Source organism: Homalodisca vitripennis, chromosome 4 (assembly GCF_021130785.1).
Source record: "Homalodisca vitripennis isolate AUS2020 chromosome 4, UT_GWSS_2.1, whole genome shotgun sequence".
Lineage (NCBI taxonomy): Eukaryota > Metazoa > Arthropoda > Insecta > Hemiptera > Cicadellidae > Homalodisca > Homalodisca vitripennis.
Window position 1 is genome coordinate 167,231,217 of NC_060210.1, and position 54,509 is coordinate 167,285,725.

Genomic DNA, 54,509 nt, shown 5'->3' on the forward strand with positions numbered 1-54,509 from the left:
ATCATAAAGTAATTTTTATTACTCATTATTTCAGTATTTTCTTGATCAGAAAAGAGGCAAAATCAGCATTGGAACAAAAAATACTAACTCTGAAGTACATAAATTAAAATGACCATAAATATACGCTTTTTAACATATTTTCTTGGTCATGGGAAGAAGGCAAACTCAATTTTAACACTGGAAATATTGATCACTTAAACCAGAAGTACTCATGATGCGGGGACAAAACCTACAAAATTGCGTGCAAAGCCATGGGCAACTGTTAGTTCAATATACTCAAGAATACACAACAACCATGTTGTGTGTGTCAACTCCATACAGAGCAACTTAACAAAAAGCACAATAAGTTGGTTTGCATGGAGTTAACGCACAACGTGGTTGTTGTAATTCCTGACTTATGTGTCCTCAAAATGTAGTGTTATTGAATTTTGTAACAATGAAATTATGGCAATTTCCGGAAAAATCCTGTCTGTATATGATTTAGTACTCACCTCCTGACTAGAGGCCTGGAGAGATTTGAGCTGCACACTCTTGTTGTGAACTGAAGGTGTCTGATTAACATTTCGAACAGAACTTGTCTGAAATGTGTGCAGAGGAGAGGAAACGGGCGGCCCTAGAGCATGCACTATTGCATGAGTGGAGCCCACCAGAGCAGGTTTTAGATCTGGAGGCTTCTCAGATGAAACTCCTGCACGAGTATCTTCTGTTGGTGGTCCTGCAACATACAGTAGAAATGGAATTCCAATTTCTGCTTGCTTCATTAATAATTTACTTTAAACACATTGAACAGTATGATTGCGTCCAGCTCAAGCGCTACTGTTTAGTTCTGCAGATGGTGCTTGAGCATTTTGAGCATGGGGTTTTCCTGTCTATCAATTCCCACAAGTGACAACAATGAAGAATTCACGTGAAAGTACGGAAGATAGTGAGATTATAGCTGCTTTAGAATTAGATTTGGACACTGATGTGGTTTTAGATTCTGATGAAGATCCCGAGTTCACTATTGATAACATTAAAGGTACTTATCTATTATTTTTTTATTCAAGATATTGAATGAAACCTTGTATTGAATTGTTTAGTTTCCTACAACATTGAACTGTTTTAATCAATATCACACCAAGAAAAGGTTTGTGTAAAAAACTTGGGTGAACTGTGTTTTAAATTTGTGTAGATGTTTCAATAACTAAATAATTATATTATAACAATCTGTTGAAATCAAGTTTTATTTGGCTATAAAGGTGGTATTATAGGGATAAAATAACAAAAATCCAAATATCAGTGAAATTGGCCAGACTAGGCTATTATATAGAAGGTCAGACTCTAATGTGTTAAATATACATATTTTTATCATTTTATTAAGATAATTAAAAAAATTGTATTATATTTTCTAATAGCAGTTCAACTGCACTATAACTTCTTTACTAAGTACCATTAAAATCTACATACTTCTGACATATCTAATTTATTTTTAATATTTTGTTGATTCTTTACATTACAAATGTATCAAATTGAAATTATGTTTACAACAAAGAAAGACATTCATATGTTCTTAGTGTATACTGCAATACATTGCAGCTATTAAAACAATTTTAAGATATTCATGTTATAAAACCAATTAATGTTATAGTTATTTTAAAACCATAAATGTAAATTTAAATTTTATTACAGAGCGATAGATTTATATATTTAAAAAATTGATTGGAAAACTAACCTTGTTTAAAATCTCTCATGTTCGAGTCAACATATTCAACAGTCCGGCGTCTGTAATCGGCTTTGCCTCCACCCTTCCCAGTAACGTTCCACACTGGATGGAGTGGAACTTCTACTTTTGTTGGTGATATTGGAACAACTCTGCTATCTTCTCTCATGGGCCTGGATGCTGAACAATAATGATTCAAAATAATGTATGGCTTGGCCAGCCAAAGTTAACATATTTTTTATTAAACACTACTATTGTACTAAAGTGCTCCTTGGAATTGTGTATTTGTCATTTATTAATACTGTGCCAAGTCATGTTAACTGGCTTCCCGTACCTACTTTATCAGTGCTAAGCCATGGTCAGAAGACTCAAAAATTCAAGATCTCTGCCAATTAACATAGTAAAGTTATTGTAAAAAACAAATAATACAATTTTTTTATAAATTTAAGTAATCACAATGTTTTAATGGACAATATAAAACCTGAGTTTCAAAGTGATATCAGATTAAGGTAGCATTAAATACAAAATAATACAAACTATCATTGGTATTTGTTATTAACCATGCCCTGGTTGAATTGCTGTGACATGCTTCTGGCGCTATCGGGCAGAATTCACCGGCTGCGCTGCCGCAGAAGAATGCTTTCACATTTTATTATTTTAACAACTCTATTTAAACAAAACTGTTATTTATTATATGTTATCGTAAAGACTATTAACCCTTTTAGTGCTAAGGGGTCTGGCACATTGCCATACCCAAGAGTGCTATGCATTTTAGTGCATATATGCAGAGTTTTAGTAAATTCTTTACTATTTCCTTATTTGAGGTCATATCTTATTAAATTTTTTTTGTATTGAAGATAATTAAACAATAAACCGAAATAAATACAAAAAAATACATTTGTACATATTTGGATTGTTATAAAAAAATTTTCTTTATAATATAAATGTCTTTTATAATTCTTTTTCACTTTGGCATACAATTTTATTATGTAAACAATTTTATATTATTTTTCTGAGGCTACCATCGGAAAGAGCAACTAAAACTAAACAAATTACATATATTTGATTTTATTTTTACACAACAAATAAGAAGTGTGGATTAAAAATATAATAACTTGTCCGCGCCAAAGTTTGCCCTACATATAGGCCTAATGTTTGAAATGCTCAAGAAATAAAGTAATACACTTACTATTATTAGCATAAATGCTTTACTAACTTTATTATAATTTATAAAAGAAGAAATTCAAACACAGTTAACACATTTTTACCTTAATAATTGTTTTATTCAGTAATAAAACTATAAAAAAGGTGAAGTAACTAATCATAACCTGCAATGTTCTTATTAAACATTGTAACTTAGTAAAATATAACACACACGGAAAACACAAATGAAAAATGAAGTAATGCAATGATTTGGAATACTAATGAAGTAGTATTTCACAATTATAACACAATTTAATGGATAAAATCAGAAAAAACAGAGTAAACAAAGCACAGCGTCAGTTCGCTCGCAACGTAAACGTCCGAACTGACCTTTTTATTTCACGTCAATGACGTATAAACAGCTGGTCGTCGGCAAATAAATATACAAATATCGTTACTCTATGGCTTTTGGATGAACTGTCATCGTTTGCAGCCAGTAACTTGCATAAACTGAACCAATATATATAAAAATACGCTGCGTCTACGACGTAGACGCTAGCACTTTTCGACATAAACGCAGCGTCTACGACGTAGACGCTATAGCACTAAAAGGGTTAAATTCCCTATAATATGCTTTTCTTTGAAAAATGATTAAGCTTATTCACTATCACCTAAATTATCAAGTTGAATGCTGACACATAAGGTAGCTATGGTAGAAGGATTGATTCACTATGAATGTTGTGTTAAGCTCCAGTTCATCTTCCTCTTAGTGCATCATCTGGGATCTGACAATATCACAGACTTGACTCCTGAAATCTGGAGTCATGTTCGTCTTAAGAGATAAAAAGAAGTTAGTGATGAAAAAGCTCAAAATGAACTCATTACATAGTTTGACATCAGAGACACCTAGACCACAAAATATAGTGTAATCTAGGTGAAGAATCTTCTCATTGTCTCACAGGTGCATAATTGAGTACACTACGATGTGATAGACACGATCTCTAAGCATGGTACCAAGTTTTCTACACATAACGTAGCTATAGTGGGAAGGGTTGATTCAATGTGACCTTGGTATTCAACCCTTTTAAGGCCGGCGGCCGTAATAGGCCACCGCGGCCAGAATTGAGCTCGCGGCCGACGGCCGTAATAGGCACCCATCCATTTTTCCCGTTTACTGGCTCGTTTCCTTTTCCAAATGCCACAAAACATGATATACCTGTGTAGAGGGATATATGGGCTTCATAAATAACCTCAAACACTGCCGCTTTTGTCAATGTTTATATTTTATATCTATGCATTTAGATGATGTAACAGACAGCTGGTTTGACACTAGCACTCTGTGTTGTCGTACTTGTTTGGACGTCTAGTTTATGGTTATGTTTGTTGTTTATGGCTAAAAACTAAATATATTTTAATCAGTATTATATTATATTGTGAGTTTTAAAGTTAAGATGAGTAAAAGGCGCCGGGAGAGATCACTGATAAGTGAAAATGCTCTGATAAACAGCATAGCCAGTAGTGGTATTTCTTTAATTTAGACCAAAATTAACATAGGTGAATTTTATTTTATGTTCTACAACTTAATGTCACATCAATGTAGGCACTTCAAAATTTGTAATTTTACTCATAATTAGCTGTAGTTTGAAAATATATATGTTTAAAAGGATTCTATAATAGTTGAATATTTTTAAAATCTCCTAAAACATAAAAAATACAAAATCCAAAATACTTTTTTAAGTTTTAATTTTCTTTTGCAATGTTTGGGGGTAAACATATTTTTTTCTTAAAAGATAATTTAATTTTAAATAAATATATTAAAAAATATTGGTTTGTGATAAAAAATAACGTTCCTATGAATATTATTCTAAAACTATGCTCATCAGCTGTGAAACACCCTGGCCTTGAACAGACATGTCACTATTAAACAGTTGGCCTTTGACCATGGGTGCCTATTACCGCTGCCGGCCTTAAAAGGGCTAAGTGTCTCTGATACCAAAACAATGTAATGAATTCATTTTGAGCTTCTTCATCACTAACTTGTTTTTAATTTCTTCAGGTGAACATAACTCCAGATTTTAGGAATCAAGTATGTGATAGCGACAGTTCCCAGATGCTGGACTAATTAGAAGGTGAACTGGAGCTTAACTCGACATTTACATTGAATGTTAATTTGAACCTGCCGTCTTAGTAGTAAAAAAAGAATAAAGTAATATCAAAACTGTGAAAATAATACAATATCAGTAAAACAATAGTTGCATAGAAAGATACAAATAGTTTAATAATTCTTTAAGATATCAGAACTAGTGTAAGGGAGAATCGTAATTAAAATTTAAATAATTATTGCCAATGAGGAAATTAATATCAATGAAGAAATTAACACGTCAAATCATGTTTATACTTGGCTACCACTAACCTCATATGGGGTTTTAATAAGTTATATCAACAATGCATACTTACCAAAAAAGTGCTAAAGAAAAAAGTATATTACCGTATTACTGGATGTTTACAACTACAGAAAAAGGGATAGTTTTCTTCAGCCAAAGTTCTGATTCAACTCCACTTTCTATTTCAGAATATGCCTCATCTGACCTACAATACCTGATCTTTGGCAGAAAAGATCCTTTAAAACACATTTTGTTTTAAAAAAACAAACTTACCTGAAACAGGAGGCGTTTCTTCAGCCATCTCTGATTCACCTCTACTTTCTACTTCAGAATATGCCTCATCTGACCTACAATACCTGATCTTTGGCAGAAAAGATCCTTTAAAACACATTTTGTTTTAAAAAAACAAACTTACCTGAAACAGGAGGTGTTTCCTCAGCCATCTCTGATTCACCTCTATTTTCTACTTCAGAATATGTCTCATCTGACCTACAATACCTGATCTTTGGCAGAAAAGATCCTTTAAAACACATTTTGTTTTAAAAAAACAAACTTACCTGAAACAGGAGGCGTTTCCTCAGCCATCTCTGATTTACCTCTATTTTCTACTTCAGAATAGGTCTCATCTGACCTACAATACCTGATCTTTGGCAGAAAAGATCCTTTAAAACACATTTTGTTTAAAAAAAAACAAACTTACCTGAAACAGGAGGCGTTTCTTCAGCCATCTCTGATTCACCTCTACTTTCTACTTCAGAACGTGCTGTATCGTCTGACCTAAAATTACAAGTATTTATTTACCATATAAGTAAACTACGAACTTTTTATACATCTCATATTATTTGTTGAATAAACCCAATGTTACAAAACAGAATAATCTATTTTGTAAACAAGTCTTCAAGGTATTGTGTTGATGTTCAATTGTTTTATATTAAGTATTTATTAAATATTCAGAAGTGTGGAAAACGGTATCAAGAAAATTTAATCTAAGTAACAGCCATAGAGGACAAATAGATTAAAATTGACATATTTGGAACATTGATTGTTTTTATATTAAGATTTTCCCCTTGAATAAGATTGTATTACAAGATTAGTGAATTGTATTTATAGCAGTACTGTTCACTAATGTGTGAGTAGTAGTAGTTCAATTTAACTAAAAAGGATGTCCATATAAAATGTGTCACCATTGGTATTTCATAGACAAATAAATTGTCATGAACGTTTAAATGGGGGACTTCACCTACTTTGTAGTGAGAATTAAAAATATGAATTTATAATTTGGCCAAAATTTCCTAATATGGCAATGTAAAATTTATTATAGAATAATCCTATGTTTTTTTGTAAATTTGGATATAAACAAAATAATAAACGTTTTTATACTTTGTAATTTTCTATTGCACTTACTCATTTACAAGCTATATCCTAGTAAAGTTTACAAAGTTTTGAATAAATCAAGTGCTATAGAGCATATATATTTTTAATCAACACATCGGCCTATATTGTTCCATATGCAGTGTCTACTGTCTATGTTTTACTATTTAAAACTAATAAAAAGTTTTTTTAACCACACAAGAGTTCCAAAAACATGTTGGCAAGATAGCTATACAATTATCTTTTGGTCTCTGATGTTCATAATATCCTTTATTCATACCCTTTTCACATTTTAATACATTGTTTCCATTACAAATATTTCATTTAATCACTTTCTAAACGTAACAGAAAATAATAACATAAATGAAACAAATTTTATTACATTCACGCTACAGCATGAATTTGATAATTTAGTTCGATAACCAAATAATATTACAGTCCCGTACTTCTAAGTTCCTAAGTTTACCCATAGATCAACACCTAAATTAGTTAGATAATGTTAAAATGGCATTGTTATGAGTATCATCTCGTCTGCATGTTCTTAGAAAAATGTCTCATTGCAGTTTAGAAAGGCTAAAATCTATTTAATTAGAATACATGCTGCTTTTGGTATAATAGAACAACCTCAAATAAAAATATGGACTGAATTACAAGAATTCAAAAACAAGCAATTTGAATAATTTTACACCTAGATTTCACTGACTCAGATCAAGAACATTTTCCCTCACTAAATATAATGATATAATACAGCCTCGATGTGTTTTAAACTGTTCTGTGTCTAACAGAGAACTTTGAAGAAATTTTAAAGCTAGGATAAAACTATAAAAATAACACAAAAAATAAAAACTATGTTTTCAAAAAAATCTTGAATTTTATGTCAAGAAGCCCTTACATTGGGGCTGTTTTATAACATTTGCTCCTTAACCCTTTGAGTGCCAACTTCCGATTTTACCGGACGACAAAAGTTGGCTGAAAAGTGCCGACGTCGGATTTTACCGGACGTTCGGGAAAAAGTCACTAAAAATTTTAACCTTTAATATTTTTAAATAATATCATATTAAAATGTGTGTGAAGAATCGTTCTTTTCAAATTAATTGTTATAGTACATTTCCGATTAAATTTTAAATTATGAAACTCACATATAAATATTTTTGGTTACCATAGCTACCGGAAACAATGTGACAATAGTTTCTTAAAAGTTGTATAACTTACTCATTATTGAAGATAATAATATAAATTTTTCAAGATTTACAGACAATTGCATACGATTTCCAGTGATAGGGACTAAGAAAAGGATATGAATTTTTTTGGTCATAATAATTTGGTTGAAAAATGAAATTTAAAAAAATTTTTTAAATTTTTTTAGGTAAGTCCATTTTTGGTATTCCTAAATTTAGTGTTATGGTAACTTTGTTATTTTATGTTAATTAAACAGAGTTTTCAGATAAAAATAAAAAAAAGAATCATGTTGATAGCTTATTAAATAATCGAACTGTGAATTTTTTACTAAAACCTTGCAAAATGCCTTCAAAAGGGCTGGCACTTTTAGGTACACTCACTAGAAAAATACCTGGCACTTTCCAGTATTCCCAGTCAATAAATACTTGGCACTCAACAAAGGGTTAACATACAACATAGAAATTCAAAAGTCTATTAAAGACATGTTTAATAAAAGAGCTCACTTAATATTGATACTCTGTTTTAACCACTAGAAGTCTAATGATATTTTAAAGACACTAGTTGTAAGGAGGCATACATTGTAATTTGAATTTACTGTATTGATAAATGTGCAATATGACACTATTCAATATATGTACATGTATATATTATAAATAAAGAAATTTTGAATTGAACTGAAAAACAAGTGTTTTTATTACTTTTATTAGCCTACAAGTAAGTTATATTTGCAGCCCAATGGTATACTGACCTGGCCACACTTGCTGTATCGTCAGTATCGACCTCTGTAAGCCGTTCAGAGTCAGATGCTACCACATCAGTGCTCCAAGCTTCACTGGCCGTTTCTGACATATCCACCACCTGAAACAATTTTTATTTATAAATGAAAAAATTACTTTCTGACTCTATATTATAAAATGATCCTTTTAAAATACAATATCCCCACACACAGAAATGGTTTACATACTATGATGGGAATAGAATATCAATGGCGTTAATTTTGGTGTTTCACTGTGCTGTGAATTTGATTAATTTACCATAATACCATATTTTACATTTTATTTTAGATTTTTTAAATACTTTCAAAGTTTAAAAAATATTAGAAAATGAGATTAGTAATTAAACACGATTACCTGTGGTCCCGGCAGAGGCTGCACCAGGGGCTCAGAAGCGGCTGGTAACTGTTCTATTGTCTCACTGTCACTAGCCAGGACATCTGTGCTCCAGGTATCACTGACAAGTGAGATTGTCTCATCAGCACCTTTACAAAGAGCACATTAATATTTCAAATAAATTCCTTGGCTTACAAATATTTTTGGAGCCAAACCAAGTTTTGTAATACTGGTGATCATAGTACCTACGGCATGAAAAGTTTCTTTGAACTACTGCCTGTTTTGTGATTTTTTTTCAGCTTGCAAGAGCAAAATATATTATTAACACTATATATATATATATATATACAGGGTGTACATAAAGTCCTGCACGGGTATAATATTTTCTGAACGATAACAGATAAATAAACAAGATTTGGTACATCAATACTACACCTATAAATCTACTTTTTGAAGGAACTATCAGTTTTCTGTAATATCATGGGGACGTCCCGCAAGGAGTCAGAAGGAAATTTTAAATAGGAGCATAGGTCAATATGGACATCATTTTAAAGGACTTATCTAGCAGAGTTTAATGCCGCAAACCGCACTCAAAAAGATTGATCCAGTACAAAATGACGGCTGTTAAAAGATTTTACTTGGTTACATTTTATTAGTAGCCATAACCCCAGTAAAGCAAAACTGCAACCAAACGAATACTGCAGCTAACTACTACATTATGCTTGTCAGTTGTACAGAAGTGAATTATGACATTAGTTATCCTCAAGGGTTACAAATTTGGTCCTAATATATTGATAACGGGGAAAACCTGATAAGAGTAACAATTAGAAATCTCTTATCTTTGGGTCGCAGTTAGGACTTTCCTATTAGCCAGTCTATTCTAGTTTTCTTGTTTTAGTAGTGCTGTCCATCCATTTTATCAGTGTGCTTTAGTACAAAAGAGTTTGTCATATTGCTTGTAGTTCTTCAACTACACTATGTCGCTTGACGAACGTAAACGTATAACACTTCTTATGATGGTTGGTTGGGGAAATAACAGACGATCACACGAGGAAGCATGCCATTTATTTAATGACTACTTTCACGAGAGGCAGCCAATTTCTAGAACAACTGTAGGGAGAACTGTTCAACACTTTATGAAAACAGGAAGTGTTTCCGATCGTCATAGGTCGCTGAGATTTCTAATTGTTACTGTTATCAGGTTTTCCCCGTTATCAATATATTAGGACCAAATTTGTAACCCTTGAGGATAACTAATGTCATAATTCACTTCTGTACAACTGACAAGCATAATGTAGTAGTTAGCTGCAGTATTCGTTTGGTTGCAGTTTTGCTTTACTGGGGTTATGGCTACTAATAAAATGTAACCAAGTAAAATCTTTTAACAGCCGCCATTTTGTACTGGATCAATCTTTTTGAGTGCGGTTTGCGGCATTAAACTCTGCTAGATAAGTCCTTTAAAATGATGTCAATATTGACCTATGCTCCTATTTAAGATTTCCTTCTGACTCCTTGCGGGACGTCCCCATGATATTACAGAAAACTGATAGTTCCTTCAAAAAGTAGATTTTTAGGTGTAGTATTGATGTACCATATCTTGTTTATTTATATGTTATCGTTTAGAAAATATTATACCCGTGCAGGACTTTATGTACACCCCGTATATATATATATATATATATATATATATATATATATATATAATATATATATATAATGTATAATGTATATGTAATACATATACAATTTCAATAAAAGTATATATATATATATATATATATATATATACATACACATATATGCTATCTACTGGGAGCACAAAATTAAACAAACCTAAGTTTATTGAAGTTCAAAAACAGAATTGGTTAACTATGCCTTTTCGTACACAAAGTACCGTACAACAAAAACATATTTTAGTAATCAGCATAATGCAGATCAGATGTATCTGTGTATTGACACTACTGACTTGTGGCATCGATTTTATTTATCTAACATGTACATATACAATGTTAGAACATATACCCAATAAACTGTGTATATTTTCTCTGATGACAAATTATTTAGTTTTTTTATGTAAACCAAAGAATTGAAAATATGTCCTCAGATTTATCACAGTTGAACTTAAGTTTAAGTTAAAATGTTAAGTGTAATGAAGCAACAAAAGTGTAAAGAGGGCAACGATATCTCACAGGGCTGCTATCCCAAATACATTGTACGGATTCATTTTTTGAAGCAGTAAAACGTGGCTAACAAAAGAGGAATTCACACACAAAATCAAACCATAGCCTAAATTTGTCTTAAAAAACCTAAGATGTGGTATATTATTATAATACTCAAGAAGCCAACAACAAATTTGTATTGTATAGCCACACAATCTAGTTTTTCATGAAATGGATAGAGATGTTTCCCCAGAGAAAGGTATCAGCCATCAGCCACACTAGTTTTGGATATTGAAGACGTTAAAATTATTTAAAATATTAAACAATCTATTTTTTCTGGACATATTTTTATGCTTGACACACATAAAAAAATCACCAGATTTGTAAATAAATGTTAAATCACTCTTAGCTAAAAATATAATGTCTAAAAGTTGCAATAATTTTCAACCAAATAGTTGGTCTCCACAAGGTTAGCTGATGTTTTAACTTATATTTACAAGTCTGACAATTTGTTTTACGAATGTCAAACTAGAAAGTATAATAATTGGAAAAAACTATATAATTTAACCTCTTCTTTTGACACCCCACCATAATTAGTGCAGCTGATGACTGACAACTTTCTTATGGAAAAGTTCCTTTATAGATTTCATGAAGATCGTGGTTGTGTACTTACACAATTCAATGGGCTCTCAGCTCCTAAACTATATTAATAGCTACTGTTATAAATTTATTATTATATTATTATTAAAACATTATATTTGCATAAAACATTGATAGCACAATTATATAGAAATAGGTTAATACCTTCCATGAGTTTTTTAATCTGAAACTTTCCAAATTTATCGTCAATATCAAATCTGCTCTGCTTGGTTGTAGTAGGTGGAGGAACAAACTCAAGAGGTTGTCTTGGCTCATCTCCTCCTCCATCACCTTCAGTCATTTGAGAAGACGGGGTGTCTCGACCTTACAAACGAATCCAATTTTTAAAAACCAATTAATAACTTCTGGCCAACATATATAAATCTCATTTATAAACTCCACTACTACTCTATTGATCAATTAAATTTATCATGCATAGCTGGCTGAGCGTTAGTAAAACTTATCACTGGAGGGGCTAGAAAAACATTGAACACCTGTCTTGTCTGTTGACACAATATTTCAAGAATGAACTGACCTATAGACTTTGCATGAAGATTCCATCCTATACTGACAACATCGAGTTAAATGACTGTACTAGGTCACTCCATGGGATTTGGTTTTAGCATTGGCTAACATTTTACATTGGTCTCATGGATAAGACAATACACAAAGATGCTGTGAGTGTGTAGGAATACCTAAATGTATTGGTTTATGATCTTCGGGAAGTATGGTCATGTCGAAAATAAATCAATAACCAGTGATATTCTTGTATCTTTGTTTTGTCTAATAATATGAGGTGCATTATACGTATATATCTGTAAAAATTCTCAAAATGCATGCTATTTGAACCCAGGCCAAATTTTCTTCGGCTCTTTAAAGGTTAACATATGAAACTGACATATGACATTGTAACACGTCATGTAGTCAAACTATTCTCAGATTTCATGTAGAAATTTTAAATTATGCATATAAATTCATTTCTACATAGACAATAATAATAATAATATTTTTTTTTAAATTATTATTATTCAGTCTAGAAATTTATATTTTGAATACTATCTGAAATAAATCTGAAAGATCGTAAAATGGATTTTTTAGCAACCATCATACAGTTTTATTGTAAAAAGTTTTGTTACATGGTATACTATGATATTAACTTACCATAATGGTTACTGATACAGGTGATGTATAGCAAGTGGTATAATTGTCAGGGTCATGGGAAGTATCTAGTACGAGGAATTTATTACCAGAAACTGGTGAACAATCAATGCTGAATATGCAAGTGCATAGTCATGGTGATGGATGCATCCATACATAGCCTTGAGTCAAATTTGGTTGCATGTCTTTCACAAGTTTAAGAACTGTGAGGTAGAACTTATCATTTACTGTTCGTCCTTCAGGAAGAAATTTATGATGATTTGACATAAAAAACCTTTGACATAAAAAATACAAAAATACCAGAAACATGACTTTGATTTTAAATTGGCTTTTTCTCGATTTTTTGATTCGAGGTTCATCCTTTGCTTTCCACTCCTTGCTTTGCGATTTTAGTTCAATGTCAAACTCGTAAAACCATGATTCATTACCAGTGATTACCCTATTAAGAAATCCAGCATCACATTCAAGTGAATTTTTCCAGTCCGTAACAAATTCAACTCTTTCCAACTTTTGATCTGTTTTCAGCAGCTTGGGTACGATATTTGAACACTTTTTATAACTGATATATTACGTTAAAATAGTGTTCACTGTTGATTTTCCTAGATTCAGTTCATCAGCTATCATTCGGACAGTTTTTCAACGATTGGTAAGGACAAGGGACCGCACATGATCAATGTTGTCATCAAGACAGGTGGTAGAAGGTCGTCCTGGCCTTACATCATACATGGCGTATTGTCGACCATCTTTGAAATGCTTAATCCACTTGAAAAAAGATTATTTTCTTCAGAGCATTATCACTTTAAACAGCCGTCAACATTTCAGTAATTTTTTGATAACTTATACCGCACTTCAGCAGAAACTTGATATTGATTCGTTGTTCCGTGATTTTGTCAATTTCCATTTTGACAAACAGTAAAAACAAGGACAACAGAAACTAACATAACTAGCATTATACACACAGTTTGACGATCCATCAAGCACTGACGACTGGGCGGGACTATAGTCCACGTCATGGCTGCTAGATTGCACAAGTTTGTATATTTATTCGACAGATCTCGTATAAACAGTATAGCTTAAATAATTATTACGGCAAGCAGGAGACTGTTGGCAGGGTGTAGACTGGCCTAATAATGGATTATTGCCTAAGGATGAACCTACCAAGGTAGATTCATGTGTTTTGGGAATATCAGGAGACATAAATGACCACATTGATTCAATTAGAGAATTACTTACTGTAATCTGTTTTGTTTACATATATTTAGTGATGTGGGCTGGGTGAATATCCAGTGGGAAGGTAAATATAAATTGTACATTTACTCGATGGTCATTTATTAAATACCCAAAATGAGGATATTTTAAGTTTATGAGCTTTATATAACATGTTTTAATGAAGTGTTGAGCAAACAAGGATTGAAACAAATTAATTTGATGCCTTAAATTGAAACTAGCTATAATATTTATCTTTCAAAACTAAAAAAATGTAAAAAGTACATCCAGATTTTGTGTTTTTACAACTTTATGCACCACTATTGTCTTTCTTAGCTTTCTATGTTAACATTTGTTCCATAGTTTCACATAGACTCGCATTGCATTGCTTTCTTTGTATTTGTACCTTAAGAAGTAAAGGAATTTTGTACAACATTTTCTTCTACCTTTTTATTATAACTTCAAAAACTTTTACTACTCTATTAAATTAAAATTTATCTTGTCGATGTATAATGTTCAAAATACACATGGGTCACATTATATAAGATATAAACTTAAGAGTTTTTTGTCACACTTAAATGCAATTAGCTTCAAGGTTAGTTTTAATTTTGCAGATGACATTTAAATAAAACTGAGTATGATATAATTGAGATCTACATTTTAGGGAAGAAGGAGTTGTAGGTCAAAACGATTAGGGAGGAAGGGAATATCTTCCTTTTACCTCAAAAATGATTTTACAAATTAAGTTTGGGTTATATACTTTTTATAAACCAGATAATGAAATAAAATAAATCAATCCATATCAGACAAAGTCAGTGTACTCAATATCTCACCTGAAATGTTAGGAGATCCTCTCCCAGAAACATTGGCTGACACCATGTCTGAGAGGTTATCATTCTGGTCCTCTGGTTCTAGCTCCAAGGATGACGCCACACTATGATTAGATGCTGCCTCCGATACAGCTTCTAGATTATCACTGGTGTTACCTGTTCAAACAGATATGAAAGATTATTGTTCTGGTCTTCTAGTAATAGCAGCAGGAACATTTAGCTTGTTTGTAAACTTTAATGAATGTCATGTTTTAATACATTTTGATTACCACTAGCTTTATGTATTTATCGTAATTTTTTGTTGTTGTCACAGTTTAGAAACAATTACCTCCCAACATAAAAATAATTGTAATATACATATAATCCTTTACTGGATATCCTGTCACTATTTTATTTACATAAATTTATCATCCAAATTTTAAACTGTTATTGATTATCACTAGCCTAATGTTTCATTTCAGAATATCTTGAAATTATTTATGCACTGATATTAATTAAGTATATATATAAAACCCAGAATTACCAACCCATTCTAAATTTGATAACACTCTTATATGTAAAACTGCTAGACTTGTGAAACTGATTTCCTGAACTATCCCCTGCCCACAGTACATCTTCTCCTCTTTACTCTAGACCTCAGTACAAGCCCCAGAGCCATGTACTTCAGTCAAAATTGTCTCCTTTAGACAATGCACCATATATTTTATGAAGAATTCTATTTTCAACTTCTGTTTGGTAACAACTAGTTTCACACCTAAATTTTACTATTTTTGTCTCACATTGAAACAGAATATGAAGTTGCCTCAGGATAGTAAAAGACAATGGAGATATCACCCTAGTTGTTCCTCAGTCTCTGTAAATATACCACTGAAAGCCGTCACACCAACTGCTTCTGCCCAGCCATCTTCTTCACACACAGCCCATAGTATTGTGTTTATTGTACTATATCTCTCTGTGTCTCCAAGATCTTATTGTGTTAGTCTCTCTGATTCTGATTCTGATTCTGATCTTATTGTGTTAGTCTTGGGCATATTTCTTGCTATTCAAAGCTCAAGTTCCATCCTACTCCAGGCGATCGATCTAAAGAGATGTTTGGATGCTCATCCCGTTCCAGCCAACCAATCACTCTTCTACCCAAGGAAGACATCCAGTGGACTTCAGTGTTCTGGCTAGGAAGCCAATGGTCATCGAAAACCATCAGTAAAACATGATAGACATTGACATCAAAATAATTTGACTTTTTACACAATTATGTGCTCATTCAAGAGTGAACTATTATCCATCGTCTTGTTTGATGTGTACTCTGTTCTAAATAATCATAATATAATTAATTGTAAAACCCCCCTAGGTTACATGTAATGTTAAGAACCTCTTATTTATGATATGGATAGCACAGGAAAATGTAATGCTTGCCAATATCCTTACAAGAATTTTGATTATTTTAAGTTTTATTAGTTCATTGACATACTAAAAGACCAAGATTATAACAAAAACATCAAATAATAAGGCTTACCAATAGAACCATCATCGTGAGACAGGGAAAATCTTGTCCGTTTCTCTTGACTCTCAGTGTGTTCTGCTTCTGGGTTTGTTACCAACAGGTCACAATCACCAGGTATGATGTCAGCTGCAAGAACCTACAACAAGAGACATTATATAAGCCTGGAGCTTGGAAATAAAGTAACCCCTTAATTTTTGGACAGTAATATATTTTCAATAATATCCTTCGAGAAATAGTGAAAAAATAATCTGAAGTTGTTATTGTTAGTTTTTAAATTACAACTCCCGAAATAGGTGGGTGGGAATTAGTTATGTGTTGTGTACCCTAAATCTCAAATCCACTAAAAAAAAGACTGGGATTTGTGAATCAATCACTGGAATTCGACAATCTGCAGAGACCCACCATGCCATTAATTATAGGCTGATCGGCAGTACACAAATTATCGACTGCTAAAGCATGTCATGTTTTAGTTGTACTTTGTATTTGAAAAAACCTAAATAAATAACCTAACTATTGTACTTTTGTAAATAACATTTTGCTTGCAGTTAGTATTTTCTATATTAATGTTCATGCATTTTTGTGAATAAAAACTAATCATTCATATTAGCAGTTTGTAATTCCACTTTAGTTTTCTATTATTGTATTTTCTATTTTATATTTCTAACAAAATCAAATGATAAATATTAATTATTTTGAACATGACATTTTTCATTATACAGAATGTGTATGTTATGTTGGCGTAAAAAAAAACTAAAACAATTAAATAAAATTTTTTCTTAAGAATAATTTATTTCTATTGTTAACTTTCTGATAGTTTGTGTACTGCCTGCGCACCACAAGATGAACGCTGGGCCAGAGTGTGTAGTATAGCCGTGTGTTTTAGCGGTATGCTTTTATTTTGAAGGCATTCAAGTTGCCAGTCTGGAAAAAGTGTTTAAGTAATTAAAGATTTTTAAATACTTCTTGTTATTAATAAATTTATGTACAGCAAACCCTTACAGAAATGTACAATTCTTCAAATAAGTGTTATGGTTAAGTAAGCATTTAAAGTATAACATCTATACTGAATATAATTCTTTGAATTTAAAATCAATCAAAGTTTTAGATTTGTTTACTGTTTACTTTTATTTAATTATATTTTCAACATATTTTTGGTATATTTGGCAATCTATAAAATAAGAATATGATTAAATTCCATATAAAACCAAATTGGTTGTATTTTACCCAACGTTGTATAAAGTTAACAGTATAATAAATATTGTACTGTATGCCTTTTTCAAAGGACAAAATTGGTGTATGGATACAATATCGACCACTAAATAATTGACTGCCAAATACATGTTACAATACAGAAATTATTGGATTATAATTTACATGGGTGGTCTCATTGGATGGGGACTGTGAAATAATTTTCTTACCTTTTGTTCAGAAAGAAGTCCCACGGCAGGTTCTGTATTGATCTCCAAAGGTATGACCAACACAGGCTTGGCTGACCTTTCTTCTTCATCCAGCCCCTCACTAGTGCTCTCAGGAGCCATGTTCAAACTGTTGCGACCTTTCAAACCTAAAAATATGGTAATATATTTATTAATTATCTAATTGCTACTGCAAGGGCCCTAGAGACTAAAAACAAATGCTATGCCGATGTTTAAAACTAAGGAACTGTAATAAAAAGTAAGATATAAAACCTCTATCAATATCTTCAGTTTGATATACAAAATTATGTGTATTTCTGTTTTTGACAATGGAACGATTGTGATGGAAACAGGATTTTTTCCAGAAATTCTCCATTGTTCATTGATAAAAAAAAAATAACACTACGTTTCAAGACCTGCAATCTGATCTCTTCCTCAGGTGAATAACTAACCTAACACATAACTACAATCTAGGTTAAAATAAACAAACCATACTAAAGTGTTGTAAAACAGTGTTTCTTATAAAAAGATTAGCAACAGTATATTCCTGGTTCAACTCATCACTATAACACCAGAAGAAGGAATAAGCATGTTTTTTCCTGTCACAGGATGGAACTGTTCCCAAAAAAGCCATCATACGCACAAATTAAATCCCTCATTAAATCAACTCCCTAGTAATATAAAAAATTAGAATAATTTTAAGTAATTTCAAACCAGTTTAAAAGAGTACCTGGTAAATAGGTATTAGTTTGATGAATTTTTTGTAACATATAATCCGCAGGATAAAAGTTATAATATTGTTTTATCTTGTGTATTTTTAAGTGATACCTCGAAAAAAAAGTGAAATATTTTTCTTAGGAAGAATATTATCTTTTATCAAATTTGATTGATTGATTGACGCATAATTTTGGAATCACAACAATCATGTTGTGTGTCAATTTCATGCACACTAACTCTATACCATGAACTTAAACAAAATTCCTACTAAAATTGAACTAAATAATTCAGGTCACAAGAGGTCTGCACTTACCGACCAATCACAGAGAACTGACCAGAGGCCAAAAGTAAATGGTGATCGTAACGACAGAAACAAGATGGCGGCAAAAAGAGAGAAAACAGGAAGGGACCTTTTTCTTATTATTGGTTCATTCTAGAAGAACTTCTCAAAACCACACTGGCTCTGCAGTGGTTTATAAATCTCTAATCTGTTTAATACTTTAGGTTTCCTTGTTAGTCCATTTTTTAGAATTTGCAACAAAAGCAGCCTATTTTTATTGATGTTTGACTGATCCGGCTTTTCTTCTAAATTAATGAAGCCTCGATGAATTTCCTTTTAAAGAATGGTTCCTAATGTATGTTGACTTCATCTCAATTCATAAGATGGTTTTCGAACTAACAGTGATGTGCAATTTTTGTCATTTCTGTAAGCCCCTTTCTTGTGCTTTCTTTCTGTTCTTTTATCCTTATATGTAATGGTCTTTTTGTCTGGCCTATGTATTTCTTATTACAACTAAATTTGATACTGTAAATACAGTTTGTGAAATCTTGTGTGCCATTTTTTGGTTTTGTTTTTACAACTCTTTATATAAGGGTGTTGTGTGTTTGAAACATGGTTCTAATGTTGTATTTTCTACCTACTCTTCTAATTTTCTCCAATAATTCCGGTACATAAGGAATTTACATAAATACAAATTTATCTATATTCTGATTCACTGATTCACTAATGTTTTTCTGTTCCATTTACAATTGTTTATTACTGATTGAGGGTATCCATTGTAACTGAGATCCAATTCAACTTTCTTAAATTCATTTTTAATATTTATTTGAGCATAGGCTCTTTGCTCTATCAAATTATGAGTAGGCCACTCCTTCTTTGACAGAATTTTTATGAATTCATAGTAGTGTAAATATTTTCACCCCTATATCTTAATACATACACACATCCAAAAAGGAAGCTTGTTTTGGTCTTCCACTTCCATTGTGAGGTGGATGGAAGGAGAAAATACTATCAATGTGATTCAAAAAATATCAACCACCTATATGTTGTGCCATGCCAGCACCTGCCACCGTGGTGTGCCATGTCAGGACCCACTGCTCCACTGGCCGACTCATACTACTGCTATTATTCATCTCCCCTGCTCCTGGCACCATTCTTAAAATATAACTTACAGAAACTGTTAGTACGTAAGTCATTTCCCCTACGCATCCATTCTGATAGGTTATCTTCAAATCTAATATGGTTAACTGATTTAGCAAAAGTGTAATCATTCTGGAAGATAGATGCCAAGTCACAAAGTTGGGAAAGAGGACATTTGCTGCTTTTTTTAAACGGAAGCGGGTATTTCAGAAAAGTTGTCTCAGCTCTTAGCTCTACAACTTATACACTGCTGATTTTCCTAATTTTTTTAGAGTTGAGGAGTACATTTGTATGGAGATGACTCACAGTTGCTCTGATCTTACAACAATGGCAATATTGATGAAGCAATTTCTCTGATAAACTCCGATCTTAAGAACATCAACTGGTGGTCTGATGACAATTACCTCAATGAGGGCAAATGTACTGTATGTACTTCTGTTAATTCCACAAAACTTGATAGAGGCCCTTAGTGGCAGATGTGTGAGTCACTCTCTGGTGTGATAGTTTGGCTGTGTGTGACAGCGTGATGACTCACTGTGTCATTCTGGGTTGGACAGAAACCTCACATTCTCTGATCTTTTCAAAAGTGCTATTCAGTGTGTCTTTGGCATGCTAGGAGGCCTCCTTCAGCTTAAAAGATCTGCCAGCTAAGTATGTAAAAATACAGTGAATGCAGTCTGCAGGATGTAGACCTGCATTATGATCCATAAGGTGTTATCACATGGGGAGCCACAGTACCTGAATAAGAGACTCTTGTGCTGGGGGAAGGTCTTTCAATACAGAACCCACCATATAGCACACTCCTACAGTTTTCAAAAGTTAGAGTTGAGGAGGAGCTTCTCTTACTTTGGTTCTAAATTATTTAACTGTCTCCCCAACCACCTCAAACAAATCCAACATAAATATTTTAAAATTGCAATGAAGGATTTTATGCATGATTATGTTTTAGTTAGTAAAACGTTAAATTCATTTTAATAAGATAGTTGGAAACATTTTTTGTTGATTTAGTTTGGTGTAAATTTTAGTGTATTTGTGTGCAGTTTTAAATCTTTTTAAATTTATTTCTCCATATTTAATGACATAAGTTATTCTGAAAAACAGTCTGTAAACTGAGAAACAATTGGAAATAAATGGCTTTTTTATTTATTTACGTTCAAATACCTCTTCCTGGTATAAGAGCCTTTACTTCAGTACTATTGTTGTTTGAGAATAAGGACTTTGTATATCATGCAATATATCAGCCATTCTACATATCACATCTATGGACATTACTTTGGCAATTTCTTGACCAAAGATAATGTTATATGATTTTTATTAAGCTTTAGACTGAATTTCAAGCATTTAAACTGTTTGAGATAAGAAATTTTTAAGATTGTAAGGATAATTAACTGTTACGTACCTTTACTTGAAGAAGGTTGTCGCTTGACAGTTTTAGTGTGGCCATTGACAGCCTGTGGTGGTAAATCAGACATCATACCACTCAGCTCCTTCTGGTGAGACTTATCAGAAAATTCAGACTGGTCATTTGCTACGGTTTGTAAAAATGACACCTATAAAATGTAAACAGGTACAAACATATTTTTAAGAAACTTTATTAAGAGCATACATAAATATAAAGTACAGGAGAGAGTTAAATTAATATACAAGAGGTGGGCACTGAAGTAATTCTCAACTTAATTAATTATAACAAAAATTCAAAAACTTTTTTACATTCAGAAGAATTGGCTTAGTTGATGGTGTTTCGAGATGATAGCTTATGGTTATCAACATGCAAGTCACAAATTTTATAATTAGCTGACACGTTATAGACACTTACTTTGTATTTATTGTTTGTGATTGTGGATTCGCAAAACCTATCACTCACAGGAGGGAGGAGGGGTTGGAAAGTTTGATTTCTGTCTGTCCACACAATATCTTGAGAAAGAACTGACCCAAAGGCTTAAGTTTTGGATGAAGTATATTTCTATACAAGGGTCATCGAATTAGATGATGGTGCATGTCACTCCATGGGATTTGACTAAGCGTAAGCGAACATTGGTATTTATGGGTAACCAATAACAATAACGAATAAATTTCCAAACAAATTAGAATGCATTCATATCACATGTTATGGGACAAAACAAGAAATTTAACCTTTGAAGTGGCTTGCACTGCGTATGCTATGATCTAAATACCTAAGCCGACTATCCATGCATTACCTTACTTTCATGTTACTTAACTTTTAAAGTAGTAAATATTATCTAATCATGATAAAACTTATGTGGTTGCAAAGACGGAGGCACAAACTTCTCAAATAGGGTTTAACACTTTGAATGTAGATCCCCTATTTTTATGGAATGTCAAAAATCCCACAGAACACAGACACATAATTTTAAGGAATCAATGTTTCTAATTTTAATGTATTTCGCAATCTCTAATTTTACATCACAATCACGTATTATGTAATTTGAAATCTATTGTGTTGTTAGCAACATAGTTCTCCACTAGGATGCAAACGCCATATTAAATCAGCTTCATTACAAAGCTACAGCTACATGACACTTGGCATTTTTGGTTTGTTTTGGTCTATTAAAGACATCTGAATTAATATATATTTGTACACACATATATATATATAATTTATTTACTGCATACACATATATTAGCACATTATATTGCTATACCTTGGTAAACTATACCAATATTACTCATAAAAATCTAATTTTTTACATGATTGTCAGGTTTTCATCTTATCAGGGGGATTACCCAAAAGGAGCTAGAAGAGAATCTCACATAAAATTAAAGGTCCTCTTTAGTAGAACACAATGCCACAAACCGGATCTCTAAAGGTTTACCCTATCCAAAATGACAGCGTTTTACAGTTTCTAAACATATCCGGTAGTATTAGCTGAGGTTCTTCATTTATGCAATGAATTAGTTCTTGTGGCAACAATGATCACAAAAATGGAATTTCCGAGATAGTATATGATTCTTGAAAACCATTAGCCTTTACATTCTTATTAGTAAGCAACAATTGTTGATGAAATTCCTACTGTCATTCTAACATTAAAGTGATTCATTGTTTATCTTATCAAGTGTCATTATGGAATACACTCAGACAAGAAAATTTATTTTTCTTTAAATGTTGCAATGATGACCTTGTGAAGCAAGTGAAGTTTTGTACAGTGTAAATTGATGTTTAACGCACATTTTATCAACACTTGACTAGTTGTGAATATTGTGATGTCTCTGACTGAAACTGAAAGGATAACTGCTTATGATGAGGAGATATGGTGGCCGTTTATGAACGATAACTGTATTACTGGAGTGATAACAATCCTCACTGGATGAGAAATAGCCATACAAAAAACCCAAAAAGTGGACATGTGAGCTGGAATAGTTGGAAATCACATTGTAGGATCCTTTGTAATCAATGGCAATTTTAATGGGGTTTCATATGAATTGATGTTGAGGGATACAGTTATACTGACTTTACCGCATACACAAGAACTAATTCATCGCATCAATGAAGAAACTTGGCAAATACCTTCGGATATGTTACTAAAAAAGACCTTTAATTTGATGTACATCTTGACCTAAGCTATAATTTAAGATTTTCTTCTGATTCCTTCCGGGTCATCCCCCTGATGAGATTAAAACCTGATAATCGCATAAAAAATTATATTTTTATGGGTGATATTGGTATACCAAATCTCATTGCTTTACTTGTAAAAATAATTACTGAACTGTTCCAGAACTTTTAAACACACTAAATATTTAGAGTCATATAAAAAATAGATTTATGAAAACATCATAAAATTTTTGGTTGAAAATATATTTTACATTTTTTCATGTAGTTTGAAGTATTAAAAAAGTATTACGTTGAAAGTAATAAAAATAAATCAACAAAAAGTGTTTCTCTATACTTTGTGATAAAAAATATATATAATATGTTACATTTGGAGCATTAGTTGTACCTTTAGAAAAATCTATTAACACTGTCACTACAGTGAGTTTACGTGCTACTTCTACTGCTGTCTACTAAAATTACAACATTACAAAATAAATGAGAAAACATTTTCACACATGAATATTAACTAGGCTATATAATAAATCACATTACCAAGTTAGAAATTATATTCTTAACAATTTAAGAAAACTATGTGAGATGTTAATAGAGAATTATCTATACAAAATTAAACCTTCTTTAACAATGCAAAAAATCACTGGATATTATACGGTTTAAAAATTTACTATTACTATGTAAAAAAAAAAATAATAATGTGTTTTTTTCATCTCTTAAAAATACTAATAAAGAAACACAACGTACAAGATTATGAAGCTCAGCCTTAGTCAGAAGAGCAGCTGATCTGGTCAGGCCTTGATGTCTAACTTCCTCAGCTATTGACGGTTCCTCACTCAGAGTGTTGCCCTCCAACATGGTATCTAGCAGTGAGGATACACTGTTCTGTAACAATAACGGTCATATTACACTACCAGTTCATACATCTGCTCCTGCATACAAGATTATTGAGCTCAGCCTTAGTCAGAAGAGCAGCTGATCTGGTCAGGCCTTGATGTCTAACTTCCTCAGCTATTGACGGTTCCTCACTCAGAGTGTTGCCCTCCAACATGGTATCTAGCAGTGAGGATACACTGTTCTGTAACAATAACGGTCATATTACACTACCAGTTCATACATCTGCTCCTGCATACAAGATTATTGAGCTCAGCCTTAGTCAGAAGAGCAGCTGATCTGGTCAGGCCTTGATGTCTAACTTCCTCAGCTATTGACGGTTCCTCACTCAGAGTGTTGCCCTCCAACATGGTATCTAGCAGTGAGGATACACTGTTCTGTAACAATAACGGTCATATTACACTACCAGTTCATACATCTGCTCCTGCATACAAGATTATTGAGACCTCAGCCTTAGTCAGAAGAGCAGCTGATCTGGTCAGGCTTTGATGTCTAACTTCCTCAGCTATTGACGGTTCCTCACTCAGAGTGTTGCCCTCCAACATGGTATCTAGCAGTGAGGATACACTGTTCTGTAACAATAACGGTCATATTAAACTACCAGTTCATACATCTGCTCCTGCATACAAGATTATTGAGCTCAGCCTTAGTCAGAAGAGCAGCTGATCTGGTCAGGCCTTGATGTCTAACTTCCTCAGCTATTGACGGTTCCTCACTCAGAGTGTTGCCCTCCAACATGGTATCTAGCAGTGAGGATACACTGTTCTGTAACAATAACGGTCATATTACACTACCAGTTCATACATCTGCTCCTGCATACAAGATTATTGACCTCAGCCTTAGTCAGAAGACCAGCTGATCTGGTCAGGCCTTGATGTCTAACTTCCTCAGCTATTGACGGTTCCTCACTCAGAGTGTTGCCCTCCAACATGGTATCTAGCAGTGAGGATACACTGTTCTGTAACAATAACGGTCATATTACACTACCAGTTCATACATCTGCTCCTGCATACAAGATTATCGAGCTCAGCCTTAGTCAGAAGAGCAGCTGATCTGGTCAGGCTTTGATGTCTAACTTCCTCAGCTATTGACGGTTCCTCACTCAGAGTGTTGCCCTCCAACATGGTATCTAGCAGTGAGGATACACTGTTCTGTAACAATAACGGTCATATTACACTACCAGTTCATACATCTGCTCCTGCATACAAGATTATTGACCTCAGCCTTCGAGAGAAGCAGCTGATCTGGTCAGGCCTTGATGTCTAACTTCCTCAGCTATTGACGGTTCCTCACTCAGAGTGTTGCCCTCCAACATGGTATCTAGCAGTGAGGATACACTGTTCTGTAACAATAACGGTCATATTACACTACCAGTTCATACATCTGCTCCTGCATACAAGATTATTGAGCTCAGCCTTAGTCAGAAGAGCAGCTGATCTGGTCAGGCCTTGATGTCTAACTTCCTCAGCTATTGACGGTTCCTCACTCAGAGTGTTGCCCTCCAACATGGTATCTAGCAGTGAGGATACACTGTTCTGTAACAATAACGGTCATATTACACTACCAGTTCATACATCTGCTCCTGCATACAAGATTATTGACCTCAGCCTTAGTCAGAAGACCAGCTGATCTGGTCAGGCCTTGATGTCTAACTTCCTCAGCTATTGACGGTTCCTCACTCAGAGTGTTGCCCTCCAACATGGTATCTAGCAGTGAGGATACACTGTTCTGTAACAATAACGGTCATATTACACTACCAGTTCATACATCTGCTCCTGCATATAAGACTTAGCTACAATGTATTCATCTGGAATATTCCCACTGCCTTAAAAGGGCGTTCCCTAGTGTGAGCGATAACTGGAGTTACCAGCTGGCAAGGAAGACTGTCCTCAGGAGCTAGCGGTAACCACAGTTACCGCATTCCAAAAACTGTAGAGAGTGATAACTTTTGTGACTGAAGAGTAATTTTCATATATTTCTATCATATTTCATCCAAAAGTAAATTCAAATATATTTTTAAAATTTCAGCATATAGGGATTTTTAACTGCGAACGTGTTAAGGAGAAACTACTTGTAAAATTTTATTTGAAATTACTCATAGTGGTTAAACAAAATATGTATATTTGGGAGTACTACCAATTGCTGTCTAAAACATTGAAATTTGGATCTGGGCTAGAGATAGTACAGGTTCAAGACCTGTATGTGACCTCAGCATTTTGTATTGACTTTGTACTGTGTTGAATCCCCCCTATACTCTGTTTGTTAAGATCCTCGCACAGGCCAGTGGTCTATGGGGATGGGTAGAATAAGCCTAAAAAGGGGATTGGCCTATCCTTAAAAAAATATATATATACATATACGGTTATATACTACAATTAAAATCAAATATGACTGAATATTCACAAAATCTTCCATTTCATAAAAATAAAAGAAAGTACAATTTAAAAAGATTGCAACCAATAAATAACTCAGAAAATTATATTGAATTACCAACACACTTAACTTTATCTGTTCAAATAAAGAATTTCAATATGCTAAACAAAATAGGACCTCTAGAGTTAAATTACTGTCGTTGTAATATTATCTACATAGTAAATTCATTTAAAAATGCCTTATTTATATTTGTTTCAACCACTTGGAACACACGTTTCTCTTTTATTTGTTAAGTCTTCCATTATTTTTTATCACCGTTGATATATGTGTAGTAGATCAAATACAAATAGTAATGTGGATGTACATTCTCAAAACAATTAATAATTACAAATAATTAATTGATACTAACTTTGTCAAACTGTGAATACAAATCCTCAACTTTAGGATCAACACCTTCATAGCGACGCATGGCCAACATCTGAAGTATCTGAGCCACTTGAATCAAATTGAAGCGGGCAATGTAACTGATGGGAGCATCTGTGATGCCGTATGGCTCTGGATTGACAATGGCAGGGCAGATGAAGTGAGTCAACACCAAATCTGTGGTGATTGCAAACATCTGCAACAATACATAAATCCGTGTAACTGTATGTCTTTATCTTATTATAAACTTCTGTTTAACACTTGAAATGGCAAATGCTGCACATGCAGTGCATTTACATATATTCCATTTCCATAACTTTTTAAGGAGTAAATACCATCCAATTGTCATAAAATCCATATGGTTGTAAAGAGAAAAAATTCTTTTTTTTATATTGGGTTTTAAAAATGTTCTTGTACTTTTAGTTTTCTCTAGGAATTGTAAAATACTGACAACTAAAATGCAGACAGCTTGTGGCTAATATATAGTGATTATATTATTGCCTACTGTGATATGTGTTTACATATGTTCAGGAGTTATTTGTAGATTACTATTTCAATGCATGGGGTACATTCTATACTTATTTGTGATAACATGAATTCCGAAACTCTAAAGATTATTCAAGTGCTTTTAGGAAATTAATGGGTAAGAAAATGTCTAGAAGTTAAGTTTGAATTTGAAGATATATTTTATTTATTCATTTAATTTTTTAAGTCTAGGCATAATGTACTATAAACTATTATAGTTTTAGTCTTGAATACATGTTTTTTCTTTTTCCTTAGATTAACAAAAATCTTAATTTTAAGATTATAATGAATTTGCATTTACAAATATGTATATAGGGTGTTACAAATTTAGAGAAATATTTTGGAATATGGCTTAATAGGTGTACACAAACATTTCAAATTCTTTTAACATTACTACAGTCTATTTCATTTTGTTTAACATCCTGTCTGTGTTTATAATATAAACAATCTTAATTCAGAAGCTGTTTAACTTATGGTGTTATAGCTTTGCATACTTGTATATCTTATTAGGATGTTACTTCATGCTGTAAGATAAAACCCCTCATTAATTGTTTCAAAATGGTGGTCTTGTAAAAATGTTAAAGCAAAATATCATTAAGAGAAAAAATTGTGCAGTCACATAAATGATAGTTGTAAAAATACAATATTCAATGTATCATTGCTTTACTGTATCTGTGTATTTATTAATGGGATTAGATTGCATGAGACAGATATTCTTTTAGCAGAAAGTAAAATATTAATAAGACATAAAAATACATAAAATTACAACATTATAAACCATTATTAAGTTATGATTTGAAACCTCTTTTTAAACAGATATATAGGGGTTAGTTATTGGCAAGACATTAATGTTACTGCTAGAGCGTTACACATTTTGAGAAGTGCATAATACATTTATACACTCGACAACCTACTGCATACCTATAATTAAACTTTAACATTCTGCTGAGTATGAAATACATGTTGGGGAATTTTTGATTACTCACTTCTTTCTCTTGAATTATGGCAGATTTCTTCAGCAGACAAAATATCTGGCGAACCAGCCAAGAAACACTTGGAGGGAAACAATGCAGGTTCTCCTGCAGGCTAACAATGAATCGTCTTGTGATGGTCACAAGAGACTGGATAGTCCAGTTGCGGTAACTCTGCAAATTTATTTTATACTCTTCTGTTCCTTCCTTTCCAAATTTTTTTATCCTTTGGCCAGGTGGAAATCTGAAATCAAGATGCAAGTCTGATAGCCAACAAGATATCTACCTTACACATCTTACACCTATTTGAACCAAAATTTGAATAGGCATTCTACAGATCGAACTACCCTAACTGGTGTAGAGAATTTAACTAAATTTGATTATTAACTAGAATGATTAATTTTCATGGTTAGTCCTGTATTGAATCATATCATTAAACAAAAATGGACACGAAATTACAGACAAATTAATTCTAATACAGTACACACCAGGTACCAGAATTAAGGGATAATCCAGAAAAATAGATGATCAAATCACAAGACAGGGAGAAAGAAAGAAACACTTCTTTATTGAGGCGAAATTAGGACCATATGGTCCTTTCTTATATTTAACCTCTAGGGAGGGTGGTCTTTATATTCAAATAAAAAATCAGAGGGGTGGTCAGAAAATGAAGTTTCCAAAAAGATTGAGACCTTTGTATACAAAATGTATGGGGGCCCACGTTTAGATGGTCTGAGATAAAACTCAAAGGCTGGAGAATATTGAGGTTTATAGGTAATAAAAAACTTTCATTCACATAACCAGAGACATCTACAAACCAAGTTGTTCAAAACTGTGGTATCTACAGACATAGTAAGTGGAGGCTCAAGATCAGACAGTCTAACAGATTGAGAGCTAAAAGAGAGTGGGGATATTGAGGTTTATAGGCAATCAAAGAATTCACATAGCCAGAGATTCTTTGACTATACAAATTGTGTAGTTTTAAACAAATTGAAAATAAAACTAAATCGTTTTCATGAAACCAAATTGCATAATTTACAAGAAAGCTACACAGAGTTTTATACTCTTGTGAATGTAAAAAGGTATTACAACAAAACATATGCTGTTTTTTAAATAAGATAATTTATATACTTTCAACAAATTACAATAAAAGTATTAATTCAATTTAAAATGTTGAATCAATCACATCGAGTTGTATTTATCATGATATTTTTTTATAAACAAATACAGAACAAAACAAGTTTATGAAGTCACTGCCTTGTGTGTAACCATACACAAACCTCTCAACCACTGAGGACTAAATCATCATTGTTAAATATACTTATAAAAGCTGTGGTAAATCAGATCATTGCATTTTTTATCCATAACACATGATTACTAAAAATGTTGGCAGTGTTTAGAATAATAGAATATTTTGTGATGATAAATGATTAAACTCTACTTGCCTGATTGCTGCTTTATCAGGATCTATATCCAGGAATTGTTCATCCTCCATTAGCAGCTGCATGATTGGATCATGCAAGGCTGCTGTCAGAAACAGTTTTGCAGAAAACAAACCCTCATGAAACCCTGCATAGAGTCTTGCAAAAGTACATGTTCCTTGACGAAGAAGCCTAAAACAAAACTCCTTTCAGCTATTTAATTATTTTCAGCAATTCTTGGATGTATGTGAAAGACCAGGCTAACATCTGTGTGGACAAAATTACCATAACATTTTATGAATTCATAACATACATTTTTCATATAATATTCAACTATAAATATGAACTATAATTCTAACAATAATAACTACTTACATTTAAAATTTTATTTGATTACAAAAAAATCAATGCTTAATTATTTTCTCACTAAACAAAGCTTTTAATTACCCTTTTATTTACTTTAGTTTTCATTAAAGTTAGAAACATACATACAAAAATAAAATTGTTAAATTTTTTAAAGTAACCTGTTAATAAATAATTCTACAAATCAGATCTATCTGTACTTTAGGTGGAAATCACTAATGTAAAAATTACAAATCTATAAATAGAGTTTAACTTGTATTTTTAAATATACATAAATATATTTTGATTCTATCCTTGAGGCTATTTTGATAGAATTAAAGAGACTAAGATTTTAATCAGTTTTTAATTATAAAGGTTATACCAAATTCAATTGGTATTGTATGGTGAATATATATTTTATTAACAAACCTTTTTATTCATTAATAAACATATCTACAAAATTAATTGTATTACTATGTAGAAATTATCTTCAAATCAAAATAATAAACAATATTCTGTTTAGTTATTAGCTAGGGTATTAGTAAACAGTAATAGCCTAATTATTCACAACATGGCAAAATAAATCAGTCTGAAACTGCAGATGATTGGGATCACATAGATGACAAAAAACAACATAACAAGTTATCCCCTATGTAACAGATTATAAGGAGAAGAAAACACAACAAATAATTGTACAAGTAAAGTATTCAAAACATAAAATAAGATTCATAGTAATGAAATAAACGGAGTTTTAAAAGTCCAGTGAGAATAGTAATGAAATGGACACACAATTTTTAATAAATTGACGAAAATATGAAGTCGGTCACCAGCTGACATAAAGTAGAAAGCATTACGATAAATTACTCTGCCAGTTTCAAAAACTTACCAGGATGCAACCTCTTACATGTCCTACAGAAAGTAGATGGTAAGCAGATGTTCTGCTTATCATGGTTGTGAACTTGCAGTTCCGAAACAAAACTGAACAAGAAACTTACTGGAAGATTTGATATTCCAGCAGGTAGATATTAGTGACTGTCATTATTCCCATTTCTTTAAAAGCACTCCTGCAGCTGTTTCTCCAGTCAAGATCAGCCAGTATTCTTATAACCTTTTTTTGAATGATGAGAACACGCTCCAGGTTGCCACTCGCCGTAGCGCCCCACAAGACAATGCCATATCTGAGATAGGACTCGAACAGAGAGTTGTAAGCTGTTCTCACTGTATCCTTTGTGCCAAAATGCTTGATTCTTCTAACTGCAAAGATGGCACTACTCAGTCTGCTGCACAGTTTATCAACATGGTCCATCCATGATATTCTGTTGTCGACCACAACACCAAGATGCTCCACTGAATTTACAGAGTCAAGGTTGGGGAATCCTGACAATTGTTCTTTCAAGCTGCCAAGAGTCATTGTTTTCGTCTTTGATTCGTTAAAAACAAGGTCGTTCACTGCACAGTACTCAACAGCAACATTCAATGCAATGTATGACTGTACTTCAAGTGCCTCTCTATTCTTTCCAGAAATCAAAAGAACCGTGTCATCGGCATACATTATGGTATTACTGTCGGGTTCCATGTATCCTGGAAAGTCAGATGTAAAGAGGACAAACAGAACAGGTCCTAGGACAGAACCCTGTGGTGCACCTCTCTTTATAGGGAGTCTATTGGATCTATACAAGACTTTTATTCCTTTCATGCTCTGCTTAAGTTCAACCAGTTGGTCTCGATCCTTCAAATAGTTTGCAAACCATGACAAAGCAGTGTTCCTAAAGCCCAAGTACTCAAGCTTAGTCAGTATCATTGCATGCTCCAAGCAATCAAAGGCCTTACTTAAGTCCAAGTAGAAACCTACGACGCTTTCACCCTCCTCAATCTTATTTATCATGTGTTCTACAAGATCTACGAGTGCAGTTGTAGTAGACTTTTGCTGGATGAACCCATGTTGCCCTGATAAAAGTAGGTTATTGGCCTCCAGATGGACCGATATTCTTGCCAATATTATTTTCTCTATCAACTTAGAGAATGTAGGCACCAACGAAATGGGTCTGTAGTTTTCTAACTTGTGTCTGCTGCCCTTCTTATGTAGGGGTACAACTTTAGAGGTCTTCATTTTACTCGGAAATAGACCCTGGTCAAGGCTGACATTGCAAACATGTAACAATGGAGTCAATAATTCATAACGGCAGTACTTGAGCATCAGTGAAGAGAAATCGTCCAGGCCAGCAGATGTCTTGCTTTTCATTGAAGAGATAATCCCAAGCAGCTCTTTCCCAGATGTTGGCACCCATGTTGACGTGGGACTCTCCACCTCCCAGTCTTTGAACTGAAAGCGATGTCCACCCTCTCCCGGATTCGCCTTCAATGTCTCCTCTGCAATAGTGGTAAAGTAGGAGTTAAATTGGTTGGCAATATCAATAGGTTCAGTTAACGATAAATCTCCAAACTCTAGGCGTCTAATGTCCGTCGGCTCAGCTTTGCCTTTCCTCTCACTGTTGATCACTCTCCAAACTGCTTTGGACTTGTTGTCAGAATCAGCAATAAAAGCAGCACATGCCTCTCTCCTGAGGGTCCTGAGTTTTAAGTCATACAATTTCTTTAATTCAGATGATATTTTTTTATCTTCATTTCGTCCATTTAGTGTATAAGTATCTAGTGCAGTAAGAAATTGTTTCTTGAGGTGACTTGCTTCAGCATCGAACATATGCTTTACTGAGCTGTTTGGTCTCTGTCGGAGTTTCCTTAATGGACAAGTAGTGTTAAGAGCTAGGGTGATAATCATTAAAAATACACCATATGCTCTATCCAAGTTGTTACATTCCAAGACCTCTTTCCAGGACTGCAACGAGAGGAAGATCCTTAGATTTTCCAAGGAGTTGCTATTTATGCATCTGCCTGTTGATGAAAATGTAAGTGTCCTCTTCATCTTGAAATTTAATGTACATAGTTGCCCAGTGTGATCTGAGATTCCGGTATTAGTGATTTGGATATTTACATAATCTTTATGCTCAGCAGAAATGCAGAAGATGTCTATATAGGTGCTGCTGGTGTTAGTGATTCGTGTAGGAGGGAGATCCAACCTATGGATGTTGTAGGTCGCTAGAAGTTCCACAAGCTGTCTTCCTTCAGGAGATGGGATGATGGAATCTACGTTGAAGTCTCCCATGACAATAATAATATTATCCTGAGATATCCACCTGTCAAGCACTTAGGAAAGAGTACGCAGCGCAGCAGTATAAGATTGTTTGTCATTTTTTGGAGGACAGTAAATTCCTAGTAGGTTAATAGTTTCCCTCTTATTAAGTTTGATTGTGACTGCTGATACCTCACATATTAAAGGAATGCTTATATTTTCAATTTCCAACGATTCTATTTCATTCTCCAAGCTGATGTGTTTATAAATAGCCACTCCACCCTTTAGGATATTCTGCCGACAGAAAGATGAAACCAAACTGTAGTTACTAAGCCTAGTGTTAGCCATCTCAATATTGTTCTGGCCATGTTCAGTAACAATTAATAGATCAGGAGACATCGCGTGAAGCAGATGGTTGAGTCTGTCAATCTTATTTTTTATTCTATCTGTGTTTTGATGAAAGATTGTAAGCCCATTTCTGTCTGTCTGTTTAAATTCGTGAACAGCCTCTCGAGTACTGCGCAAGTTCATAGGTTTCACAATCTGTCTCAATTGTTCTTCTCTTAAGTATATGTTCTCAGTGATGAATTTACTATAGTTCTGGTGTTGAATATCATTTTGTGTCTTGATTTCTTTGTCTGGCGATAGAATAAAAAATGAGATGGTGATTTTCTAGGTGCATGAAATGCAACTTCATCTGATTCTTTAGGCTGGATCTGAAAAGCTTCCTTAGTAGTTATTTGATTAGAGCTATTGGTCCAGGAGGCAGCTGTCTTCACATTGTTAATGTGTTCTCTAAAGAAGTCCTCGTGTGACTGCCCTTTTCTTACCTTAATGGCTGAGGAAGGAGGCTTACACTCCCTTCTAAATGCTGGAGCAGGGTGATGAACCTGAGCCTCAACAACTATGATGTCATAATCTTTATGATCACTCGTACGAGAGGGGTTCTCCTTTGAGTAAGTGTCTTCGGTCAATGAGTTAGTCAGCTTTATTGCCTGTAAATTTGTCGTGTGGCTAGAATCCTCTGTCAGAGTTTTTAAGGACAGTTTTTCTGTCGGGGTTTGACTGATTCCCCCTGTCAACCCTGTTGCCTGAAAAGTTGTCTTGTAGCTAGAATCCTCTGTCAGAGTTTTTAAGGACAGTTTTTCTGTCGGGGTTTGACTGATTCCCCCTGTCAACCCTGTTGCCTGAAAAGTTGTCTTGTAGCTAGAATCCTCTGTCGGAGTTTTTAAGGACAGTTTTTCTGTCGGGGTTTGACTGATCCCCCCAGTTAACTCTGTTGCCTGAAAAGTTGTCTTGTGGCTAGAATCCTCTGTCAGAGTTTTTAAGGACAGTTTTTCTGTCGGGGTTTGGCTGATTCCCCCTGTCAACTCTGTTGCCTGAAAAGTTGTCATGTGGCTAGAAGTCTCTGTCATAGTTTTTAAGGACAGTTCTTCTGTCGGGGTTTGACTGATTCCCCCAGTTAACTCTGTTGCCTGAAAAGTTGTCATGTGGCTAGAAGTCTCTGTCATAGTTGAAGGCAGTTTTTCTAACAGGGTTTGGTTGGTTTTCCCTGATAATTTTGTTGCCATTAAATTTGTCAGGTTGTTAGAAATCTCTGATATTGTTTTACTTTTTGCTACCTGCAGAGAGACACTGAAAATATTCTCTTTTTTATCAGATGTTTTAGGTTTTATTAACCTAGGGATTGCCTGGACTTTTGGTTTTGTTTTACATTGTTTTAATTTTCTTAGGTCTAGACTAGTAATTTTACTGTTTTGATCATGTTTAGTTCTGAGCTTTTCACTAAGCTGAGCAGAAAGTTCCTCAATCTTCAGTTCCATTTCATCTTGCCTTTTACCTAGCTGCGTCATTTCAAAGACTAGGGGTATGCCTGACACAGAAGCCAAAATTCCGTCATGTGTTTGGGTTTCTACTGTCTTGTAATATTTTGGATTTTTTGTTTCAGTACTGAAAAATAAATTATTTTCTTCATTTTTAAGTTTTACAATAGTTTTTTCCAGATTGCTTATCTTTGCTGTATATTGTGCTAGCAGTTTAATTTGAGACTGATCATGGTCCTCAAAAATATTTTGTAGCTCTACCTGGTGTTGTTTACTTTTCTCTAGCTGTAGAAGTGTGTCTTGTAGTTTATCTTGAAGTGCTTCAATTTTAGTTATATAGTTTTCCTCACTTGTTAAAAGTTCTTCCATTTTGGCTTCCATGCTGGCTAAATTGGCTTCTAGGGTTGTCTTATAATTATGAATATTTTCGATATCTTGCTTCAGTTTAATATTTTCATGTAATGTAGTTAGATATACTTTACATCTACTTAGTATAGTAACAGTGTAGTAGTATAGTATGTATAGTAACATGTACTTTACATGTTACTTTAATAGTATATTAATATTTATACTATTAAAGTATAACAATTGCATAGAATCTCTGTGCAATCATTGTATAGTTCATTGAATAGAGTGAGATTTTCATATAGAAAGACAAAAAATGAGCAACTAAATTTTATTCACTACAATTTAAAGAAGTAACTGGGCTGTCCTAAATAAAATAAGTTACAACTAGAGAGGTAGAACCGTCGTTAAAAAATGTTTCTTGTATACATTAGTGTATTTTTATTCATACCAAACTTACAGATTTCAAATGGCAAGTATTAACCCTTTGACGTGGTTTGATGTATGGATGCAGCACCTTACAACCGTATTTGATGGTTTGATGTTCATATAACACCAGCCATTGGTCTATCATGTGGTTTCCAACTTGCAGAAAAATCGTGAACTATTTAGTTCAAGTCATAATTAGAGAACGTTTTGGATAGAATAAAGAACATGTGTTGCTGTTCTCTTAATTTTCTCGTTATTTTATTTGTCTAAAAATTTACGATATTCAACAGGCTGTTGTCAGCTGACTGCAGTAATGGTGGCGTGAGTAAACAAAGCGGCATAACTTGTTTACCAGAACTTATTTCCTTGTGTTTTACGTTGGAATATTTGATTGTTTGTTAAAAAGTGTTTGTAATTGTAATATGTGATTTTAATAGTGTAATTAGTTGCAAAACTGACAGTACGGAAAAGTGAAATTGTCCCCTGGGTGGGCTATGATTCTGACAATAGTATTAGTGTTGATATTGCCTATGCTCAATTGCAAGGAACACCGAATTGTATGGAAAGTGATGAAGATGACATTCTTGGTTGCTCTTCATTTAGGCCTTCAAGTACCTGTACTTATGGATTTTGACGTTGAAAATCTTAATGAGCATAAGATTTTATTACCTATTTGTTCAAAAAAGTACCGCCGTAGGGGTTATCATGTGCACTATGTACCATGTCAAAGAGTAAACAAGATCTACTTTTATTCTATTCATTCAGAACATAATTTTAAACTATATAATTATAAACTTGTATCAGAATCATACTGGGAACTGACAGACTAATACTTATTAACTTCAATGTAAAATTTCTTGCCTGCGAGGATCATCTGATGGTACAAGCTGAAGCTCTGTCAAATTTTTCAACAGCCGAAGAACAATTACTTTATCTTCCGGTAGTAGACAGCTTCCGAACAATCCAGAAATTAAGGAATGTATGATCTGACCCATAGACTCTGGCATCATTCGCTCACCAACAACCAAACATGAAGCTAGTAAATCAGGGGATGATCTCAAACTCTTCAGAAACTCTCCATATAAAACCGTTTCCTAAAACATAACATTTGCAAAAATTATTTTTTTTAAACCTTAACCTAATTAGATATGAATCATTAGGCAAATTTTATGTATACTAAAGATTAATAATATAAATAGTTTTGAAAACTACTGGTTCTTTGAGTAATATAGAACTAAATTTATTTGTATGGTAATAAAAATGTTTAGTTTTGTTTTTTGGCAGTGAATATTTGTTTTTAAAGCAAGTAATTTTACAAACTAAAGGACTTAAAGTTCTAGGACCTAGTTTATTCAACTTTTCAGGTTCAAATTATGAAACATATGAAACAATCAAATGTTGTCTTAAATGGTTACAGTCCAAGTTCATTTAATCCTTGGAGTAAAAATCTGGGCGAAATCTTTCGGTAGCTTTATCTAACAAAGCATACCCAGACATATGTTTATATGAACTTTTTGTCTTGTTTTAAAGTCTACAATCACCTGTTAATTTTTTTTCCTTTCCTCCCCGACCACCTTGAATACAATGTATGTAATATGTAACAATGCATACCTGTGTATTATAATAATATTTAAGTTTGCAAATACATTTTTGTCTTAATTCCATTTGTGAATAATAAAGTCTATGAAAAATACTTAAATTTAATAAACATGAAATAATAATATACAAAGGCTATTCCGAAAGTAAGGAATGTTTCCACCTGACGCCTCCAGGCACATGCCATTCACGTATATATTGCTCATGCCCGGCATCTCAGTCAGCGTCCAGCCGTGACAACAGGAACATCTTCATGCTGCCCGTTTGTTTATATATAAATTTGAAATGTGTGCTGCAATAAAAAATTTCGCCAGTTGTGAAATGTGGTCTGTGATTCATATTTTGTTGGTAGAAACTTAAAATCAATAGAAATTCATTGGGAACTGTGTAAAGTGTTCGGGTACAACATAATGACTGAAGTTCTGTCAGGTAGTGGTGCATTAAGTTTAAAAATGGCAAAACGTTCTTAAGAGTGGACATCCGAGCCTTGTGACTGACAATCTGGAAGGCAAAGTTGACAAAAATATTCGTGAAAATTGCCGTTTCACAATAACTGGGTTTTCTCAATGTTTCCCATGAGTTTCATGGACATTATTGGCTGAAATTGTTTTACAGAAGCTAGGCTACCACAAATGTTGTGCAACATGCCAAAAATGCTTAAAGATCACCATAAAAAACAACAAATGGGGGAAATGTCGCAAACTTTACGGCAAGGAAGATCATGGCAACAATGTTCTGGGACAGACAAGGTGTTCTTATTGATTTTCTTGAGCATGATGAACAATAAACTCTGAGCGGTACTGTTAAACATTGCAAAACCTTAGGAGAGTTGTCCAAAACATACACAAGAACTCTTGAACTTCTTCAACTGGGAAGTTTTTACTCATCCCCCTACAGTCCTGATCTTGCTCCAAGTGATATTCAGTTGTTCCTGAAAATGAAGACCTGGCTAACCACACAGCGTTTTGACAATGATGAGGAGTTTCAGGTACACACCACTGAGTGGCTGAGATCACAAGCTGCAGAATTATATGGCACAGGAATTTCAAAGCTTGTTTACAGCTATGATAAGTGCCTGGATTTGTATGATTATGTAAAATAATAGTATTTTAGTCCCTCTTTCACATCTATTTAATGAAATGTTTTTCTTGCACTTGGTTTTTTAAAATTCCAAAACGTTCTTACTTTCATAATAACCATTGTATTATATTTGTCAAAGCTGTTAGGACATAAATATTGTGTAGATGAGGGATTAGTAGCAAAGGCAATAAATCAGAACACTATTAATAAGAGGTTTTATGATGTAAGCAATTAAATAAAGTGAATATCTTACCTTTGACGCTTATACAAATGATATTTGGGGAAATTCAGGTGCACAAAAGGAAAGGATCACTGTGGTAAAGGTAAGAGATTGTTTTTCAGTCCTGACAACAAAATAAAGTAATTATTCTAATACTTATTATCAAAAGAAAAAAAATATTACAAAACATCTGAGAAGGATTTTAAGATATACAGTAACTTAATAACCATACCAATTAAATTCATACATAATACATAATATGATGAGAAACTTTGAAATAAATCATAAGGTGAAGCTCATTTTTTTAATATTTAATATCAGAAATCTCTGAGATAACATATTGATGACATTGAAAAAGATTACAAGAGGTATCTGAAAATTAAGTTCACTCTGTTCCAGCAATAATCATCCAGTTATCATTTTGCATACACATACAGCACCCCTTGGCTATCAAGCTTAGTACAGAAACCATTGCAGCACCCATGAGTTACATTTAATGTTTGTGCTTATGATTGATGATGGTCAAACAGGCTGATTGTAACTTCTTTTCTATAAAGGCTGTGTGTTCTTTCCATGACATTGAGTTATCTACAACTAAACCCCAAAATTTACATGACGATATTACTTTAATATTAGTTACTTTAAAATTAATGTACGTGCTTGCTGATTGGTTTGTTGAGAATATTAATAATTGGCTTTTATTTTCATTGAGTAGTAGCCCATTTGCTGAAAACCACTATCCAGACTGTCCTGGGACAGCAGTTTGAACATTTGATATAAAAAACAGTTATTGCCTAATGTAACTGTAAATACTAGTGCTACTGTAACTTTACATTTCAAAATTTGAAATTGCCCCCCCAAAAACTCATTTTGTTGAAATGATTCACTTTTGTTTCCTAGAGCGATGTCCAGAGTTCCATTTTCCTATTTTTGTCCATTGAAGATTGAGCAGGATCCATACATGCTTTTAACTTAATTTCAATGAGCTGCCATTTTGTACTGGGTTAGATAGAAAGCTCTAGAATAGAAGAATATAAGTTTCCATTGTTCTTCTTTTATCAAGACCCTTCAAATGAGGTGTCACTTAATAGGTCTTTACATTGCATTGAGAAATGTTGAGCCCTCCCCCCCCCCCCCCAATCTCATTTTGGGGAAATGGGCAAACTTGTAACAGTGGTTAAAAAGTTTCACTTCTATTTCCTAGAAAGGCATCTCGAGTTCCATCCCTCCATCTTCATCCATAAAAAATAAACAAAGTTAATCCATACTTTTAACTCACACCATAATATGGATTATATGTACTAGTATACTATCACTTTAACCTGTACAAGCCCACGGGGTCAGTATCGACCACTTCTAGTACAACATTAAGTTATAGTAACTATTTATCTTCTCCAGATTCTGGGTATGTACAGGTTATTAAATTTAAGTGAAAAAAAAAAAAAAACAAAAAAAACACTTCAATAAATAGATAATAAATAATAAGCTAAAATCAAAACATATAAAACAAATAAGCACTAGTAAAGAATAATTACTTGTAGTCTGTCACATGCAGGATACTTATCTTAAATACAATAATATTATTTACCTATAATAATATTTTACCTTAACAAAGTAAATTATATAATTGTTACATTAATTTAAATCAAATAACATAAAAAGAGTTGCCCAATTTATACAATATAGTATATTTAACACACATGAAACAAACAATATTAACAATATAAATATCATATATAAATAACAAGTAACTAAATTAAAGTATTTAAATTAATAATATTATTAATTTAAACACTTTCATAATTTAAGCTCATTATTAATGAGCTTAAAATAATTATAAACATTTCTAATTTGATTGCAGTTTAGAAGAAGCAAAGAGTTCTTATCAGGATGTAGGATTCAAACTAATTCCGCCGCCAACTGCAGATAACAGAGTGTACTGGTGATTAGCTGCCTGAGCTATGAGACCAGTTGATAGCAGTGATGGAGATGTTCTACTTGGCTCTAGCTTCCTCCAAAATCCAAACAAACCGGCCCGTGGTTACCTCGTGTGAAGTTTGTAATGAGTACAGAGAGGTTATGTCCAACAACCACCATAACTATTTACTTCCAACTGAGATGAAAGACAATCATACTCAATAACATTAAGAATAATTAATTCAATATATTTCTGCTACACTTTTATGTAACTCTAGGGCCATAAACATGCAATACAGGATAATGAATTTTAATGAAGACAGAATAAACTCCTGCCTTAAAAGTACATGTCAGGTGCACCAAGCCTGACACTAGATGAAGCTAACTGTTCTAGTTCACAATACAGCTTTTAATACTAGTGCAGATGAGGCTTTTAATACTAATAACTTAAAGATGTACTTGGAGGAAGAAGTTTAAGAGATAATTTACTGAAGTGTAGATGAGTGGTGTAAGCAACCGTTGGTTGTGTCAGTGGTGTCGAAGTAGTAATGCTTCCTGGGGTGAGTCATCTAAAAACACCCTAGTCTTTACAGTTTCCAAGATAGGAACATACCTTTATATATATATATATATATATATATATATATATATATATATATATATATATAAATTCCGTGTCACAGTGTTAGCTACCATACTCCTCCAAAACGGCTTAACCGATTTTGATGAAATTTTATATGTGCACTAAATAGGTTTGAGAATAAGTTGTTATCTATTAAGCGATAAGAGTGGTTCACTAATTAAATTTGTAAGATAAAAGTTTTCAAAGCATCTGCATATTGTAAAAAATCTGCAATTACGAGACAGTTATGTGTATTAAATAGCCAAACACTATGTGAAGGTAGTAAGTTATGATGTATATTTGTCTTTAAAATAGATTCTGGTTGAACTTAAAGCTTGACTGTTAGACCACTTTATAATAAAGTACAAGTATGTGCAAAATGCGTGTTTTTATAATTTTATTGTGGTTCACAGGACACCTCAGCCTACCAAAAATGTTACATCTTCCATAATTTAATTTAGAATAAGCAGTAATGACCATCATTAAGTAATTTTCATTATTTATCAAACGTTACTTTATTTATTGTGTGTTTTTAAAATTAACTTAATTTTTTGACATACTTTACATATTCAGAGAACTGTTGGTAACAGATATTTTTTTTGCTACAATTACTCAAAACTATATCTAAAAATTCTAATCCTAATAATATTATAAATGCGAAAGTGTCTTTGTTTATTTCTTCTGCTTTCACGCATGAACTATTCAACCAATTGCACCGAGATTTGACATGGGCATTCTTAGGGTCACTGGGATGAGTATATGACCATTCTTTTTTCAAAAATCCCTCCGAGCTACGCCCCACTGGTCTTTAAAGTAGCAACAAAATCCCACCTTGGTCTCTAAAGTTATGAAATATTATTTAAAAAGCATTTCTAATGTATCAAATGTTATGTGTAAACATTGTTTATTGTTTTCAATTTGTTAAAATTTATAACGAGTACAAATATTTTTAACTCAGTCTTAGATTTTAGTGAGTACTCATTTATTTTACAAAACGCCACAAAACATAGGATGGTCATAATTTGAGAACGAAGACTCCCTTTGAAGCAGTTGGCAAGAACTATGCTATATAAAACTTCGCTGGACTATGCTTTTGAACTAATGTACTAATTCCATTTCTAAATGTTCTAAAATATTAATAATATTTTTCAGTTAATAAAGAAACAAACATGTAGTGTCATTGTTAACATACCTTTAGCTGTACATCTTAATCATATTAGAATGGCCATAAATATAAACTTTTCAACGCATTTTTCATCGTGGCACCAAGGCAAGCTCAACATAGGCGTTGGAAATATAATTCACTCAAACCAGTAGTGGTTATACACGTGCAACACATACTAAATTGAGTGCAAAGGAGTGGATAACTGCAGAGAGACAATGTAGTCTGACCTTTACTTTACATTTAACACATTCAGTGCTACGCCCGAGCGTCTCGGCACCATTCACGGATTCACCCGCTGGGCATTGTTGTTTTGCTCTCGGCACTGTTTAGGCAGCACTGCAAAGAGGCCCTTTCTGATAGCGTGAGCGTGTTGGGCCGGTTTCGTTCTTTGTTCTAGTGTGCATAGTTTCTCGGTTCAGCTAACTATAGTTGTTTTCATCTAGTGCTGATTGCTATTATCGTGATTGTTGTTAGCGAAATAAACAATGGCTGGGACGTCTAGAGACCCTGAGGTAGTTTGTAATACATTACCAATGATTCGTGATGATATAACAAATGCCATGACAGTAAGATGCACAATAACAAAAAGTGTTTGGTATGATGTACATATTGTAAATAAGACGTGTTAAAAACTACAAAGAAGGGAGGGGATGGTTGTAAATAATAAAATGATATACTATTAGTGCCTTTCAGTGAAAATTATTTTGTTTTTGAGTGTGAACTCATGTATAAATCAACGAAGACCTGCAGCCAGGACAACGGGAGCCATCGGTCCCGCAACATATTACATAATTTTAGGAGTCTTGGGAACATAATGCCTAATTTCTTGTCTTTACTACCATCAACAGTCATAAGGTTACGTGTACACCCCTAAATAATACAATAATTCTTGTAATAAATGTCATTTTCAGGTTCACTGGGCATTGGTTCATGCTGATGGGACCCATCGGTCTCACAGTATAATGATGTCAAAAAAAAATGTAAATATAGGTCAAACATAATCTTTTATGCTTTTATGTCACTTCTGCAAGTTATATCTTCTAATTAAACAAATTTTAAAAAATAGCACCGGGGTTTCGTTAATACTCAAGTGCTTAGCAGTGAATGTGTTAAAGACTATATTGTCAAACCTAAATTAGTTGTCTTTTGACAAAAGCAGGGTTCTCAGAGCTGTGTATGTATATATATTTTCTTGATCAGTAAAGAATCAAAATCAGCGATGAAACAAAAATACTAACATCGATGTAAATTACAATGACCATAAATATATACTTTTAACGTATTTACTTGATTGTGGGAAGAAGACAAACTCAAAATTAGCGTCGGAAATATAATTTACATGAACCAGAAGTGCTTATACAGGTGCAAAACCTATGAAACAATTGTGTGTGAAGCCGTGGGTAACTTCTATAACACTTACAATAATTTATTTCTTTCATTCCACTAAAATAATCTCTAAAAAGAATTTATATTGCAACACGTTTGCCGGGTCAGCTAATGTATATATATTAAAAGAATAAAAACAAAAAACCCTATAAAAGTATCAAAAAGCTTAACATTTCAGCTGCTCGCAAAATTCGTGTTACAAAAATATTGCTTTGTGAGACCCTACTAATAGCAAAGCCAAAATGAATGGTCTCTGCACAATGAAAGCCAAAATAATCACTACCCAGTGCTTAAAACTTGAAAAAAAAAAAATAAGAAACCACAGTATTGAGTATTTTATTTTAACACGTAGGGGTAAGGCATATTTTACATGTAATTCAAAAACATACAATACCTGATAGCCAAGAACTTTGTGTGCATCAACAAACTGAGTGGACTCGAGAGAATCCGCACGCTGACAACACATGGCCGGAGAACAATCAGGTCTGGATAGCACGAGTCTGTGCAAGTTCACTCTCTGCTGGAATACAATCCATGCCAACTGGGCCAGACGAGATGATGTCAGCACAACCTGAAAACACATATGTATAAAGCTTTTATAAATCATTAAAAAAATATACAAAATGAAATGAACTTACAAGTAAAAATCGATATATTGAAATTAATTCAAAACTTAAAATGTAAAATAAGTTTATATATTGTAATAAAAACAAGAAAAATTCAAAATGAAGAATAAGAAGACACATTTAATCACTCAAACACACCGACTTACCACATGACCGCAACAAGCATATAGTCTGGACGTCCCTACCTAGTAGTATTGGATAAGAAGTAAAAAAGTGAGACATGACATAAAGAGTGACTCTACCACCTCGCTTGTACAGGTGGTCTCTCCTAAAAAGGCTATAGCCAGCCAGTTTGACAGATTTGTCACTTTGCAACAGGCTTTAGTCAAGTCTCAGAAATTAGGATTATGTTAATATGAAGAGAATAAAAATGGGACGAAATTCATCAATATGACAATACACTAACTGTGCGTTAACGTGTGCTGTAATAATAAAATTATTATAGGAAGCAGCAGAGAAGCGCGGAGAGGTGTGCTGATCCAGGGCTGGGCAATCAGATTCCCGGTTGGCAAGCAGAGTTGAGACACTGCAGACAGTGAGCGGCTGGTGATACCCGTGGCAGGACAATGTGGTCAGATCATTCACACTCACTTATACAAAACAAGTTAATAATAAAAAGTAATACTTAAAGTGAGTACTAATTAACAATTTCACTGCCACCTCCTAATTTTGACAACTTTCTTACATTGCCCCCCATTTTAATTATTTTTAAATAAATGTAATTTTTAACCAATTATAAGAAATCCATGGGATTCATATTTTTTTTACAAATGGTCATGTACTTTTAAACAATAAGTCTTTGTTTTAAAATTTTAAAACATAATGTTTTTTTAATAAGTTGACCAAAAAAACATCACCATGTACTAGTCTATAACATAAATATATTTGTTATTATTATTTGCTGTATTCAGTATTTTCATTATTGTCACTATAGCTATAAATATTTACAATTGAAATCCACTTAAGTTTAAATTTTTTTAGTGTGGGGCCTAACTCGCTTGTTCCAGGGCCACCATCTAAATCTTCCATCAGAATTTGAAAATAAACAATAAACAGAAAAATTCTGTAACAAACAATTATTTATAAAACACAAGAATAAAAGTTTTTATTACTATTGTGCTGATGTTTATTTTTTGAGTAAAAAACATTGTCAACAAGTCCATCAGCAGTACAATTAGGATCGTTATCTGCGTTATTATGGAATAAATATTCTAGCACTTGATTGTCTTCAATACTGTCACAATTCATTGTATTTATTCACAAAACAATTGTTGTACACTAAAGTACTAGCAAGCAAAACAATAACTATCCAGAAGATGAATCAGCAGAACAACAAACGGCCGCTGGGACAGGACAACGAGTTCGTAAACAAATCACTTTTTTCCGATATTCCATATGACTGCCAACAACATTTCATAGATCATAATGCATAGTGTAAGAAATAAAAACAATAGGAAATGACTATCAACGCCAAAGTCTAAATACGTTTAAATGCATTTTTATTACTGTAAAAATCGGTGCCGTCAAAAGACATTGTCGGCAGTCTAAGGAATTCCATGTGCAACGTCAAATGACTAGAGTTTAAAAATGACTAATAGGCTGTGTAAAGTTTAAAAATATGTTACACTTTGTTAATTTTTATGTGCCTATTATTTACTTTCAACATACGCTTGCAAAACTCCTAAAAACTGTGTAGCACAACAAGGATTAAACCTCACAGTTTTGTTAAAAAACTATAAGGTAATGTATATTTGTATATCATAAAAATAAAACTCTAGTGAGGTAACTGTAAAAGAAAATGTCGGTTTGTGTATTTCTTTATCTTAAATTATATAGGCTCTCATTTCAGTACCAAAACAGCAGCACAGTAACTCTAATGAAGCTATTTTTCTGCATTGGTTAGTTTGCAATTTAAAATTCATTAAATTTTCAAGCTGTCTTCTATGAATTCCTATTTGTTTACTAGCTTTTGTAACAATAATTCTGGAAATTCAGAAAAGATGTTCTGTTCTAGAACTACTGAAGAATTATTATAAGGCTTCATACAAAATGATTAATACATAAATCACTAAAAACCAGATCAGGGGTTAAACTATACATTATAAGCTGCATCAATGGAAACTATGGTGAATATAATATATTACCTTTTCATTTAATTCCTGTAGGTTGACCTGTTCAGAAAAAATGAAAAGGCGTTCTTGTCTCAGATGTCCAGCAAGATCAATTAGATCTGACAATATTATTATGTTGTCCATGTTGAAACTGAAAAATAACAACAAATCAACAGTGAGACAAATGTTTGTATTTTATTCAATGCAAATAATTGTAGGTGTAAAAACAACCAGCAAGATTGTAAACCACTACCACACTGACCTCATCAGACGAATCCACAAATAAAAAAAGTTTTATTATTATTTTATTGTTAACAAAGGTTAGGATTGCTAGTTCCTACATACTTTCACTTATTTTTTAATTTTAAATAAAAGCGGGTTTTAAGTTTAAGTTCAATTATATGATATTCTTTAACGCTTAAAAGTTAGATTAAATTTTAAAAGGAACCTTCTCAAAGGCTTTTATTCTCTAAATCCCTAGTATTTTCGAGAAGAAATGTTTATGTACATTTTAATTTCATTTGAAATATTAATTTTGTAGGTACTTTGGGATTATACCGACCACACCAGTATGAAGAACACAAAAATAGAAATTTATAGAAACAAACATGATAGAACGAAAAAACAACTCTTCAATTACAAAATTACAAACTTACAAGCATTTCCAGGTATTGTGATCGGTATTGTTGTCGCTGTTATCTTATCTTTCTCGAGAATCCTGATTACGGCAGGCCGCGCGGCATCACGTGATTTGCACGGTACATCATTGCCTTTCCATTACAATTCAATTTATATTTCTGATTAGCCCCTCTAGAATTTGATATTTTACTGATAGGTACTATCTCGAGGGATGTTTTTCTTTCGTCGACATCAGCGCGGGGCAGCACCGAAGGTGCTGTCGAAGCCCGCGCTGATGGCCGGAGGCACTCGCATTTTGGGTGGCGGAATGTGATCAAGAATAAAAACAAGTTTTGAGTGTTTTTTTAATAAAAAGTTTAGTTTGGTAAATGTTTGTTTTTGTTGAATTTTTGTGTTTGGAGAAATGTAGAGGTAAAACACGGAAGTACAACAAAGCGATGCACCAGCTGAACGGGCGGCGAGACTCTGCAATCACGTTATCTACTAGACGCTCGACTTTGACCTCTGTCTGAGGATGGGGAGGTGTTTGCGATAAGACAATTCCTGTTTTATATTGACGAAATATTGTTCTACGCTAAATCTAGTAATCAGTAGAAACAAAATGTGAAATAACGATTCATGTCTGGGTGTGGTCGGTATAATCCCAAAGTACCATTTTGTAAAATTAATTGTAATAAAATATTAGTATTAAGTTTGATATTTAATTGCCAATTAAAAAAATATATTGTGTATGTTGTAAAAATGTTTCTTTGAGAAAATAGATTCTTATTCTTAAACATTTGGCTGCAGTTTTCTTCGACCAAACCAAAACTGGAGAAGGAAAGTGTTAGGGGCCATAAGGAGGTATATATAAAGGTGTTCTTAACCGAAAGAACTATTAAGGTGGGACTTATATAATTTTACTAATAAAATTTCCAAACCCTTACTTTTACGGAATACGGCAACCCTCAAGAAAGTGTCTAAGGTTATAGTATGCAATAGCAATAAAAGAGATTATGAAATGCGCTATCCCTCCAGTACACTGTTCTCTATTTATAGAGAAGACTGCCATTTTCATCTTGGCAAAGAAGCTGGTTACATCAGAACGAGCTCTCCAAATAACCATCAATAGGCTTGAGCAGTGGGGCAGTCTGGTTTCTCTTTTCCTCCATCAAAGACAAAGTGGATGGTTTTCTCTCAACTTTGTAATGTTGAAACAACTCTCACCTTCGTAATGGTGAGAGACGAACTCTCAACCTAATGGGACAGAGAATAGATAAGTCCAAGAAGATTAAATTTCTGGTTTTAATCTTTGATACGTTTCACTTAGGTAGAAGAAATCTAAGGGGGAATGTTTAAAGCAGCTCAACATTCTTAAAGTTCTTAGTGGAATAAAATGGGGTGGTGACAGGAGCTGCATGCTCATATTAGGAAAGTCACCACTCGTTCCTGTCTAGATTATGGATCCCAAGCATATGGTTCAGCAAGTCCCAGTGATCTTAAACAGCTGGTATTTTAAGTAGGCTATAAATATTTATTTAAAAAGTGGGTGGGATCAAAAGGATTAACAAGCATCTACATATGAGCCAGATAACTTGTGCGGTTTCTTACGTGACAACCTTTTGTGACAGATATCTAACCCACACCATTTCAAAAGTTAAATTGGAATAGCCCTACATTAACTGACAACCAAATGCAGGGTAGAGTAAATTAAGTGGATCTTTTTATAACAACACTGACAAACGATATTACTTAGTTATAACTTTCAATATAACCAACCAATACTGATTTTTGAAAAATAACTAACTTGTATCAACTATAAACACTTTTTTTATATAGTAAAAATATTTTCTTTTATAGATAATTGTCAAAAACTTGGAGGACCGTGAAACGAATTTTGAAAAGTGGCATATCAGCCGACCTTCTTGCAGATTATCTCTGTGAGTATTAGTACAGAGGATAAGTACGGTTTTCTACAGAAGATGCTTCAACAACTTCTCAAAAGCGGTTTATCATTGTTATCCAGCAGAAAACATAAATAATTATCCATATTTTGTATTTCCTGTTATAAATATTTGTTGTTGTTAAAATTTCATAATTGTTTATGAGTTTTTATCTATTTCCAGTTCTAATTGTTTGATCATTAGAGCTCATGTATTATTATTTATAACATAATCACTATGTGCATTATATTAATGATTTCAAATTAAAATTATTGTTATAATGTCTGTAGGCCTAGATATATGTTGATATGGTTTATAAACGCATATTCCATAAATGAATATTCAGTATCAATGATTATACTAATCGATATAAAAACCGGATCTGCTTATAGTACTCTAGACCCAAAATGCAGGATAGCCCGGTTTTTTACAGATCAGAAATAGCAAAAATTACTTAATCATAACCATCAGATATAATCAATCGATACTTGAATTTTTTTAACAGGCTTAGAATTGAACATTTAAGCTTTAAATATTTAAGGTATTTATTTACAATACCGTGACCATGAAAAATGGCCGACTTTTTTTCATGGAAGCTTGGGCATTGCTTTAAAAGACGATAAAATATTATGGCTTCACAGGTGCATACCTAAGAATCCATTGGGGGGAAAGTATATCATTGTATTATATTGATGCTAACATGGTCGGGCATTCAGATGCATTAAGGATGGAAAATAACCGACAAAATTTTGACGAACAACACTTGGAGGGTTAAGGATCAGGGGCATCACGTGATCTGGGATTCGACTTTTGCAAGCTCGAGTTAATTTTTTTTCTAAAAGAGCAAGCAGTGCGCAGCACTGCGCAGCGGGCAGGCATCTTTGACAGGATAAACGTCATCATTTCAGTAAAATTGCCAGAGGTACTGTCAAAAACAGAGTTTTTCAGAGGATTTCAAAAAATCGTAACTCCTTTATTGTTGACCGTACCGACGAATTTTTTCTTCACTATTGTACTTTTACCCAAAATGCAGGATAGCCCTACAGATCAGAAATAGAAAATGAACATACCTTTCCATTTTTTTTAACAGGCTAGAATTACATTGTAAAGCTTTACCAAATATTTACCTAAAAAGATTACCAATAACATATGACAAGACTGTTAAAATATTGAGGTCTTCCTAATTATAAGCAAGCAACCTCAGAGCTTAGGCTGTCTTTTATTTATGTTTGGAGTACAGTAGATTGAAACTCAATAGGTTTCCAGTTAGGATTTGAAATTTAGTGTGCTAACAATAACATCAGTTAATGCTATAAAAATAGATAGCTCAGCTTTTTAATAAGTTATTTACTTAAGATATGAGCAAGTTTAATTAAAATAATATTGAAGACAAATTATTTAATGACATTTCTTACCTCTAGCACTTATTCATTTATGAATGGATTGACAGCTTTACTAAACTGGAAATATTACATTAAATTCATTGAAACTGTCAGAAGTTTGGCAACCTCAATTACACCCATCTCCTAAATTGATAAACACACCAAGACCAATTTTATTTGACATAGAAATAAAATCTGCATGGTAAATGGTCAGTGTGGTTCAGTACCATAGAGGAAAATAATAGTAACGATTAAAAGCAAAGAGTGAAATAAGGTAATATTGTTAGTTGGATAGAAATAACAATAACTTGTTAATTACCAGATATATTGAGCGTCGGTAAAAGTTTATAATAAGCTATAACCACATCTCAGGTAAACGTTTTCTGGTTACGATATTGCCGCTAAGCATTGTGATGTGTGATATTTACATACACACACACACACACACACACACACACACACACACACACACACACACACACACACACACACACACACACACACACACACACACATATATATATATATATATATATATATATATTAGCTTTATGTGTTTGTAAATTCTTCGAGTATTTATGGAAGAGGCACTTAACGAAAATAAAATTATAATAATACAGGTTTTTTCCATTTTAATTGGTCCTACGGTTTACATAGACTACATAGAAAGTCGAGTATAAGACATTTGGTCAATGGAGTCGTTAGGTGATCTGTATTAATGTATTTATGCTTCTTCTGGTTGTCCGGAAGAAGTGTAGCTTCATGTCAATATATACGTATACTGGGTAGTTATGAGTTCGTTATTACCTTATATTTAAAGATATAATGGCTTCTTCTCTTTAGAGTGGTGAATCTTATGAAGCAAGTGAAAACGTGAAGATTGCCAGGTATAGGTCATCTTTGGAGGCACCAGTGGGGAAAATAGCGCTCCATTATGATCGGGAACACATCTCTAAAATAAACATTTGAACATACATAACATATTGACTTTGTAACCGTAATTTGTAGTTAACATTAGAACTAAAACATGAGGATCAAAATTTAATCTAGAGATGCTTGCCGAATTCTCTTAATATTAGTGTGCATATAATCTAGCTTAGGTTTAAAGGAGTTTCTTTCATAGATTACAGATGAAATGTGAAAGTATCACTGCTGTAGTGCAGCTTGCAATGTCTCGATGCGCTCGTTAGTTTAATTTCAGACGCAGTTTGATCTTGATTTTTAAAAGACGTATCTATTTCCTCCTACCTAATGTCTTCTTTAGATTAAATTTTGAAAATGAAACCCAAAATGAAACTAATAGAGAATCGAAAGTTGAGTTTGATTCAGCAAAGAGTTATCAACTTAAAGAATGTTAAAACTTACAAATCAAAATCACCTAAACACTGAAAATGTTAAAGTGTAGATCATAGATCAGTTTGTGACTGAGGGTAAAGATTAGTTGTGTAATGCTCCTGGTAAAATGCTTGCGACATCTGGTGTAGTGAATAAGAATAATTGTAACGCTCTCCAATCTGGCATAGATGAAAAAGTAACTAATAAACCTAAATTAAGTAATGCATTATTAATATGTGATTTAATGGTTTTGTTTTGCTTTTGAATCAGTTCAAGGAGAGGAGCTATGTTAGAAATTTGCCCAGGAGTAAAATAAAGGTTATTAAAAATAGACTTTTGAAGTAAACAATTAAGTTTTTCAGTTATTTATTTCCATGTAGCTACAAGTAATATAAAAAATCGTATATAGGCCGAGAGGGTTACAACGGTGGCCATGGAAAGCGTGAGGCTCTACGTGACATGGATGAACCTATTTTTAATTACAAAAGCCCATTTTCCTAATGCTACGGTGTGTGTTAACACCATATTGATAATATATGACATTATATGAAAAGCTCTCTTTGACTTTAATGAATGAGTAGAATGTTTATGCAATAATCTTGATTTAGGTTTTGTTCAGAAAAATTGTTGGGTAAAAGATATCATCTTGCTAGCGATGGAAGACAACTGAACCTAGCTATCAGCTGGGGAGTTGTTATCGGATGTCTTTGCTTCAATCCTCGATCGAGAGCAGATTTTGTGATACTGTCAGTGTAAACTGTGGTAATAAAAGCAATGTTTCCATATGATTTTTTTTTAAATGTTGCTCAAATGGTCTTTCTGAGGCACCGTTAGTTCGTATTTACATGGGAGTCGTAACATTTCTTCGTTATTTTATTACCTGTTTCCAAGAGAGGGAAACAAGATACATTCAAGTACATTAAACAAAAAACTTGTCTTGTTGTGATAAGATATCATCTAAAAAAAAAACTACTGAAATAGTGTTAATCATGCTAAATGATCCACATGTTCTCTTAATTAATTCTTCTTTTGAAAGTGGAGTTTATCCAAATGCTTTACACCTGCCTATCATAAAACCCTTGGACAAAAAAGTTAAGGTGGATGACCTTGACAAGTTTAGACCAATGTATTATACTTCAAAGTTTTCTAACGTTTTTGAAAAGGCAATTCTTACTAGATTATGGTATTTTATTACTCAAAACAATGTTTTGTACAACTATCATTTCGTATTTGTCAAATGTGGATCAATGGTAAATTCGATTTTCACACTTTGGTATAAGGGGTTAATGCCCCGGATAAAGGCAAATCTGGTTCATGTGTCTTTTTTGATCTACGAAAGGCATTTTTTTGGAAAGGTATTGTTGAAATTTGTCAAAGAGGGGTTTGGAAACTATTGTAAAGAAATTAAAAATTATAACTTTCCCTTGTTATAATTATAACATATTTTACACATATTTTTTTAACAGAGCTGTGGTATTCACTATGGCCTTATTCCTCAGTCGCAACCATTTGCTGAGGGACTGTGATGATTATTAACTCTTACAAAGTGCCGATTTCCAAAGATGTACCGTGATACGGTCTGCAATGGACCCATGATGTCGATTTCTTGGAAATAATGCTGACCGACCAAAATCTTTTTGAGTACATCAGTCACATATCGACGCGGTTGCAGATCAAATAGGTCCAATATAAATTGCAGTCCATTGCCAGAACTTCGCGATATAAATGTCCCAGTTGAACACAAACTATTCTCAAGAACTTTCTTGGACGGCATCCAGATTTGATCGGTCAGTTAGTGTTACCAAAAATATTATTTTTAGGGTATCTAGAATATGCAGTCCTCGTGTAGATTTTGAGATAGAACCAGTGTTGATGTTTTGCTCTACTGCATACTAAGTTAATATGGGTTTCAATTTCAAGGTGATTGTCAAAAGTAACAGCAAGATTTTTGATAAGGGTAACTCGTTGGAGAGGCTGTCCAACTAAGTATACTAAAGAAGAGTTGGGAATTTAGTTTAGTAGAAAATGATAGCTGACCATTTGTTAGTTTAACACCATCCCGCAATTAGACTTGCCTGCAACCGGGCTAGGTCTTTTGTTGAGGATACTTTTACGAAGATTTTTATGGCATACATAATATTAATACGTCTTTTTAGATCTTTAATAATGTAATTAACTTGCATGAAGTCCATGACTTTGTAAAGATTATGACTGATAAACTAAAGTCACCAATGTCACATTTACTGCATCAAAATCAATGTAAGTAAAAGAAATGCAAAATCCAATCATAATACTCCTTTATAAAACATTTCCTGCAAATGATCGAAAAGTAATAGAATT

General features: G+C 33.1%; 1 protein-coding gene across 1 annotated transcript; it reads right to left on the reverse strand.

The window, feature by feature from the left end:
- Positions 1-392: 392 nt before the first annotated feature.
- On the reverse strand, positions 393-51,039 carry LOC124360566 (GTPase-activating protein and VPS9 domain-containing protein 1). Its single transcript, XM_046814291.1, has 18 exons — positions 50,868-51,039; positions 46,925-47,042; positions 44,549-44,725; positions 37,030-37,262; positions 30,124-30,291; positions 28,694-28,922; positions 27,169-27,378; positions 24,240-24,377; positions 21,330-21,480; positions 17,797-17,942; positions 16,391-16,514; positions 14,881-15,033; positions 11,849-12,007; positions 8,907-9,034; positions 8,525-8,634; positions 5,927-6,003; positions 1,712-1,879; positions 393-715 (listed from the first exon to the last, which is right to left on the reverse strand). The coding sequence occupies exons 2-18, from the start codon at positions 47,033-47,035 to the stop codon at positions 396-398; spliced, it is 2,802 nt and encodes a 933-aa protein (XP_046670247.1). The 5' UTR covers positions 47,036-47,042; positions 50,868-51,039; the 3' UTR covers positions 393-395.
- Between the last annotated feature and the right edge of the window lie 3,470 nt (positions 51,040-54,509).

Excerpts from the sequence above, each read along its gene's own strand:
- LOC124360566 (XM_046814291.1), bottom strand. The coding sequence starts at position 47,035 with ATGGACAACATAATAATATTGTCAGATCTAATTGATCTTGCTGGACAT. Across the intron at positions 44,726-46,924 it reads TACAGGAATTAAATGAAAAG|GTTGTGCTGACATCATCTCG; the intron begins GTAATATATTAT and ends ATGTGTTTTCAG. Across the intron at positions 28,923-30,123 it reads CCTGATAAAGCAGCAATCAG|ATTTCCACCTGGCCAAAGGA; the intron begins GCAAGTAGAGTT and ends TCTTGATTTCAG.